Genomic DNA, 71,849 nt, shown 5'->3' on the forward strand with positions numbered 1-71,849 from the left:
TCTCGAAACCAGATTTGGTTGGTAGCAGAGGAGAACGTATTGGCTTTTGGAGGGGCGAAGACGATGATAGAATAATCTTGGGGTAAGGAAAGCTCCCCAAATAGTCATGGATTCAGTCTCTTGATTTTGAGATGTTGGTGGAAACTTTCGAGTGAACCATTCGGGACCCACTGTCCTGTTTACGAACGGAGCCATCGAAGGGCTGAATTGATGACACCGAGCAAACATCATGATATATGCTAGAAAGTTCTCGCGGAGTTTACCAGTCTCTTCTTTTGGAGTTAGTGAAGCCAACCTGGTTCCTTCTACAGTTCGATTTTTAATATCTGGATTTTCTTCGTTCACAACACCTCGAAATGGGAGCTGAGTCTCGAAAGTAGCATTGAGCCATAGTTGTAGCAGCCAGAAGGGGCCAGCGAAAAGCAAAGAACCTGTTTTATAATTCTTTACAAGGTTTGTTGCTTCACCTAGGTTCTCGTAGAGAAACCCTAGAATTAACTGGCCCAGGTTTAGTTTTGTTCCGGCATGGAGTTGATTAGCCATACAGAGATATCTTTTTGCTACTTGTATGGACCTAGAACAGAAGACGCACCTCGAAAGCCATAAGGCTAAGAAAGCAATGTGCTCTTCGTCTAAGACTACCTCATTATTTTCGTCATGATACTGTTGAATGAATGCAGTATAAGTAACAGTTGCTTCATTGAAGTTAATAGTATCAGTGTCCATGACGTTGGGGTCGAAGGATTCTCCAGTTGGTCGAAGCCCCGTAATGACAGCTATGTCGAAAAGCGTGGGGGTGACCATTCCACATGGAAGATGGAAAGTGTTGTGGGAAGCATCCCAAAAATAAACTGACGCAACTAGCATGGTTTGATTGTATTCTAAACCAGTCTTGGACAGTTGGATTAAATCATAAATGCCCAGTTCTTTCCAGAAAGCAGCCTTGTGTTTCTCTACTCTTGCCAACCAGGCATAGTATAGTTCAGGGTCTTTTACTAAAGGAATTGACCTAAAAACTTTCACAAAATTGGTTACATAATCTAACCTAATTTTCTCTAGGGCTGAAGGGCTTTCGGTCGAAGATTTTTCTATATCATCAGGCTTTGCTGAAATAGGACGGCCATCTTCATCTATTTTGTTCTTACTAACTAACGGCCTAGTTTTATAATAAGCAGGAAAAAATTTATTCAGAGAAGGGTTAGTTTCTCCTGGTAACGGACCCATGAAAGCATGAGTTTTCCCAGAAAGTTCAAAAGGAATGATTACCTGAGAAGCGTAAATGGCGCGTACTTCCGCAGAATTTGGGTTTGGTACGCACTCTTGATCCCCCATCTGTGTAGATTGTTGAAGTTTCAGAGCTGGTTGAAGAACATTTGAGGAAGACGCCATGAGTAAGTTTGATTTTTTGGAATGGGTTTTGAATATAATCATGAGTATTCTTTTTTGTGGAGAAATAAGGAAATAAGAGGTGAAAGTTATGTGAAGGTTAAAGTTTCGGTATTTAAAGGTCTAACTTGGGTAAAAGCCAAGAGACACGCGGCAGGCGTTGATTTCATCCAACGGCGGTCGAATAGTTATTAGCTTTACTCCTAGTATATAGGAGTAATGATCAGAAAGTAAGACCAGAACGTGGGAATGTAAGTTATGAGTAGACATCTTTGAAAATGACAAGACGTTTTGGAAATAGGGTCATCAATGATTATGACATCAGTCAATGATCTTGGAACTCTAAAAACGAAATCTTATTACAACAAGAAACGCCTATTTCTCTTGTTTTTCGAAACAGGCATTTATTGGGGGCAATTTGTTAGCTGAAGATTTCGTTTTGAAAATATGATCCTTCGAAGGGTGAAGATTCGAAGGAGGATGGTTCCTGATGACCGTCTTTGAAGATAAAATGGCTCCTGATGGCCATGTTTCGAGGATGAACAATTTTTAAGTCATAACGGAGATAGTGAATGTTGAAGCTAGTAGGAGTGTATATCTTCGAGACTTAGACAAATTTTACGAAATATGTTAAGTACTGATGCTTAGTGTATTTCCGTGGTATTTTAATGTTAAGTTATATTGCCACGCGTCGAAGGAGGATTCAGGCGGGAGGATTTGAAATTCGAAGAAGTTTTCATAACTGTCCAGAGACAGATGGCTTTCCGGGGATTCTCATGAGAAACGTGGCATTAGATTAGCGTAGGACCGTTAAGGTCGAAACTAGTATAAATAAGGGTTCTAATGTTAGGATTCAGGGTGTTCATTTTGTATAAATTACTCACATATTACTCAAGTATCAAGTGTTAAGAGAAAGAGTTCGCTGAGAAATGTACGTATGACACCACCATCATTTTAATACATGTGTATTTTCCTTTACTCTTAAGTATCTTTCGATATTATTGCATTTCGTTTACTTCTTGCCATTTACATTCCTGCATTCTTTATTTTCACGTTATTTATCTTTGAAGTATTTAACATTTCTGCACTTTAAGATTCTTGCACTTTTACAGTTTTTGTCTTATGTTTTATTTTGACTTACCTTTCGCTAGAGTTATATTTACGCGTATAACTAAGTGATTGTTAACCTTTATTATTTCGATTGAGTAATTCTTATTTTCAAGACAAATCATAAACATGGATCGAACAACAATCTTTTTGACTATGTCCTAGGATCAATCTAGTCGATCCTGCGAGTAACCAAATCATATTCATTATAGTTTGGAAGACTAGCGGTTGTTTACCGGAAATCACCGTAAACAGTATCGTAATGGACTTTGGATGAATAATGATGTATATATTTTGAAAGAATGAACCTATTGTTTTCTTCAAATTGTTATTCAATCCACACGACAAATTTCCACCACTCAAAGTAATCATCCCTTCCAAACTGATCTTTAAATTTCCATGAAGCTTCTTTTGAATATTGAACAATGAATCTTTTACTTCCACAAGCAATTAGATCAAGATTAATCATGTATCCATTATCTCCGAAGAAACATACAAATCTCATGAATGATTAAAGATGAATATATGAACATGAAACCTTGAATAAAATTTGAATAATAAGGTCAATTAGATCATCAAATTCATCCTCAAATTATTCTGGCCTTAATTCAATCTCAATTCCTTAATTCGAACCAAACCACCAACAAATTAAACGTATCGCGGTGCCTTGAACACAATGTTGTCCTTAAGCTCATAACCTTGTACCATGACTTATTCCTTTGCAATTCACCTTACAAGCCCCTTAACTTAACGATCTCGAAACAATGAAAACTCTTTAATTTTTCTTGAATTTTGAACGACGAAATAAACGTTGTTGATAACTTATGGCACATAGAAGAGGGCAAATTTTGGGGTGCAACAAGTATCACGCTCAAAGCACTTCAAAGTCTAAAGACAGAAGTTGCATCTACACCAAAGCTGAAGACTCTGATATTCAAACGTTAATCTACACAATCTGAGTACAAAAGCAAGTACAAGATGAAAAGGCTATAACTTCAAATCTCTGACTAACAAATGGAACTTTGGAAGCTACAAAAGGCAAAGTCAATAAAAGCAGCTGAAGCATGGCTCGAGGTAGTTGACAAAAGAGTGAAACATTAAATGCAGCAGTGTACTATTCATGCAAAGTATTAAATGCTCCCAACGGTCACATTTCCTCCACGCCTATATATAGAAGTTCTGATTCAGAAGCAACAACAACTCTCTTGCGCAAAAGAACCAAAACGCTGTCAAACTGAAATCAAACTAAAGCAAAGAAGAACTTCATCTTCAACCTCACAACTTTGTAATATTTTAGTGAGTGTTACGAACTAGAACTTAAGAGAAATATCACTTGGTGATTACAACTTTCTTAGAAGCAAAGTTAAACTCTTGTAATATTTATTTTACATTGATTATAAAAGGAATTCCTAGAGTGATCAAGTTGTGATCTGGATACTCTAGAAGACTTAGAGAGAGTTCTAAGTGGAGAACCATTGTAATCAGTTTGATTAGTGGATTAAATCCTCAGTTGAGGTAAATCACTTTGTCAGGGGTGGACTGGAGTAGTTTAGTTAACAACGAACCAGGATAAAAATAATTGTGTTCAATATTTTTTATCTACCATTTTTTGATCAAACCCTTATTCAATTCCCCCTTTCTAAGTGTTTTTCACTCTTTCAATTGGTATCAGAGCACCGGTTCTAGGTGCAAGCACTTAACCGTGTTAGACAAAAGATTCAGGGAGAAAAACACAAAATGGTTGAAACAACAACTTCAACTCCTATTGATCAAAACAACAATGGTAACAATGGAAGCAACAGTTTCAATGGTTACAATAGACCACCAGTCTTTGATGGTGAGAACTTTGAGTATTGGAAAGATAGACTTTAAAGTTACTTTCTTTGTCAAGATGGTGACTTATAGGATCTTGTATTGGATGGTTACACACATCCTGTGAATGCTCAAGGTGTCAAGATTTCTAGACAAGCCATGAGTGATGCTCAAAAGAAAGACTTCAAGAATCATCACAAATCAAGAACTATATTGTTAAATGTTATCTCTCATGCTGAGTATGAGAAGATAACAAACAGAGAAACAGCTCATGATATCTTTGAATCTCTAAAGATGACTCATGAGGGAAATGCTCAAGTAAAGGAGACAAAGGCTCTAGCTCTAATCCAGAAGTATGAAGCATTCAAGATGGAGGAAGATGAGAACATTGAAGCAATGTTTTCAAGATTCCAGACTCTAACTGCTGGATTGAGAGTGATAGATAAAGGCTACACCAAAGTTGATCATGTAAAGAAGATTATCAGAAGCTTACCCAGAAGATGGGGATCCACGGTGACTGCCTTCAAGATTGCCAAGAATCTGAATGAGGTGTCTCTTGAAGAGCTGATAAGTGCCTTGAGAAGTCACGAGATTAAGCTGGCACTACAAGAAAATTAGAAAATTGCGACGGTTGATTTTGACAAGTTACGACGGTTTAAACGGCCACAATTTGCAAGGCGCGACGGTTGTATAACTGTCGCAGAAACGTGTGTCGGCAGGGGGTATTGCAACAGTTGTTATAATCGTCACTCCAACTGTCGTTATCAATCGCGGCGGGTAGGAAACTGTCGTAAATTGCAAATAACGACAGTTACCAACTGTCGTGCATTTCAGTTTAAATTCTCTTTTCAATGCTGGTTGCAACGGTTTTAAACCGTCGTGAATTTTATTTGGTGTTTATTGCAACGGTTATTAAACATATCTTAGAGGTTTTAAACCCCGCTAAATGAATTAATTTTAAAAAAAATAAACATTTTCTTGATTGTACATACACAAACTCTAAAATAGATAATAAATTTAATATATGAACTTATTTAACCAAAACATTTCTCAAGATCAAACATTACTTAATGTACATCAAAATTTATAATTAACCTGAAACATAACTTAACATATATCAAAATTTAGAATTTCATGGTAAAATAAAATATTCTAATTTAATATAGCAACATGATATAACTTAATATGGCTCATGTTCGAATCATCTTGCAAAACTTGAGTAACTTGAAACATTTAAGTCATTCTAGAGCAGCAAATAGTTTGTGGTAGGATCCTCTGGCAAAACTTTTGCAACTTGAAATATTGCAGTCAATTTTGGGCAGCACATAGTTCATGTTGGGATCCTCTTGCAAAATTTTAGTAACTTGAAAAACTGAAGTGTATAACTTCTGGTCACGTTTATCCGGTGACTTGTAACGGTATCGTCTATGTAGAGGACAATTGTGTTTAGTCCACTCAATTGTACAACCAAGAAATGCAAGATGTTCCCTTGATTTCATCTTCTAAAGTTCTCGAACTGTCTTGCTCCTACATACAAGTGCATACTCTTGAATAAATTCAGTATATAATCCAACTTCAGACAGGCACATAGGTTTCCAAATTATAGCATGACTAATTAATGATTAAATAGAATATCAAGAGTTAAAAACATGCTAAGAATGGATAGTGCATTATATTATACACATGCAATATCAATGGCTTTTCTTTATAAAAGAATATTATCCAACCTGTAAAAGGCGATCGTCGAGTATCACCGACATTGCAGTAAAATGATAAAAGGAATTGTACATCAATAATAGCTAAAGCATTAGGAACATAGCTTAGATGCCATAAGGCCATATAAACATCACACGTTTAATCTATACAAGACACATATCTATACCAAATCCATGGCTACTTAATATATAATAAGATATTTAATCTAGTAAGAAATATTATAATAATTCTATCATTTAAACAAATGAAAAAGTTAGCATAACTTATGGCTACAAGTGACTTTCCAACAATGCACTTATATATAAACCAGGAAAAAAATGTTTTTGAATAACACACAAGGAAGACTTAGTCTTGTTTTAGTCATTGTGACAAGATAACTTCGACAACGTGTATTCTTAGTGAATCAATGAATTGAGTAACTAAGTGTGAGTTAGGCCTAAAGGTTGCAAGAATTTGGATAATAATATCTTAATACATACTTAGAAATTGAGTTCAACAACAAATAATCTTTAAGAAGTCTATGGAATTGGTAGAAAAAGGTGAGTATAACTTACTTAACAACTACTACCAATTGCTTCAGGACAGAAGATTGAGAAACAAGCCTTTCAGCCGCAGCAGCCATGCCTTCGACCGAGGAAATCCTTTTGCGGCCTGAATAAAGTTTTTCACCAAGTGTAATTAAAGTAATCCATTAAACACTTGAATCATAACATCACTGAAACAATATCAATATTGTGTTCAATTTATTAGAAAGAGTTTTTAGGCAATTAAATATACAAATAATAATAAACATGCATGAATAATTATTAATCCATCACAAGCACGGTACAGTAATGATAATGATAGTCAAACACCTTGTTAGTACGTTGAAATTGAAAAATGTTCATCATTGGCATTTATTAAATTGGATTAAACCCTCGAGTTTAACTACATATCTTCTTACCTTGGCATCAAGATCATTTTTCATATGAAAAATCCTTAAATTTTTCCCATGAAGTAGCTACAAGTTACACACAAACACTATGGATATGGATTGAGTGTACTTAAAGCACCATAGTGTCGCTACAATTGAAAAATCATTATTACTAGATCATTATTTCTAGATCAATATCGGAAGGTCCATATTCCATTTTTGGTCCAAGAACCATGATCGTCAGATTGGACTGGAGTGCTTTGATCACGCCTAATCCAAATCTCACATACAATACCCCACTAAGTAAATATTTCAGTTCCACATTCCCATCCCACAAATAGAAAAATTTAAATACAAAAATTAAACTAAACTATATTTTTTTCAGAACACATAATTACCCAAAATTGATAGAAAACAAGTGAAAATGTTTTATCGAACCTTTGACTCATTCTCTTTGGCATATTCATCTCCCAGACACCTTTGCCTTCCATAATCATCACGCAATTGCTTATCAGACTCTTCATCAATTATTAAAAACAGAACCAGGGTCAATGCAAAATCCTCAAAAATTAAAACCAAAGAGGAACACTAAAACTAAAGTAAGGAAAAGCATCAAGTTTGCACTATCTATCTGTATCTCAGTCCTGCATTTTGTGAAGAACATTTTCAAAGATCCAACATGTTCTAGATCCTACTGCCCCAACAGGCATTAAGGGAAAGTTTGAAGGAACATAATTTTAGTAGAGAACTCCTTCATGTGTATGAGCCAACTGGCAACAAGGGAAAGATTGAAGGAACATAATTTAATTAGAGAACAACTTTGTGAGTTTGTGTACAACTCTATGCATATTTTAGAACACCTAACTAAACATAAGATTCAATAAAACATTGTTAAATGTAAAAGGTGTATTATTTTTAACTGGAAAAAAACACTCAAAATGCAAGACCGAGTCTAACATTCTTATATAGAAAAAATTAAAATGAAAAAATTCCACTCAAGAAAAAACATAAAACAAGATTATCTCACTAAGCAACAAAACTCGTATATCATATAAAAATGGAAAACGAAATGCATAATAAAATCACACAAAAAGACTAAGAAAGAACAAGATTATCTTAGCATCCGCAAGATTGTATCTGAAATCACTCAAAAGCACGAACATTACCTGATTCGGTTTCATAGCAAGAAAAATTTTAAACGAGGATGAAGGTTGGGGGAAAAATCAAGCCTAGTATAAACGAGCCTTGATTAATCGAGTGAGCAGAGTTTTTGACGCTCTTCACAACATAGAGCCTTGATTTCTATTACTTTTATGTTCTAGGGTTTGAGAGAGGAAGAAGAAACGTTGTTTAGGATTAAAGTTTTAGGAGGGTTTTCATTTTTGGAGAAAAGAAGCGGCACGTGTACTCTGAGGAGATCAAAAATGCACAACGCTAGGTTAATAACTTTTTGAAAGTATTGAGAAACATTTTCGACGGTAATACATGTATATATAATATAGTACTTTTCAATCCATTATTAAAACTTCTAATTAGCCTAGTGGCAAGGCTAGTTTCTTGACAGTCACATGAATTGAGTTCAAGTCCGGCACGCGTCTAAAAATATTATTTCATTTCACATAATAGTTGGCTCTAACTGTCACGATAACCGTATTAGTATAGGAATAAGGACAGTTTGTGGGAACTGTCGTAAATCACATTTTTTCTTGTAGTGTGGATGCAAATGAACCTCAGAAGAAATCACATTTTTTCTTGTAGTGTGGATGCAAATGAACCTCAGAAGAAAGGTAAGTCTATTGCTTTGAAATCAAATAATAAAAAATGCACTAACGTTTTTCAGACACAAGAAGAAGGATCTGACCAGTCAGAGTCAGAAGAAGATGAATCGTCTCTTCTATCCAGAAGGGTGAATCAACTTTGGAAGAGCAAGCAAAGAAGATTCAAAAGTTTCAAAAGACCTGAAAAGGAAGAATCTTCTGATCACAGAAGATTTGGCAAGAAGAAAGTTGTCTGCTATGAATGCAAGGAACCTGGACACTACAAAAATGAATGTCCAAAGCTTCAGAGGGAAAAGCCCAAGAAAATATTAGAAAAGAAGAAAGGTGTAATGGCTACCTGGGATGACTCATATTCTTCTGATAAAGAGTCAGACTTTGAAGATGAGCAAGCCAACCTAGCATTCATGGCAACCATAGATGGAGAGTCAGAATCTACATCAGACTCAGACTCTGAAGAGGTATTCTCTGAACTTACTAGAGATGAGTAAGTTTCTAGTCTTACAGAACTTCTGGAAGTCAAGAGTCAACTTAGTATCAAATACAAAACGCTCAAAAAGCTCTTTGCATCTGAAAATAAGAGACTTGAAATAGAAAATTCTGAACTGAAAGAAAAAGTTTTAAAATTGACTAAAGATGTTGAAACATCTTCAAGTTCAGAAAAGTCTATTCCAAGCACTAACAATATTCTGAAAGAATATGACCTGAGCTTCAGAAAGTTCCTATCTAGAGGTATAGGCAGAAGTCAGCTAGCCTCTATGATTTATGGTGTAAGTGGAAACAAGAGAATATGCATAGGCTTTGAGGGTTAAACCCCATATAAACTTGAACCTGTTGATGAGATGATTATCAAATACAAACCTTGGTATGAACAGTTCAAGTATTGCCATTCTCATGATATCAAACACACATCACACTCTAAGAGTTTCCATATAACACACACAAAGAAACATGCTATTACACATTATGGTAAATCTTATGCTAAATCTCAATTCAATCAGAACTTGAGAAGGACTAACCCCAAAGGACCCAAAAGAATGTGGGTACCTAAGGATAAGATAATTCCTGTTACAGATCTCCTTCAAGGCTAAAAAGACAAACATGTCATGGTACCTGGACTCTGGGTGCTCACGTCACATGATGGGAAGAAGGTCTATGTTCCAAGATCTGGAACTTAAATCTGCTGGAGAAGTAAAGTTTGGAGGGAATCAGAAGGGCAAAATCATAGGCTTAGGAACCATATGCATTGCTCAGAAGTGTTTCCTTCTTGGATATTCTAAACGCTCTAAGGGCTACAGAGTATACAATACTAAAACTCTGGTAGTTGAGGAATCAATCAATATCAGATTTGATGATAAGTTTGGTCTTGAAAAGCTAAAGCAGTTTGAGAATTTTGCAGATATAGATATCTCTAACTCAGATCATGAAGAACCCAAGAGTAAGGATGTATCAAAAGATCAAGTTGCAGCATCTTTAGAGAATCTCAGAATATTTGAAGAGCCAACACTAAGAAGATTTTCTAGACTCAACTCTGCTCATCCAGAAGATGTTATTATTGGAAAGAAAGATGATCCCATCAGAACAAGAGCATTCCTGAAGAACAATGCAGAATGTCAATTTGGTTTAGTATCTTTGATTGAGCCAACTTCTGTTGATCAAGCTCTGGAAGGTGGTGACTGGATAATTGCCATGCAAGAAGAGTTAAATCAATTTACAAGGAATGATGTTTGGGATCTGGTTCCAAGACCTAAAGGATTCAATATCATTGGAACAAAATGGGTCTTCAGAAACAAGCTGAGTGAGAAAGGTGAAGTCATCAGAAACAAAGCCAGACTGGTTGCTCAGGGCTATAGTCAGCAAGAAGGTATTGACTATACAGAAACCTTTGCACCAGTGGCCAGGTTAGAATCTATTCGTTTATTAATTTCTTTTGCCACTCAGAATAACATCACTCTGTATCAGATGGATGTTAAGAGTGCCTTTTTAAATGGTTATATAGATGAAGAAGTTTATATCCACCAACCTCCTGGTTTTGAAGACTCTAAGTCTCCAGAATATGTTTTTAAATTAAAGAAATCATTATACGGTTTGAAGCAATCTCCCAGAGCTTGGTATGAAAGATTAAGTTCTTTCCTTCTGGATAATGGTTTCACAAGAGGAAAGGTAGACACAACTCTCTTCTGTAAAACCTTTAAAAAGGATATTTTAATTTGTCAAATTTATGTTAATGATATTATATTTGGAACATCTAATGCTACACTTGGAAAGAAGTTTGCTAAGTCTATGCAGGCAGAGTTTGAGATGAGCATGATGAGAGAACTTAAGTACTTTCTAGGCATTCAGATCAATCAAAATTCTGAAGGAACTTATGTTCATCAGACTAAGTATGTCAAAGAGCTTCTGAAGAAGTTCAATCTATCTGAAAGCAAAGAAGCAAAGACTCCAATGCATCCAACGTGTGTATTAGGTAAGGATGAGGTAAGCAAGAAGGTAGATTAGAAGATCTACAGAGGTATGATAGGATTTTTTCTCTATCTAACTGCTTCTAGACCTGATATTTTATTCAGTGTATGCTTGTGTGCTAGATTCCAATCAGATCCTAGAGAATTTCACTTAACCGTTGTTAAGAGAATTCTTAGGTATCTAAAAGGTACTACTAATGTTGGTTTAGTCCACAGAAGATCTGAAGAATACAATTTAGTAGGATATTGTGATGCTGATTACGCTGGAGATAGAGTTGAAAGGAAAAGTACTTCTGGAAGCTGTCAGTTTCTAGGAAGTAACCCGGTCTCCTGGTATAGCAAGAAGCAAGAAACCATTGCACTCTCTACTACAGAAGCAGAATATGTAGCTGCTGCTGGATGTAGTACACAGATGCTATGGATGAAAAGTCATCTAGAAGACTATCAGATATATGAGAGTAACATTCCTATATTCTGTGATAATACTTCTGCTATTTGTTTATCTAAGAATCCTATCTTACATTCTAAGGCTAAACATATAGAGATTAAACATCACTTTATTAGGGACTATGTTCAGAAGGGCGTTCTTTCTTTAAACTTTGTTGATACAGAACATCAGTGGGCTGATATCTTTATAAAACCCCTTGCTGAAGATAGGTTTAAGTTCATTCTGAAGAACATCAGTATGGACTTATGCCCAGAATGAAGAGGTTGAGAAGATCTGATATATGGTTTAGACTGAAAATGTTTCTTTATTTTCTTATCAGATGTTTTGTCTTTGTATGATCATTTAGATACTCTGATTATGTTATTTCTAACGTTTCATATATCTAAGTATGATACAGAACTTCTGTTAAAGCAAAACAGCTGTCACCATCTATTCCAGATGATGACCATGTGTTCATTCTGAAGGGACAGGCATGCGTGCAGTTGATGAGATACCGCCCTAGGTAACTGTGCAAATCTTTTCAAATCTCACGCTTTCTCTTCTAACGTCTCTCAACATTAAATGTTATTGATTCATGTTCTGTAACCGCTTGCATTCAGAATTTCATTGCATTTTATTTCAAATTCGCGTCTATATAAACACATCTCATATTCATTTTATCCCTTTTCACGCATTCATCATTATTGTTTATGCATTTCTGTCTTCTCTTCTCTCTTTTCAAAAACCCTAAATCGAAGCAACCTAGAAATCTCAAGTGTTCTTCAATGGCTTCTTCATCAAACACTCAACAAAAGGTTTCATCTTCTCAACAACAACAACATCAACAACAACAGCATTAACAAACTGTCTTCACTCTATTGAAGACCTGTTTGATTCCTTATGCAAACTTGGAAGTTCTCTGTGAACTTATGGTTGATTTTGAAAATCTGCAAGCACACAACTTCAACATCAAGACGGACATGTTGGTTCAAGGATGGGCAAATTACTTTGATCGTCTCATTGGACCGGTTTATCCTCTTTTGGTTAAGGAATTTTGGACTCATGCTACCCTAACCTCAAACGCCATTATCTCCTTCGTGTTAGGGCAAGAGGTTGTAATTACTAAGAATCTGATAAGGAAGTTATTTAACCTCCAAGGTTTGGGTGGAATAACTGGTTCTCTCCCTGGAAGAACTGATTGGGAAACAGTTTATCCAGAGATATTTACTTCTGGAAAAGGTTCACCTTACTCTACAGATCTGAAGCCTTCTTACAGAGTTTGGGAGAAAATCATTCTGGGATCTCTCAACCACAGAAAATCAACTGTTTCTGCAACCTATATCAGTCAAGATCGACAGTTCCTTCTGTATTGCATTGGAAAGGGTATGAGAATTAACTTGCCTCAGGTTCTGTTCCATCATCTGTGGACTCATGTAAACGAATCAAGAGAGGCAGAACGTCTGAAATATCCCAAGATTAAGAAGAATACCATTCCTATGGGAAGTCTGATATCAGACATTCTGACTGAGAATGGTCTGATTGATACTCTGAGAGCAGCTGGCTCAATTCAAGATCTGACTATTGTTAATGGGAGTACTCTGACTACCTATACTCCGAGGAGAATGCAGTTGATTGGATAGGTGATCTCCACTCCAAAGGTGATTCCTGATATTCTGACCAGAAGAACTCTAGTTGCTGATTTCCCTCGGATTTTCAAGGAAGAACTATCAAAATCTATTCAACTCTATTTGGAGTCCTGTGTAAGAGACCAGTCAGAAGTTGATCTTGCTTGGATTCGTGGAAGAAATTTTCCATCTTTAGATGATCTAATAAAAAAGGATAAGAAGAAGAAACAGAAGAAGAAGAGAAAGGTTACTGGCGAAGCCCCTGCTGAAAAGAAAGCTAAGAAGCAGAAGAAACCTTCAGTTATTGTTATCTCTGACTCTGTACCTATTAATAGTTCTGAACAAATATTAACAGAATCTCTCAAAGTTGCCAGAACTTCTGAACAGTTTCAGAAGCTCATAGAAGAGATTGATAATGTAGACACCTCTAGTTTACACTCTTCTTCTGATCTTCTCCCTCTACAAAAACCACAATCTTCTGAAATTCCATCTTCTTCCACCTCCACAAAAAGAAAACGCCCCCTTCATTCTGAGCCAAATCTGAACCCCAAACCACTAAATGTTATCTTCCCACCAATTCCATCTGAAAATATTTTATCCATTAATCAACCTCATACAACCTTCTCCATTCCTAAACCAATCTCACCAATTAATGACCCTTCTTCACCATCCACATTCTCTGACCCTCTTGTTGCAGTCATAGACTCTGACAATGAAGCAGAATCTTCGCCCCCTCTATTCTCTTCAAACACTTCCTTGTTTGATAGAAACCCTAAACCTTATTTCATTCTCAACCCAGTAGATCCAATAACCGTCCTCAACCCTCCTAAACCTTCTATTGGTATTCGTTTTGAATTGTTAAAATATAAGGTATGGACAGGGTTAGACGTTCTGAAGGCTGCTCATGAATCCAAGTTGGATCATGTAGCTGCTGGAAAGCTTTGGAAAGCTTTCTCTGATGAAGTGCAGACAGAGTTTCTGGATCTCCATAAGGATTGTCTTGTTGATGCTCCTGGTCCTGCTGGACTGGCTCTGGAGTATGGCAGTGGCTGGTACTATCATCCTATTATTGACTCGAGGCCTCTGGAAGAGAAGCCTTTCGTTGATGAGATGGAAGTGGATAATTCCTTGGCTCTGGTTGTCTGGACTCCTTCTCCGTATAAAGTTCTGACTGGAGATTTTCAGTTTTTGTTCAACTGGTTCCGGGAGAACCCTCTGGAAGAGAATCCTGACACGGTGTATCCTGTCATTGAGTATCCTGCTGAAGAAGAAGAAGAAAATGCTGAAGTGCAACATGCTGAAGCCATTCCTGCTGAAGAGGAACCTGTTGCTGTTAATTAGATGATTCCAGCTTCTGTTGTTCCTGCTGTTGAAGCAAATCCTGTTGCTTCTTCTGCTGGTCCTTCTACTTCTGTGCTGTTTGAGACTTTGAAAGAACTCCAACAGAATCAAGCTTTCTTGGCTAGTCGTATGGACAAGCAAGATGACACAAATGAGGAATTCAGAACTTGGATGCAGAGACAGGAAGATTCCTCCAATAAGCAAGCTGAAGACACTGCTGAGATTAAGAACCTTCTAGCAGCCTTAGCCTCTAAGTTTAGCCAGTCGTAGTCTGTGTCTTAGTTGTTTTTCTTTGTTCTTTTTGCATCTATTTTGTTTGCATCTTCTTTGTACTCCCTTCTGATTAATTCAATGAAATATATTTCTTTCTTCACTCTGTGTGTCTTTCATCTGAATCTTTTATACTTTTTGATGTTATGACAAAAAGGGGGAGAAGCGTGCTAATTGAATTTATTTAAAATATCAGTTCCTGGGCTTAAGTCTCAACATTCCTAACAATTATATTGCAAGTTTTCTATCTATGATAATTTTGCAGGAATGTGATATTCTGAACAAGCTCAATATAGGGAGAAGCGAATATAAGGAGAAATAAATATTGGGGAGAAGCATATCTGAAGAAAATCTCTCAAAGAGTTGAAGCAATCAAGCTTAATGTTCTGATACATTTCAAGCTCTGATACAAACCTTGCTCTGATTGCTCTAATACAAGAAGTTTCAAGATCAGAAAGAAGCTATGCTCTGATACAAGAAGCCACAAAGCTTTGATACAAGCAAGCCTTCTTGATGCTATGATAAAGCCAAGTGAACTCAAAGAGAAATTCAAAGCTCTGAAGCTGTCCAATGGAAGCTCTGAAGTAAATCTCTGAAGTTTAAAGTTCAACGTGAAAGTCTCATCTGAAATGGAAAATACTCAGGGAAGCCTTTTATTTATAAATTCTTCTAGTATTAATTTCAGGGGGAGATTGTTAATCTCAGGGGGAGACATATTCACACACTCTGATTTATATGCTTTCATGCTATATCTGTGTATTGTCTTTTTCATCTGATATTCTGGATACAAATGCATATCAATTCTGTTTGTTTTTGTCATCATCAAAAAGGGGGATATTGTTAGAACAAGAAATGTTCTTATCAATATTCTTAGTTTTGATGATAACATTATGTATGAATTTTGTATAAGACAATGTGGTAATCTAATTATTCACGTTTTCCATTTCAGGAAAAATCTAAAGAGTATGCACAAAATCAGCGTTCAGAAGCACTGACCCAGAAGTTCTGGATGGCTTCATCAGAACATGGTCTGGAAGACATCAGAAGATGGTCCTGGAGAATTCAGAACATGATCTGGAAAGCATCAGAAGATGGCAGTCCGAAGCAAAGCTCTGATGGTATCACACTCAAAGCACTTCAAAGTTTGAAGACAGAAGTTGCATTTGCACCAAAGCTGAAGACTCTGATATTCAAACGTTAAGCTACACAATCTGAGTCCAGAAGCAAGTATAAGATGAAAAGGCTATAACGTCAAATCTCTGACTGACAAAAGGAACGTTAGAAGCTACAAAAGGCAAAGTCAGTAAAAGCAGCTGAAACATGACTCGAGGTAGTTGACAAAAGAGTGAAACATTAAATGCAGCAGTGTACTATTCACGCAAAGCATTAAATGCTCTCAACGGTCACATTTCCTCCACGCCTATATATAGAAGTTCTGATTCAAAAAAGCAACAACTCTCTTGCGCAAAAGAACCAAAACGCTGTCAAACTGAAATCAAACTAAAGCAAAGAAGAACTTCATCTTGAACCTCACAACTTTGTAATATTTTAGTGAGTGTTACGAACTAGAACTTAAGAGAAATATCACTTGGTGATTACAACTTTCTTAGAAGCAAAGTTAAACTCTTGTAATATTTATTTTACATTGATTGTAAAAGGAATTCCTAGAGTGATCAAGTTGTGATCTGTATACTCTATAAGACTTAGAGAGAGTTCTAAGCGGGGAACCATTGTAATCAGTTTGATTAGTGGATTAAATCCTCAGTTGAGGTAAATCACCTTGTCAGGGGTGGACTGGAGTAGTTTAGTTAACAACGAACCAGGATAAAAATAATTGTGTTCAATATTTTTTATCTACCATTTTTTGATCAAACACTTATTCGATTCCCCCCTTTCTAAGTGTTTTTCACTCCTTCAAGATACAGAAAATACACCAAACCTCACTTCATCATTTACACTCAGCGCTCACATCATATCACCAGAACCAATAATAAGCCACGAAAATCCTCAACAAACCGATTCACAATAACAAAGAACAACGCAGAGCAACAACACAACAACAATGCATAGTTTCCCTTAACGTCAACAACAACCAATTTCATGTAAATTTCAGGAGGAGAAGAAGGAAGTGGACAAAGTAGAGAGATGAAATCGATAGAAGAGCAAACTGCATACCTGCAAATCATCCGTTGTTCGTTAGTTTTGTTTCTTCATTTCTTCTTGCAATCTTTGTTTGTGTTTTGCTTTTGATTTCCACTGTGTACATCTTCTTGCTATCTTTTGATTTTTTGCTTTGATTGATTGCGTTGGCTTGTTCATGTTTATCACGAGAGAGCAGAGAGATGAGCGGTGAGAGATTAATCGAGAGAGAGAGAGAGAGAGAAAGACGAAGCCATCGCGGTTCGAGAGAGAGTGATCGAGAGAGGCGGAGAGATTATGTTTTGTTGCTGTTGCTCGTTCACTGAAACAGAGAGATGAGCGGTGATAGATTAATTGAGAGAGAACAGAGCTCTAGGATCTGCATCCATGGCGAGTGAGAGAGTTATGAACACATGAAAGAGAGGATGGCCGAATTCCCTTGGTCTCCTTAGGGTTTGTTGAAATCTGATTTGATTATGGGCTTTGGATAAGTCAATACCGCCCAAATTCTTAATCATCACCATCATTTTTTTTGTAAACACCCCCAGGGCCTTTGTTTCATTTAACTGGGCTTACACTCTTTAGCCAATTTTCTTAACTTAATTTTAGTTTAGTTTTGTTATGTTTGTTTAGTTAGTTAATCAATAAAAAAATGATGATCTTCCCTTTTAATTCAAGAATAAATTAAAGTTTGTTTAGAATAGGATTTTTTTCTCTTGTATGTTTAAGTTTCTCTTGTATCATCTTATCATATGCTTATAATCGTTCAGTCTTCAAAACCTCAAAAACATTTTCATTGAATAATTTCTCGATCTAACGTCGAGCTTCTTCTTTTCGAAAACCTTTTTCTTAATCACACCGAAAGATCGAGTGACAATTGGTGAACACCTCTTGAATACCTTGATTTTTTCGGATTAAAACACTTTAAATAACAGTTTTTTATCCTTCTTAATCAAATCAAAGAAATCGAGTGACAAGAGGTGCACACCTCTTGAGTATCTTTGGTCCTTTGAATCCAACCTTTTAAACGTTCTTTCTCTAAAGAATCCTTCTTAATTAAATCGAAGAGACTAAGTGACAAGAGGTGCACACCTCTTGAATATCTTTGGTCCTTTGAATCAAAATGTACATATTCAAAGTTCGTTTCCTTTAAAAATCTTTCTTAATCAAATCAAGAGATCAAGTGACAAGAGGTGCACACCTCTTGAATATCTTGATCCTTTGAATCAAAACAAATTAATTAAACAAGGACAACAAGTGACAATTGGACTCGCATCCTTTTGAATACCTTGGGTAAAGACGCGCTAGGTGCACACCTATGCTCAATCCTTTACTAAACGTTCGTAAATATCATTTACGTCGATTAGGACAACAAGTGACAATTGAACTCGCTTCCTTTTGAATACCTTGGGTAAAGACGCGCTAGGTGCACACCTATGCTCAATCCTTTACTAAACGTCCGCAAATATCATTTTCGTCGATTAGGACAACAAGTGACAATTGGACTCACTTCCTTTTGAATATCTTGGGTAAAGAACGCGCTAGGTGCACACCTATGCTCAAACACTTTACTAAACGTCCGCGAACATCCTTTTTTATCAACGTGGATAACAAGTGACAATTGGGCTCACATCCTTTTGAATATCTTGGGTGAACAACGCGCTAGGTGCACACCTACGCTCAAAATGTTCACTAAACATCCCTTTAAAAAACAATCTCAATTTCATTTAACCCTTTTTGCCTTATGGCCCCTTTCATCTTAAAACCTCTTTTCATAAATGAGACACTTAGTCAATTTCATATGCGAACATACTTCCACATGTGAAGATCGAATATCTTCCACTCGAATGCGATGATGGCCAAAATCTTGTCTTACTCTTGATTTAGTTATCCATTCTTGTAGTGATCTCATATCCATGTGCGCGTAGTATTGTTTCCATTTGAAAGTGATCGAGTACCTCTCGCTAAAATCAACCAACAAACCTCCGTGGTTCTTCCCCCGAACTACGATTGCTCTGACTTTCCCATTGCATGAGGGAATACGTAGGCACAAGACACAAACGTCTTGGCGAGCATAATAATAAAAAAATCTTTTCTTTTTCTTCACAATAATAAAAATCCTAAAAAACCTTTCCTTTTATCTTTTCTCGATCAATAAGCTAAAGAACGCAAACATCATGCTAACACTCAAACACAAAACTAACTAAATGGGTCCCATCGAGTACGATGAAGGTGAGGGGTGCTAATAACTTCCCCTTGCTTAACCGACTCCCGAACCCAAATTTGGTTGCGACGACCATCTTATCCATTTCTTTTTTATTTGTGGGTTTTATCGATATTTTCCCTTTCCTTCTTGGAATAACTAAAATTTGGTGGCGACTCTGTTGTATTTCGAGTGTGTGAACACCTCGAGTATTTTTTACCGCTACAGGATGCAGTCTTCGGTGTTATGCCCGTGACCTTTGTGGAAACGGCAGAACTTTGATTTGTTCGCGTTTGGCCGTGCAAACATGGATTTTGGGAAGCGGACTTTACCCGTTTCCTGCCGGGCCTTTGTACTCCTTAGGATCTCGACCTTTGTCTTCTTTCTTCTTGTCGGATCCCCGCCGAGAATCGTCTTGTCAGGAGCTTTGGTGTTTTTTTCCTGTCTCTTTTTGTGTGTACAAGTATGTATTTTTGAAGTTGAGTTGAATTGTGATTTTTTAAAATATTAAATATTATAATTTTGTGATTTGTGAATAAAATTATTTTTTTATTTATAAATAAAAAAATATATATTTAGTGCTTATTAAACTCAACCCAACCCACTATGATAGAATTTGCTTATTGAATTTGATCAAACCTAGGACGCAAACTCCCCTAGTTCAGTTGCATTGACAAAAGGAAAAACTGTGATTTTACTTCAGCTCGTGTAAAACTGAATAGCGTGAACTCCAATTCCGTTGGCAACAGTTTTCGTCACCGTAACTGTTCAACGATCGTGGAGAACCCGATTTCCCGTCAAAATACACAATCCATAAAGTTCACATGACCGGCAACGAGTTTCGTTTCTTCCTATCATGCGATATCAATCTTCCCGTCACCTTCCGCATCGAACGCCTCGAAGGCAATTTACCCTCTGCCAAATCCCCTAATTCAGGTTCTTCTTTTTTCATGCTGTTTAAATTCACCGATATTTCTAATTCTGGGATTTTAATTCAATGTTTTTTATGATTTAATTGACTGAATGTGTTAATTGATGAATCAATTTGTCTTACTCTGGTGAAAAATTCCAAAATGTTCATCAGTTAAACTCGATTATCGTGCACTTATAATTTTTTTAATCTTGGTTGTAGAAAATAACGGTTCCGCTGATGATGGAACTGCAGAGTTATATGTGGAGTGTGCTTTGCATATTGATGGAGCACCATTCGGACTTCCTACCAGAACAAGGTAATCATATTGTTATAGAAAATTTGTGCAGTTTATATCTATGAAACACAGACACGGAAACACGACAGCGACACAGGTCGGCACTGGTAATAATTTAAAAAATTAATAAATTAAAGTAATCACCAGTGTCAGTGTCGGTTTAGACACTAACATGATCACACTTTTTTCAGAGGTATCGGTGCTACAATGGTTTATATTTCAGAGAAGTTGTAAGACGATGTAGAATTATTAAAGTTATAGGGATGATTTGGGTATCAGTTGAATTAAGTGTACGAGAGTTTATGTCATGTGTCCTTAAATTCAGTAAGCTTTTTGCGTTAGGGTGTGTATATGTTAAAAAGCCATTTACATTCTCTATATTTGTTTTGATTGTAACAATAGAGGGGAAGGGGCAAGCTCAATATACAATGTTTCTATAAGCTATATATTAAGACCTTCTCAAAATAAGCTAAAGTAACTTATGGATTGTATATCAAAAATTATTTTGTTATAATAAATTCTTGCAAACACTCACACAAGTGCTTACATCTTGAGTTAAGCCTACTAAAATATAATTATAACTGAATTATTAAAGGAATCATTATAACTGAATTATATTTCAACTGGTATATTAAAGGAATCATTATAACAGAATTATATTTTATTTGCTTATGTATTTACTATCGAATTTTATCTATTTTTCTTTATTTTGATTTCCATGTGAAGTAAAGATTTAAAGAAAAAATTATGTGATGGGTTTTCTTTTTTTTTTTTACGTAAATATTATTAATTACTCCCTGTCCCAAATTATTAGTCACTTTGGCAATTTCACACAAATTAAGAAAAGTAATTAATTTTGCAAGAGAAAAGAAATTATGAGTACTTTACAAAATTATTCTTCATTAATGAATGAGAAAGAAATTATTAGAATTGGAAAAAGAGAGTAATAAATAGTAAAGGGTGTGATAGGAAAAGAAACATTGATGCTTTCATTGATATTGTAAAACGACTTATAATTTGAGACAATTTCTTTTGCAAAGTGACTTATAATTTGTGACTGAGAGAGTATTTGTTAGTAATGTTAGTGGAGGAATTTGAATCATGTCGTCCTATCTCTCCAATCCCTATGTTGCTCCCCTCAGATTACGAAACCACCTTATCATAACTGGTTTCATTTTGTGAGTGTCATATTGTTTTCTCCTTATAGATAGCTTATATTCATTAATTGAACAGCAGTGTGACAATATTATTCTGACAATTTACTGTATCTATGGATTTTAATATTTTTAAATCATCTGGTGAAGGTTGGAGTCCACAGGACCATCATATTGTTGGAATGAGCTCATCACATTGACAGCTAAATATCGAGATTTGACTGCTCAGTCACAACTCACTTTCTCTGTAAGTTGCAATGGCAGCTTATATAGATCTTTTCTTGAAGTTTCAATTAGACATTTTTTTGTCCATCATTGAATTAAAGCAAGACTATAATTTTTGTTTTTTGTTTTTACTTCATAATTCATGTGTTAATTTCATTTATCTGTAAACTTACTATACAACTTTTGAAGTGTGATTTCTATAATCTTGTTTGAACAGGTTTGGGATCTTTCTCATGGTGAAGAATTGATTGGAGGAGCCACAATTATTCTCTTTAACAACAAAAAGCAGCTCAAAACTGGGAAGCAAAAGCTTAGGCTTTGGGCAGGAAAAGAAGCAGATGGAACATTCCCTACATCTACACCTGGAAAGGTTAATGTGCATTTTAAGTGAATATATTCATAGGTATTGCATTTTGTTATCTTTTTATGAATCCTTTTCAAATAAACATATTGTACTCTGATATGTCCTCATTAGGTCCCTAGGCATGAACGTGGGGAGCTGGAGCGATTGGAAAAGCTTGTAAATAAGTATGAACGAGGCCAAATTCATCGAGTGGACTGGCTAGATCGCCTCACATTCAAAACTATGGAAAAAATCAAGGAACGTGAAAGCTTGAAAAATGGAAGTTCTCATTTGTACTTGGTTGTGGACTTTTGTAGTTTTGAGCATCGAGTTGTTTTTCAGGTATATAACTTAATAACTAGTTGCTATTCTTCAGATATATAACTTAATAAACTGTGTGTGGCCTGTTCATATAATGGAAAAGATTATGGTGTGCTGCATGTTGCATACCTTGAGTCTGTTCTCCTATTGTCATTCTCACACCAGTATATTGATAATGTGATATACTTCTGCCTCAATTTCACCAGTATATGGGATCTCTATGTAATGCTGATATAGATCCTACACATGCACTAACTCTTTTCTGTTAAAAAATATAGGAATCTGGTGCAAATTTTTTGTTGCCATCCCCTATAGCTTCAACCAATGATATTGTTATTGTCTGGGACCCTGAAGTGGGAAAGATTAATCCCTCTGAGCACAAACAGTTAAAGCTGGCCAGGAGTTTGACCCGTGGGGTCATAGACAGAGATCTGAAGCCAAGCTCAAACGAGAGAAAGTAAGCTTAAACATCCATGTCCGAATATGGTTTACTTATTATTATATCTATGGTCAGATTAATGGTATGGAGGATTTACCTTTAGTGCTTCAAATGGTTAGATTGTTAATTATGAAGTAAACACAGTTAGCATTCAAATGAAATTTCATTTCCATCTATAAAATTGGACAGTTGTTGTGATCATGCTTCATAGATTGTCACAATTCTGGTTCCCATTAGTTATATCATCTAAACTAAATGATTTTAGATAAAACCGGTATTTTAAAATCAAGGTTTAGCATATATGTGATCATTAACTGTTTTGTCTTCTCTTTCATGTCAAGGTCCATTCAGAGAATACTAAAGTATCCACCAACTAGGACTTTGAGTGGAGATGATAGGCAGCTCTTGTGGAAATTCCGCTTTTCTTTGATGTCTGAAAAGAGGGCTCTAACAAAATTCCTTCGTTGTGTTGAATGGAGTGATGTACAGGTCAGCCCATTGTTATGTTGGAAATTAGTAATGGATAGTATGATAGATGGCTTTGGGTATGGTTTTTTTAAAAAAATATTTATGATATATGATTTTGGGGGTGTTATAGGCATGTTACTTTAAGTTTAACAAGGTATTCTGGTGATAATTTACGAAAACCTGAAATATTGCTTCCTCCATCCTGCTCTTGCTCATCATTGGGAAATAATTCTATAATTTAGTGAAATAAATTATGCACTGGCCAATGTGCCAATGTTTATAAATGAATTAGAAATTCTAGTGCATCCGATAGGTAAACATTAGCATGTAAGTGGGTTAATCAGGGAGTTAGTTATGAGAAATTAGGCATGTTGCCTGTAAATAAGAAGAGGATTGAAAATGGTCTTATCAATTGTCATAATCTTGGATCCTTTTGGCATTAAGGGGAGCAGACCCTCAAAGCTCTGCAACATTGTAAATTGTAACTGTAATCAGAGAAGTTTCCTCTGTTTTCTTACAATAAAGTACCAGTTCCTATTACAAATCCTTCATCAATAATAAAATTTATTTCCTAAGCAGTTTCTACTCATCTAGGGTTTAAGGTTCTGTTCTGCAGGAGATGTTGTGGAAAATATATCGGGAAGAGCATCTAACCATTTTCTGATAAACATGAACTTAGGGCATTGTCTGGCGTCGTTTTTGGGATTTTATATAATCACATGTGTTAGGATATAAAATAATGGCTATAGTAGTTAAGAGTTGTTATAGAAGTTAATTTTTAGTTAGTTAATTGGGGTTGTTATAAGGCTATTTATATAAATAAGAGAATACAATGTAGAGTTGATCATATTAAATATTTGAAAGGTGTGTGAGTAGAGTATTAACTTTATTGGGAAGAGGAAACCCTTGGAGGAGAGATTTCTCTCCTATTATTTTCTATTTCTTAATAAAAGTGTTCTCTCTTCGGAATTCAATTTCTTGGTTCCAAACAATTTGTCTGACCTGCCAGATCTTTGAGGGAAGCTGGCGTTACAAAGTGGGTGAAATCCTCACCTGGTTTTGTAAAGTTGTGTTCGACCCAACCACAAGTCTAAAAGGGTTACCATTGACAGTGAAGAAGAAAGGTACTATGGTGAATCAACACATTCATCTAAAACAATTAAGAACATTGGTGCAGTGGCAGCCAAAAGAAAAGGTAGCGAAAACCCTTTTCTTGATGGCCAAGGTGTGATGCATGAAGAAGGGAAGAATGGCATTGGAAAAGAAGAAATCGGGGGAGGAAAACAAGCAAGAAAACAAACCGTAGTATGAAAGAACCACCAGACATGAATCGGAACAGTGGAGAAGATGGGTCTGCAGCAGAGAATCGGAGGGGAGTTTTGTGCATGCTATTGATGCTTCCACCAGACCACCACTGAAACCACCAGATGGTGGTACACACACAATAACTATGGAGATTTGAATTTCATTGGGAATGCTTGAGGGAGAGCAAAACCGATTGGGCATGCATGCAGGGACCGGAAGACTAGATCAAAGCTGGAACCAACAAGTGATTGCAGAACATTGGAAGAATCACATAAGATGTGTTCATCATGCTCCCAACAGTGGGATCCTGGGGGACAAAATCATTCACTGAAGTTGGCGAATAGAGTAGTAACACTATTGTGAAGGGGAAATTCTTAGAGGAAGGATTTTTCTCTTATTCTTTCATAGTTCTTAATAAAAGTGTTCTCCTTTGAAATGCAATTTCTTGGTTCCTAACAAAATGCTTTTTTCTCCATTAAAAAAAGGAATTTTTTTTTTTTTTTTGTTTCTACCAGCTGAAATGTAATTGAGTCCTAGTTATCATAAGATGGGTATGATACAACAACATAAACCAACGAAGATTTAATCTGTGAACTCATTGAAAAAGGTTTAGGTTTAAATGGCCTCTCAAAAGATTTGGCTTTTGGCATAACAGTGTTTCATTTTATCCACCGGGCTGAACCCCTTTAGTGGGAAAATACTTTTCCTATTGTTGTTGATTGATTTTGTTGTTTCTTGAATAATTATCTTGTTATCCCTCTCTGTTTTTCTCCATATTCTTGACTTCTTATCATTAAATAACAACTGTAGAAATTCCAATATTTATAATGCTGGTTTAATGCAGGAAGCAAAACAAGCCCTAGAATTGATGGGCAAGTGGGAAATGATTGATGTTTGTGATGCACTTGAACTTTTGTCGCCGGTTTTTGAAAGTGAAGAGGTAATTATGTAGAGTAAAGAAATATTTTAGGAAATTGTACCGTGTGTCTTAGTTTAAGTCTTTTATTTATATTCAGTAGCAGTGCAATATAGTGCAAAAGATATCAACAACTTTCACACATCAATTATTATTGTAATATTCTCTGCATGTTAATCATATGTGAAATACATTAAATTCAACACACATATAGAGAAGAAGGTTTCTTTTCAATTTTCCCACAAATATTTTAAAAAAATAAATACTAAAAGAATCATCAGATAGAAGAGAGGAAAGTTACGAGGGACTGGGGCGAGGATTGAATAAAATATTTCCACTCTAGTTACAACAAATCAACCCTATTTGTCAGTAAGTTAGAAAGTGTAGCTCCTATGATATAGCTATGAGTTTAACGCCCTAGGGGTCATAGACATGACCCTATATGCCATAGAAAATATAGGGGCAAAGATGCCAAACTGCAAAATGCACCCTCAGGTCTCAGTATAGATGTATTGCTTGTAACTTTTTTTCTGAAGCAGAAATTTGTATACCTGTTTTCAGGTCCGTGCTTATGCAGTGAGTGTTCTTGAAAGAGCTGATGATGAAGAGCTTCAATGTTACTTGCTTCAATTGGTTCAGGCTCTTCGGTTCGAGCGATCTGACAAATCTTGCCTTTCTCATTTTCTTGTCCAGCGTGGTATGTGCATGAGGGAGTAAGTGCTAGTTATGGTTGTATTTGGCTCTTGTCTGAAAGACACTTTTAATTTTGACAGCATTAAGGAATATTGAATTGGCAAGCTTTCTTCGCTGGTATGTGGCCGTTGAACTTTATGACCCTGCATATGCAAAACGATTTTACTGCACATATGAAATTCTGGAGGAGAATATGATGAAGGTTTGAACTCGTAAAAATTTCTTAATACTTGAATTTGAGTATTTACTTCAGTAAAATTTGCTTCTTGATGCTTATTATCATGATAACTATTTTGCCTCGTAGCTGTATTTGGAAAATATGTTTGACGGGATATTATGTGTTCCTTTAATGTTGCAAGTTTGGAAATATAGCTAAGCCATTTCTGCTTCATTTGTATTCCCACAGTAGAAACTCTTTTCATATTTTAGCATAAGAGATTCATTCATGAACCAGATAAAAGTTGTGTATGTAACCTTCTATTTGATTTCATTTGTTTACCATGGAAAAGTCTTAATTGTACTTCATGTTACAATTTTTTTTATAAAGGAATCTAATTAACATCAGTCTTGCAACATATTAAGCTTTATTGATAAATTAAAGATGGTGAAAGGGCTAGTTAGAATAGTTACTTAATTCTGGAATCTAACAACTACACCCTCCTGCAAATCTCAGATGGGAGCTGGTTTGAACGGAGAGGAAGATGGATTTAAACGGTGGCAGAGTTTGGTACGACAGACAGAATTAACTGCTCAATTATGTTCAATCACTAGAGATGTTGGGAATGTCAGAGGTAACACACAGAAGAAGATTGAAAAGCTTAGACAGCTACTTTCTGGTCTTCTAAGTGAACTTACCTATTTTGATGAGGTATCGGTCTAAGACGATGTTGTGAAATCATTCATTGTTGTATCTTATCTTTTCCGAAATTAAATAAATTTAAATGATACATCTGGAAGAAACTAATTTCCAACAACTTACATGTCATGAATATTTAGAAAGTTTCTATGACATATACTTATTGATGCTATGTTTCATCTGTAGCCAATACGATCACCTCTGACACCAGATGTGCTCATCACTGGGATTGTGCCCTCTGAGTCGTCAATATTTAAAAGTGCATTGCATCCTTTGCGTCTTACTTTTAAAACAGCAAATGGTGGAACCTGGAAAATCATATTTAAGAAGGGAGATGATCTTCGCCAGGATCAGTTGGTATTCTTGCTAAATCTTCTTCTTACATCCTGTGTGTATGCTTGCAAATGGATATCTGTGTGTGTGTGTGCGCGCGCATTGTACATGTGTGCAGTGGCACACCAAAAACACATACCTTCCCATGTGCTCCTACACACCCACAAGCACTATTTCATGCATTTGGAGATAAATGTTCAGGAAACACGAGTTCAGTTACATAAATATTTGATTTTTTTGTAGGTTGTCCAAATGGTATCCCTAATGGATCGATTGCTTAAGTTAGAAAATCTTGACCTGCATTTAACGCCATACAAGGTTCTAGCAACTGGGCAAGATGAAGGCATGATGGAATTCATTCCATCCCGTTCCTTGGCACAGGTAGGATAATTTTTTAAACACTTTTTCTTTATTAGTATGCAGTCACCGCTTCCTCTTTCGGCAACTGGGATTTTCTTCTAAATTGATATTTAACTAGTGTTTTACTTTTAATTTTGATATTAATTCCTTGTGAATCCCCGTGGTACAATAAGGCCTGGTTGTTATTGTTGTATATTTTGAATGTCAAATATTTGACATACAGTAGTAAACCTATTTACTTTGATAACTTTCAACAGCTTAGAAGCCGGCGTGTCTGTCTGCGTGTCATGAATTATGATTCTTACTTTATCTTGATTTCGTATCTGCTTGCATTTGTGAATAATTTGAAATTATCAGTAGATGGAATTAATAATTATTCACGATCTTTAAGCATTTAACTTATTACTTGCAGAAAATGTTTAAAACCTATGGAATTTTCTACACCGCCGTTTTTCAAATGGAGAGTTGATTAATGTATTGGTACAATTTTGTTGGAGAAAGTTCTGTTTGGTTGCTAGTATTCTTATGAAAAATTTATTTTCATCTTTTACTTTTTTTATTCAGATGGTGTTTAGAAAATGATTCACATTTCCTTTTCAAGAAAAGGAAAAGAGCCATATTGAATAGGAACTCAAATGCATGTCAGTTGATAGTTTCTTTTTGGGGTTCCTTTGATAATATTGGGTGCTGAATTTTATTAATTGCATATTTTAGTTGTATTCTCAACTCTCTTTTCCTCCCTTTATAGGACAATTGTTTCGATGATCCATAAACGATCATGTTAATTGTAGGATATTCAATCTTCCTGTTGCTTGACTATTAATGTAATTCTCTCATGTCTAGATTTTATCCGAGCATCGCAGCATCATAAGCTATTTGCAGAATTGTCATCCTGATGATCATGGACCTTTTGGAATTACAGCCAACTGTCTTGAAACGTTTATAAAAAGCTGTGCTGGCTACTCCGTTATCACATATATACTTGGTATTGGAGACAGGTGATTGTTGATTTTATTGATTATACATGATTTTCTGTCTATATAATGATGTTTATGTTTAGAAAATGAATTATGCTTACTGACTGTATTTATATGTTACTTATTTGCCTTTTTTCAGCTTTACATTTTTTTAGCTTTTGACGAAGATGTCTCTTACTTTGCCTGTGTTTTTTCTATCTTTCTGTTAGTAATAAAATTTAATTGATTAAAAACAGATACATGAACTTAGTTTGGTAATGTTAAAATCTTTACTCAATACTTGAAGAAAAAACTATCTCAACTGTTGCGATATTTTGTTTGTCGAATTGAGTTATCACGTTTAGAGAAAACTGCATTCACCGCCTTGGAGTATGCTGAAATGGCACATACACTCCTCTATATTGTAGATAACTCGTAATTGGCATCCAAATTTTTTCTTCAGCTTTTGTTATTCTATACTTTATAAAATTGGCATGTTACATTGTTCACCAAATCTATAATTTCTCCCAATTTGAAGTGACTGTTTTTCCGATGTTAGGCACTTAGACAACCTCCTCCTAAGAGACGATGGAAGTCTTTTCCATGTTGATTTTGGTTTTATTCTTGGGCGAGATCCTAAGCCATTTCCACCACCAATGAAGCTCTGTAAGGAAATGGTTGAGGCTATGGGTGGAGCTGAAAGGTAAAGTTCCCATTAGATGATTATTTCAGATTCAACTCATTGGTTGTGTGATTTGTGGCTTTAAATTATGAGATGCTGATTGATTTATTTGTGCTCTTGCAGCCAATATTATACGAGGTTCAAGTCCTACTGTTGTGAAGCATACAACATTCTTCGGAAGTCCAGTAACCTAATTTTAAATCTATTTTACTTAATGGCGGGTTCCAATATTCCTGACATAGCTTCTGATCCTGAAAAAGGGATTCTTAAAGTGAGCTCCGTCTTATTTCATTAAATAGGTTACAATGTTTTTTTTGTCCTTATACCAAGACTTTCTTGTTGTACAGCTTCAGGAAAAGTTTCGGTTGGACTTGGATGATGAAGCCTGTATACATTTCTTCCAGGATCTTATCAACGAGAGTGTGAGTGCATTGTTCCCTCAGATGGTTGAGACAATTCATCGTTGGGCTCAATATTGGCGATAATATCATTATCTGTTGGGTTTCATTTATGCCATTGTAATTAACCAGGTAAGCATTTTATATTCTTCGTAGCTGTTAACTTCAAATTGAATGATCTTATCTACTGAAAATCTCTGCATGCTTGACAAAATTGAAATGGATGTTTTCGTCGGGCATCTTCCTCATATTTTGTCTCTTGTTTCCATTTTACAGCATCTGATGCTGTCCGGAGGCCTCTGAAGCAGCTGTATAGTATGTGCAGCTTTATCTTCTCTCTGAAATTGGAAGTTGGAACTCCATAAGCAGAGTGAGATGTCAGACACGACTGCAGCTGTGCTGTCAGCTATTTGCTGCTCTAATTTCTGAAATAATTATCCTGGTCCCATTAAGGTTGTCTGCAAATGTGTGAATGAATTATTACATTTCCATTCTTTTGGATACTGTTGTGTTAAGGAGCAGTATAACTTTTGCTGTTTGTATAGAAGCCCACTTACCTAATCACTAACCAACATACATTCTGTAAATAACTTTAGTTATGGTCCCATACTTTTTGCTCAATTGGCAAAAGATAAATGGCTAAAGTTGCATCTGTTTGGATTGTGAATACTGAAGAATACAACTCTATTTATTTACTTATTTAGTGTATATTGTGTACGCTTTGTACATCATGTACTTGAATTGAACAATACGGAATTTAAGAATATATAATGTGTTATAAGATTATTACGGGATTTTCGATAACACAATAGCCTACTAACTTGTATTCATTGGATTTTGTATAACCCAAACTAAGGTTAGTAGAATCTTTTAGATATCTAAAAATCTTCTTAACAGCGGTTAAATGTGATTTTCTAAGATCTGATTGGAATCGAGCACATAAGTAAGACGTTAAATAAGATTTCAAGCCTAGAAGCAACTAAGTATAAGAGATAGTCCATCATACCTTTGTATACCTTTTGATCAACCTTACCGCTTACCTTATCCTTCTCCAGAATACATGTAGGATGTATTGAAGTCTTTACTACCTTATATTTTGACATGTCAAACTTCTTCAGTTCTCTGGTGTACTTGCTTTGATGGACAAATGTCCTTTCTGGACTTTGATTTATTTGTATTCCCAAAAAGAACTTGAGTTCTCCCATCAAACTCATCTCGAATTTTGCCTGCATAGATTTAGCGAATCCTTAGCACAAAGTAGCATTAATCAGTAATGTAGTCAGTTAGAAATGCAATCTTAACATCCATTTGATACAAGATGATGTTATAATTAACAACAAATGAAATTAAGAGACGAATATACTCTAATTTGGAGATTGGTAAAAAGATTTATGCATAGTCAATCCCCTCTTGCTGATTATAACTTCGTGCTACCAGTTGAGCCTTGTTTCTTACCACTTCTCCTTTTTCGTTGAGCTTATTTTTGAAGACTCATTTGGTTCCTATAACATGAGTTCCTTTGGGTCTAGGCACAAGATCCCAAATATCATTTCTGGAGAATTGATTAAGTTTTTCTTGCATAGCCAGAATTCACTCAGTGTCCAAAAGTGCTTCATCAATAGATGTAGGCTCTATTAAGGACACCAAACTCAGAAGCATCTCTCAGAATCAATTCTTCAATGTGAGAGGGTCTTTGTCTTTGTCTTCTTATAAGAGTCTGAGCTTCAACATCTTCTGGTTGAATAGCTCTAGAGTCTTTGATCTCAGAGTCTTTTGCAACAGCTTCTTTTTCTTCAGAACCTGAGTAGGTAATCTTCTAATATGCAAATTTCTCAACTAGCTTTGACTTTTCAGGGTCAAACTTATCATCAAATTGATTCTTCAACAATTCGTGTTTCATTTTATATACTTTGTAGCCTTTTGAGCGTTCAGAATATCCTAACATTAAACACTTTTGGACTTTAGAATCAAAATTGCTAAGATTATATTTAGTATTAAGAATAAAACACTCACATCCAAAAGGATGAAAATACGAAATGTTGATTTCTCTGTCTTCCATAATTCATACAAAGTCTTACCCATAATAGGTCTTATAGAGATCCTATTCTGAATGTAGCATGTTGTGTTTACTGCTCACTCCATAAATGCTTAGCCATGTTAGTCTCGTTTAGGACTGACAATGAACCGAACCAACTCGTAAATAGTTCGAAATTCAATTTAAAAATTAAATCGCTGAACTAGGTTCATGAACCAAATGAGCTGAATATGAGCTAAAAACTAAGTTCGTTAACTAAATGAGCTGAACTTAAAGTATACATAGTTCGACTCGTTAGGTTCATGAGTCAACTCGATTATATATGAGATAAATTATTTTGTCTATAAATGTAGGTTTAAAAATTTGCTCCAAATCTTAGTCTCATATTTTCTTTTAGTCTAACAATTTTAATTGATAATTTATATTCTCAAGTGAGCAAAATATTTCTACAAAGAATTATATAAATAAAATCAACATCGTATAAATTCCAATCTAATAACATTTATTTTTATTTTTAGGCTTAAATACACTTTTGGTCCCTGTAAGTTAGCGAGTTTTTGATTTTCGTCCCTGTAAGTTATTTTTTTTTTATTTAAGTCTCTATATTTCACTATCGCGTTCGTTTTAGTCCCTAAAATCAGAATCCGCAGGAAAATTCACAGGAAAATCCGCAGGAAACCTACATATTTTCCTGCAGATTTTGGCTTTAGGGACTAAACCGCAAGTAAAAAGTAAGATATAGGGACTCAAACCAAGAAAAAAACTTACAGGGACGAAAATCAAAAACTCGCTAACTTACATGGATCAAAAATGCATTTAAGCCTTATTTTTATTTTAAAAGAATGTCAAATATATATAAAAAATAGACTTTAAAAATTAGTTTTAAGTCCGCGAAACAAGTGGGTTTAACCTAACGAGACAAACCTAACGAATTGAATCAAGTTGTTTGTGAACTTCTAACGAATCAAGTTGAAGCTGAAAAACGTTCGTGATGAACTCGAACTCGACCAATTCTTAACGAGTCGAGTTTGAGCTGAAAAAAAGTTTCTGATGAACTTGAACTCGAACTTGACCAATTCTTAACAAGTCGAACTGAGCTGAGGCGATTTCGACTCAAATCGACTCATTTCCAGCTCTAGTCTCGTTGATCATGGTTCTAGCCATCTCATGCAGAGTTTTATTCTTCCTCTCTACCACTCCATTTTGTTATGGAGTTCTAGGGCAGGAGAAATCATGGTAAATACCATTCTCATTGAAGAGTTTTTCAAAATGCTTATTTTCAAATTTTCCACCATGATCACTTCTGATTTTTACAATTTTAGCATCTATCTTATTTTGCACTTATGAGAAGAAGGTAGAGAACACAGAATGTGACACATCCATGTGTCTTAGAAACTTAACTCATATCCATCTATTGAAATCATCAACGATGACTGATCCATATTTTTTGTCACTGACATAAGTAGTTTTCACTGGTCCAAACAGATCAATGTGCAAGAGTTCCAAAGGTCTGGAGGTAGAAACAGCATTCTTATCTTTGAAAGAAGTATTTAAAAACTTGCTTTTCTGACATGCTTCACAAAGAACATCTGAAGAGAACTTCAGATTTGGAAGGCCTCTAACTAAGTCAAGCTTCTTTAGTTGAGAAATTCTCTTCATGCTAACATAATTCAATCGTCTATGCCAGATCTATTGCTCTTCGCTAACAGACATAAGACACTTAACATTTTGTTCTTTCAGATCAGAAAGTCTGGTCTTCTAAATGTTGTTCTTCCTCTTTCCATTGGACAAAACAGAGTCATCTTTCTGACTTACAGCCTTACAAGACTTTTGATTAAAGATTATATCATACCCATTGTCACTTAATTGACTTATGGACAAAAGATTATGTTGTAGTCCATCAACAAGTAAAACTTTAGTAATAGAAAGGAGAGAACCGTTATCAAATGTTCCAGAGCCAATGATCTTCCCTTTTTATCACCTCTGAAACCTACAAAGCCTCCAAACTTAAGTTTCAGGCTTTGAAACATATGCATTCTTCCCGTCATGTGTCGCGAGCAGGCAGAGTCTAGGTACCATGACTGGTGTCTTAACTGAGATGCTAAGGATATTTGCAACATAGATTATTTTTTCCTTAGGTACCCATAATTGTTTGGGTCCTTTCTTGTTAGTACTCTTAGAGTTTTTAACAAACTTGAGTTTATATTCAGGATAATTATATCAATATGAATAATGTAAACGTTTTTTTGTGTTTGCCTTAGGTTTTAAAACAAATTTTTCTTTAGACCCCAATCCATTTTGTGATCCCTCAAGGACTAAATGAGAATACATAGTTTTTGTTTTACCATTTGTTATTGGAGAGGATTCTTCATGAGAATCATAACCGATTTCTCTTGTATTGTTTCTGCTAACGCCATAGATCATAGAAGCCATAATGCTTCTACCTATGCCTTTAGCAAGGAATTTTTTAAAACATTTGTCATACTGCTTTATGAAACTATCAGTGTTCACAAAAGCTTCTGAAGAGATTTCTTCTTCAAGTTTTGAGCTCTTGCTTTTTAGGGCAGAATTCTCATTTTTCAATTTTTTTTCATTTAAACTTCCGAAATATTTCTTAAGCTTACAGTGTTCTTTAGATACATGGAGTTTTTTCAAACCCTTGTATTTGTTACGAAGCTTCAGATATTTTTCAACAAATTTAGACCTGCATGATTCTAGTTCAGAACGAGTTAGATCACAAAATACCTCTTTAGAATCTGATTCTGATTCTAATGCAGTCTTCTCATAAGATTCCTCAATGATTGCCATCAACACCATGTTAGATTTATCATCTTCAGAGTAATCTTCTGAAGAATCAAAATCATCCTATGTAGGCATCACCCCTTTCTTCTTTCCTTTGAAGACTCTTCTTGGGCTTATCTTTTCTGAGCTTGGGACATTCATTTTTGTAGTGGCCTGAATTTTTTGCACTTGAAGCACGTGATGTCTTTACTGCTACCAAAATTATTTTTTCTAGAGGTGGATTCAAAGCGACCACATGTTCTTCTAGAACCTTTGAAGTTTTTCTTTCTCTTCCAGAGTTGGTTGACCCTTTTGGAGAGAAGAGATAACTTATCTTCTTCTTCTTCTGAATCTTATTCAAATTCTTCTGAATCTTCTTCAGCTTGAAGAGCTTTAATATTTTTAGATTTTATCATAGATTTCAAAGCCATAAATTTCCTTGTTCTTTGAAGCTCATCTTCTTCAAGCTCAATCTCATGACTTCTCAAAGAACTAACAAGTTCTTCAAGAGTAGTGTTGTTCAAATCCTTCGCTAACTTCAGTGTAGTTACCATAGGTCTCCATTTCTTTGGAAGACTTCTGGTAATCTTGTTCACATGATATGAAGAAGATTATCTTCTTGAGAAATTTTGACTATACCCTAGTCTCTCAAGAAAGAACAATCAACTTACAAGTTGAAATACAAAGAGTGTGTGTTTATAAGATGTTTCTTAAATGCATATTACACAAATGAAATACAAAGATAATATAACAGTGTTTGAGAAATTTAATGAACAAAAGTTCCTTGCTATTACAACATTTCAAATGAACAAAGTTTCAGCGTATTCAAAATTCCGTTCAATACTTTGTTATCTCGTCATTCTTACAATATACTCAAGTCTTCATTTATAGGCATCAAAAGATTCGTTGGAGGGTGAAGATGGGCTTGCACATTTTTTAGCTGTATTTTGCACAACGGTCACAAAAGTGGTAGAAAACATTGTACAACAGTACGATCCTTACACCGTAAAATGTGCATAGTGGAAGGGATGTTTGATTTGTACCATATACTATTTGTCTCACACAAAACCTGTGATCATATCTTCTAATCTCCAGAGGCTTCAAAATGTAAGTTGGTAAAGTATGTTTAGAAGGATCAAATGTTGAATCAAATTCTTCAGAACCTTGTCTTCATAATCTTCAGAACTTGTTCTCCAGAACCTTGACTTCAGAACTTGGTCTCAGAACTTGTGCCAGAAGTAAGAGCTTAAGAGTCTTCAGAAGCTCCTTTGAGCAGAGTCACAGTCAAAAGTAATGACTTGTATTATATCAGAAGCACATTAAAAAAAGCATGCTTTGTATCTTCCCATGGTCAAAGTGTGTTGATTCCAAAAGCTGATGACGTCACACGCCATACTAGCAGAGTCAGAACCTATAAGCAAAAGCTACACACTAGATAAAAACCATTTGGATACAAAATTATTCTCTAAGATATCACATATTGTTATCATCAAAACTAAAGGTTAGATCCAGAGTCAAATCTTGTTCTAACACAAATATACCATCGAACCAAACATTCTCAAGTGGCTCATGTTAAAATTCGGACCAAGATTCAGTGTGACATTTTCCAACTTCTTTTAGGGTATCTATTCAGCAAGTAAGTGGTTGTGGAGACGGATTCTCCCCAAAATTATTTCGGCAAGTTCTTTTCCTTTAGCATGCTTCTTTCCATGTTCATGATAAAGCGAGTCTTCCTCTCGGAAACACCATTTTACTACGGTGTATAAGGTGACATTACCTTGTGTACAATGCCTTCTTGGTCACAAAACTTCCCAAAATCAATTGAGACATATTCGCATTCACCATCCGTTTTGAGAACTCTAATTTTGTGACCGCTTTGCCTTTCAACCATATAATTGAATTTCCTAAACACCTTAAATGTGGAACCTTGTTTTGCATGTAGCAGACCTTTAATAAAGACATCAACTTTTGATGATGATAACTAAGGACAACTAATGATGAATCAAGCCCAACGCTTAAACGGTTAAAGATGTAAACCTAGATGTTATGGTTTGACAAACTTGATCATCTCAAGAAAGCTAAGAAAACCTAAGTGTTATGGTTTGTGGAAATATCCGAAGAAGGAAATCAAAGTGAAAAGCACCAAAGCCTTAAAGTGATCTTAAGCAGTGTCGACACAAAGATAGTATCTGACAAAGGGCTTGTAGGAGTGAAGTTAATCTTCTGATTTAGTACGTGAGTGAACTTTTTTAAGAAAAGGACTGGATATAAGCACACACACAATAAAAAAAATTTCAAATGTTTTTATCAAAAAGAAAACATCTTTACAAATGTCTTCGAGTTGTACAAGATGACTTAGGAACAATAGAAATAGCTAGAGGGAAAAATTTGACTAATCTAATCCACTGGGTCTTTGGTCTAATTGATTAGATTAGTTTAAACTTATGCCCAAGCCATTTAGACAACACCTTATATTTTTACTCCCTCTTGTGAATGAAATCCCAAGTCCAACATCAAGTACCTCATATTTTCTCTTAATTAAGTACTAGTATGTCCATAGCTTTCTACTATGATCATTAATGAATGTGACAAAATATTTATTGCCACCAATTGAATCAACTTGCATGATCCCCAAACATCTGAATACGCAACCTCTAAATAACACTTGTTTCAACAACCTGCACTTTTGTTGAATTTTCCCTTATGTTGCTTCACTTGCACGCATTCTTCTTAAATTTCAGTCAGTATATTGATCAATGGCAGCCACGTTACTATCTTGTTCTTTTGCAAGGCGTTGCGATCTTGAAAATTAAGACGTCTAAACCTATAGTGCAATATCCATCCCTCTCTACTAGCCCTCGTAGTAAGACACATATGTTTCATAACCTTCAACTCAACTTTGAAAGTTCTATTTGGAGCCATAAGAAGCTTTAGGTCCAAAACTTCGCTTGCATCCATAACACATAGCATCTTGTTCTCCATATGAATCTTGAAACCCTTCTCAAGTAATTGGTTAATACTTAGAAGGCTACACTTGATTATAGGAATGTAAACCACATATTTTATCAAAGAATATTTACCATCCCTTGTCTCTTTCGATACACCATTGATCCATTCTGCCGCTAGAGTGCTATCATCCCGGATTGGTTGTAACAAACCATTATTTTCTTCTATCATATGCGTTGAACATCCAGAGTCCAAATACCATTGATCGCTGCATTGTACAACCTCTTTCGTAATCATCGTAGCATTTTCTTCTGCCTGTAACCGGTTATAGTATATAGGTAATTTGTTACAACCTTCACTACTAGCCATCTGCAGTCTTTTGCAGTTGTCCCGTGACTTGCTACTACTGCATTCTCCTTCAATGGTCATCACTAAGAGTATGTTCTTATCATCACACTCTTGTCTTGCAACTCTAACTTCATCTTCTTGAGATTCTTTCCTGTTGGCACTGCACTCTTTTGCAAAATGAACATACTTTTGACAATTAAAACATTGCATACTGCTTTGTCTTCTTTCTTACTTCCTCCTATTCCTCTAATGTTGCCACCTCTAAAGTTCTATGATTATCCAACCATATTACCAGTACTTTCACCCTTTTGGAATGTTGAATTTTTGGATTCTCTTCCACCAAAATTCTGAAAGTTCCCTCTACCTTTATTCATGGGCCACTTTCTTTTCGCCTTTTGGTCTCTTTCATTGAAACGTGCTTGTAAAGCAATCTCCGCGCTTGCCTTATCAATGTTCCTTTCCTACATTCTCTGCTCATTAGCTTCAAGAAAGATTTGTAGCTCCTCCTTGCTCATTATCACAAGATTGTTCGATTCCTCAATCGCATCTACTACATTGTCAAATCTTGACGTCAAAGAATGCAAGATTTTTGCGACAACATACTACTATGTAATCATTTCTCCACACGCCTTTACTTGGTTCACCAATCTTGCAATTCTCTTAGTAAATTTACTAATGGTTTTCTTCTCCTCCATTTAAATTAATTCCAACTGTCTTTTGTGAGTTTATAACCTCATCGCCTTATCAGCCCCTGCATAACTCTTCTTTAAGATTTCCCAAGCTTCCTTAGAGGATGTACAATCACCAACTTTCTCAAATTTGTTGGCATTAACACATTGATGAATGAGGTACAACGCCTTGTAATCTTTTATCTTCTCTTCCTTATGCGAGATCCTTTGTGCAGTCGTTGCACCTTCTACAAGTGGAGTAACACCGTTTTTGACCACTTCAAGAACATCTTGATATCCGAATAACATCTTCTTTGTTTGCACCACTTATCGTAATTATTTGCATCGAGAATTGAGAGATTTGTAGGGATAAGTTCATTGGAGATGAAAAACATTTTTGCACACTAAGTGTTTGATGGATTGAACCAGACTTTTAATGCCAAATGTTAGAACATGGAACCACATGAGCGGTGAATTTTAATGCGGAGAGAGAGAGAGAGAGAGAGAGAGAGAGAGAGAGAGAGAGAGATGTGAAATATAATGACTATTCATTAATGAGATGCCCGAATGAGATATATATAATTACATTGAGTGAGGTACAAGTAACAATCGAAAAAAACACAAAATCCTACCGTTGTAACCAGTTACATTCTCTACAGTAATCAATTATTAGACGCTATTATTTTTGCTGTAACCGGTTACAACCAAAGCGTAATGGATTACCAAATGATTCTATTTAAGCTATAATTGATGAGTGTCTCTAAATAATCGATTATAAACACTTGAATTACATTTTTTTTCACTTAATAATTATAATAAATTATATATTAGAAAAATATTAATTAAAAATATCAACTATTTTATACAAAAAATACTCTCTAAAAAAAGAATGAAAATTTTATTTATTTATTCTTCCATTTCAAGCATGAACGATGAACTAAAGATCCATTCCCATTTTTTTTTCTTTACGGAGATAAGGGATATTGATTTCATAGCTTTTAATTCCTACTATATAATTAGACTGTTGTTTAATGCTATTTATTCTATATGCGTGAACCATGCTTTTTTCTTTTCTTCTTTCTTTTCAAGAATCATGTTTATGTTCTAAGACAATATAATTTTTTAAAATAATATTCCGTTCATACACTTTGTGAAATTTTTTATGCAAACAATTATTTTTAAAATTTTATGTTCATAATAGTCATCCTTTCTATTTATTTTCTAAAATATTTACTTAAAAAAATAGAATAAAAAAATTTCATCAAGATGAATTAGCGGTTTCATTTAAAAAATAATGGGTGTTGCTAATTATATTGACGACTGTATGTAGTGTAGTAAATCCAATTGATGATTGTATGTATTTCATAAGAGGTTTCACTTAGGGCTGGAAATGAGTCGAGTCGAGTCGAACTCGCCTCAGCTCAGTTTGACTCGTTAAGAATTGACCGAGTTCGAGTTCGAGTTTGAATTCACGACGAACTATTTTTTCAGCTCAAACTCGACTCGTTAAGGATTGGCCGAGTTTGAGTTCGAGTTCGAGTTTATCACGAACTTTTTTCAGCTTAAACTCGCCTTGTTAGAAGTTCACGAACATCTCCGTTCAACTTGTTAGATTTATCTTGTTAGGTTCAACTCTGTTATTTCACGGACTTAAAAGTAATTTCTTAAAGTCTATTTTTATATATGTATATATATTTAACATTTTAAATTAATATTTTTTAAATAAAAAATAGAGAAATAAATCAAAAGTTATAAGATTGGAATTTATATGATGCTAATTTTTTTTTTGTATAATTATTTGTAGAAATATTTTACTCACTTGAAAATATAAATTATCAATTAAAATCGTTAGTTTAAAATAAAATATGATACTAAGATATAGAGCAAATCTTTAAACCTACTCTTAAAAACAATATAATTTATCTCATATATAATCGAATTGACTCATGAACCTAACGAGTCGAACTATGTATAGTTCAAGTTCAGCTCATTTAGTTAACGAACTTAGTTTTTAGCTCATACTCAGCTCATTTGGTTCATGAACCTAGTTCAACGATTTAATTTTCGAATCGAGCTTCGAACTATTTTCGAGTTAGTTTGGTTCATTGCCAGCCCTAGACTTTCACTGATTAAATTAACGTTTGTCAGTTCAATTGACACACATGCAATTGTTAATTGAATTGATTATACTACATACAGTCGATAATTCAATTTTTTATTCGAAGTTGAAAAGTGAAAATAATGGATATTATTGAAATAAAATTAAACAAAAATAATTATTTACCTAAAATTTTCTATTTTTGTGATATTTATTAATTTGTAAAATGAATTCAAATTTTCAACTAGAACACATTTCACTTTTATATTTCTGTTTTATATTTTTTCATCAACTTTTTTATTTATAATTTAATTTATATAAAAAGATTCAAATACAATAGCATAACATTTATTTAATAATCTAAACAAATAAATATAATACAACATAAATTTTAATAGTTAAATAAAAAATGAAAAAAACACATACTATTATATTAACAATATTAGCATAAAGTATTTTGTCTTTAGAAGCTTCCAAAAGCAGAGCCCATCAAGGGCGGTTTTCGATATTTTAAACCAATGAAATAAAAATAAAATAATCCCAATGATACCCTTTCTTTCCTCTCATAAAAATCAATTTTCTTACAACTCTCTCTCCCATATCTCGCGTTACTCCAAAGCTTCCTTCACACACGACGACGCTTTCATCGCCAAAGGTAAAATTCAAATCTCAGATCCATTCTCAGATTTTTTTTCTTCGTTTTTCAATCGATCTTAGGGTTTTCCGATCAAACTCTTCAGATCCTTTCGTTTTCGCCTTTTCAGATCCTGTAACCGTTCGTTCATTCACTGCGATCCGTTTCGATTCATTGTACCGTTTGCGATCTATTTGCATGCTAGTTTTTTTGAGATCTTCGATTTGCGTGAATAGTTTTACGAGATCGTCTTTTTTGTTTTGAGATTTGTTATTTTTTTTGTTATTGAAATATTGTTTTGAACAATGGAATTAGGGAGGATCAAGTAAGGGAAGGAGAAATGGGGCTGACATTCACGAAGCTGTTCAGTCGGTTATTTGCGAAGAAGGAAATGAGGATTTTGATGGTTGGTCTCGATGCGGCTGGTAAGACCACTATTCTCTACAAGCTCAAGCTGGGAGAGATCGTCACTACTATTCCTACCATTGGTAAGTTTCTGTCACTATGATATTTTCAATTGTCTAGGAGGCATTTGTGCATATATGTATGATCGTTACTGGTTTGATTCATTTTGATATAATATGAAAATATATTCATGATTTAGAGTATGTTTGGTTCTGGTGTGAAAAAAATTGATCGAGTGAATTGATTTGTAAAGTTAATTATGGTTAAAAATCTATTCTGGAGACTGGATCAATTATATTTTAAAAGAACCAAACACCTCAAAATCAATTCCAAAATAAATTCTATGCCTCTAGAATTGTTTTTGGCTCTTCCAAAAGCTAAATCAAACATAGTTAATTATTTAAAACAGGCTATATATAATTGAGTTCCAGGTCTTTTACATTTAAGATGCCATATAACATTCCTCCCTTATTTCATATATACTTTGCCTTTTAAGCGTTTTTGTAAGTAACAAGAAATAACTTTTATTGGTAAGCAACTTTCAAATATAGTCTAAGCTTTTATTGGCCCACTCAATCATTGGCTTTTCTTCTTGGTTCATTAATGTAAGTATAAAATAATTGACAACTGTATAATCGACAAAAAGTAGTTAATGTGACAAAATTTGAAAATGATAGATTAATAGGAACATTTTTTCTAATTAACTGGCAATATAAAAGGAACGGAGGAAGTGATACGTAACTCTTTTGAGTCCTGATGTTTGTTTATTCTTCAACAACAACAATATTACATTTGGAAAGCTTTGTGTGATGATTGTTGGACTATTCTAATACGATTATTCAGTGTGTTAGATTGCCGAACATTGTGATGCTGTTATATATGCTTTAAATTATTTATTTGTTTTGTTTTAGGGTTCAATGTGGAGACCGTGGAGTACAAGAACATTAGTTTCACTGTTTGGGATGTCGGGGGTCAGGACAAGGTGTAAATTCTTGCTCTTGTGCATTTTGTAGAGTTTCACTTTACGATTTTTTAGCGCAATTAACCAAAACATTTATATGAGAAGTGTCTTGGAAGCCATTGGCTGAATTCTTGGTGTTTTCTTCTGCAGATCCGTCCCTTGTGGAGGCATTACTTCCAGAACACTCAGGGTCTTATCTTTGTTGTTGACAGCAATGACAGGGATAGAGTTGTTGAGGCCAGAGATGAATTACATAGAATGTTGAATGAGGTACTATAACTTAGTTGATATAGTTTGGTCTTTGATGCCATGTCTCTGCATTCATATCTCTTCATGTTATGACATTCATTTTCAATAGAACAAGTTTGAGATCACTCTCACATGACTAAAGGAAGCACCTTTAACTAGAGTTGATAAGATTGAAAGGTCAAAGAATCATATTGACTAATGAAGAAGACTCACTTATGCAGTCTCAAAATATTCAATTTTTTTTTTTTTGGGGTTTTAGCAAAGGAATACTCTGTTTTAAACAGCTAATGTCATCATTTATCTGTATCTTCTATGACTCTGACTTTGCTACTCGTTAATCCAGTACAAGATGTATGATGTATCTGTTGATGTGACTTTGTTGTATACTTTAGGAGTCAAATGACTACTTTTTGTCAATTTCCTAGGATGATGAACATCTGTCTCAACTTTAATGTTTTCTAGTATCACAGGAAGAGTCATCAGTCTCCTAATTGGTTTTGCTTTCTGTTTTTTTTTTTTTTATGTATTCTTGTGATGAAATGAGAATTTTTAAAAACCCTTATTTAATTATCTTTTCAGGATGAACTGAGAGATGCAGTATTGCTTGTCTTTGCTAACAAACAAGATCTTCCAAATGCAATGAATGCTGCCGAAATTACTGACAAGTTGGGTCTCCACTCTTTGAGACAGCGCCACTGGTAAATATTTTAATGATGAATCCCTTTGGGTCCAGTATTGATTAATATCTTGTGAGATCTAACACACTCTTCTGGTTCTTCCAGGTACATCCAGAGCACTTGTGCAACCTCTGGGGAGGGTCTTTATGAAGGTTTGGACTGGCTTTCCAACAATATAGCCAATAAGGTGACTACTGTTTTCTTCCCTGCCTTTTTGTTCAAATGTTGATTTGAAAATAATGCATACCAAATGAAAAATGTAAAGCTTTAGCTCATTGGAAGTGTTAGCAAAAGTACACCATGCAATGTGCGCCCGTCGCTTTTTGGTGTTATTACCCTATTCTTTCATTTTTTAAACAAAAATATTAGCATTAAAAGTACTTGTCCTTACTAGTTCCTCTCCTTCATCCCAAAAAAAGTAAGAGTATGATCTTTGGAAACACTTGGGTGACTTTTTTTTTAATTCTTTCTACCTTTCAGGCTTAATTCTTATCGGGAGTGTTGTGGATTGGTGGTTCTGGATGCAGGGGTGAATATTATCTAGCTTTCCTTTTTGAGTCTTGTGGAGCAGTAATTCTGGATGCAGAGGAAAATATTATCTAGCTTTTATTATTTGGTCATTTTTCAGAACAACTTGAATTTGTGTTTTATGTATTGTGGTTTAGGATATCTTGGTGCCTAAAATTGTAGTAGGAATTTGTTTCATGGGTTTTGTAATACTTTTGAGCTTTCGATATGCAATGTCCATACCTGTAATGGAAATACAACTAAATGTGATTCATGTTCTGATTTATAGATTTATTTTGGTCATATACCTTTCATAATTGATGGGTAGTTTGTTTATATTTATATTCTTTGCAAGGTATCATGAAAAAATTGTGTCCCAAAAGCGGTATTTGCATGTTTAATATTGTGCCTAATATGTTTATATGAGAATTATCATTTGAACGGTAAATTAGCACTTTCAATTCTTTTTTGTCATTTTTCATATATCACTTTGCCATCTTATATACTTCATTTTAAAATTGAAGTATGACATGGGAGGAGGATATATGGTTGTTATTAATTGATAGGGTAATTTTTTTTTCTCTTCTCATAAAGAACCCGTCTTTGATCTAATATATTTAATTTTATATTTATTTTTCTTCAAAATCATAATCAATAAGAAAAATTCGAAGCTACTTTTATTGTGAATATTGAGATGAAGCGTGTAATCAAGATTGAAAGAACGAAGAAGAAAGGGGAAAATTTGTTATGCTTCTCTATATGTTCACATTTGAATGGTTCACAAGGAGGGAAAACTATCCTCTATGCTAACCAATAGAATGCAATCATAATGATAACCTATCACATGAACATTTTGAATGGTTCACAAGGAGGGAAAACTATTCTATGCTAACCAATAGAATGCTGATAACCTATCACAAGTTGACACTTGTATATTACTGTAGTATTAAGCTAAATCTAATTAGAAACTACACTTAGTCTAATATTTCAATAGCCTCTCTCAAGTTAAGCATGGTGAATATTGATCATGCCAAACTTGGAAATAAATTTGTTGAAGATTGAAGTAGATAGAGCTTTGGTGAGGAAGTCATCAAGCTGTTCATGAGTAGATATAGGCAAGAGTCGAAGCAATCTCTTTTGGAGTTTCTCCCTAACCAAGTGACAATCAATATCTAAGTGTTTGGTTCGTTCGTGAAACACCGGATTAGAGGCAATGTGCATTGCACTCTGGCTGTCACAATAGAGAACAAGAGGTTTTGAACATGTGATGTGCAATCCCTTCATCAGAACAGTCAACCAAAGGAGCTCACATGTAACAAACGATAGTGCACGATATTCAGCCTCCGAGGAAGATCTAGATATCGTTTGTTGTTTCTTTGCGCATCAGGATATAAGGGAAGACCCAAGAAAGAAACAATAACCTGAAATGGACCTCCTAGAGTCAAGGCACCCTGCCCAATCAGCATATGAAAAACCAAAAAGTTGAAGCTTAGAATTCCTACAATATAGTAGACCTCTGCCAGGGCTGCCTTTCAAGTAACGGATGACTCTGCAAGCAGCACGGTAGTGTGTCATAGTGGGATTGTGTATGAATTGGCTCAATTGTTGTGTAGCATATGTAATGTCGGGCCGTGTGATGTTCAAATAAAGCAGACGACCTATGAGTCTCCTATAAGCCCCAATGTCTTCAAATGGCTTCTCGTTATCAGCATGAAGCTTGACTAAAGGATCAAGAGGAGTTGGAGCTGATTTTGATCCAAGTAGGCCAGATTCCTATAACAAATCGAGGCAGTACTTTCGTTGGGATAATGAAATCCCTTCCTTGGAATGAGTAACTTCTAATCCAAGGAAATATTTCAACATACCAAGATCTTTGATGCTGAAATTCATGTCTAGAGATTGTTTTAATTCAAGAGAACTCAGACATGGAAGTTCCAACCAAAATTATGTCGTCCACATAAACAAGGAGAGCTGTAAAATCAGTATCAGTTGACAAAGTGAATAATGTGTAATCAGAGGTGGATTGAGTGTAACCTTGTTGCAAGACTAATGTTGTCAACTTCTCATACCATTTGCGGCTAGCTTGCTTCAGACCGTAGAGGCTCTTATGTAACTTACAAACCTGATTGGGCCTACAATGCTTAACTCCTTCAGGTATAGTCATATATACATCATCTTGTAGCTCTCCATGGAGAAAATCGTTGTTCACATCGAGCTAATGCAGAAACTAGTTGCCGATGGCAGCATTGGCAAGCAATGTTCGAACTATGGTGAGTTTTGCTACTAGTGAGAAAGTATCAAAGAAATCCAGCCCCTCAATTTGATTATATCCCTTAGCAACCAATCTTGCTTTATACCTCTCTATTGTGCCATCAACTTTATTTTAACCTTGAACACCCATTTGTTTCCAATAGGCTTAACATTTGATGGCAAATCTACTATGGTCCAATAACGAAGTTTCATAATGTAAAGTCATGCATAAAAGTATTAGGCACCAAGGCCACATCACATAATCTCAACCTATCCAAAATATAAAGAGAATATATAGCAATATCTCTAAACACAAACAATAAAAATGAGTCAAACAATCCTCGTGTTACATAATCAGAGCATGAACTCTCTACCTAAGAATGCGATAAATAAAGGAATAGCTCCACGACTATATCCTTGCATGCGAGCACCTTTACTCATCAATACCTGAGTGATGTCATACAAAACATCATTTCAACAGAATGGTGAGAATTCATATCATTATAGAAATATATAATAATAAGCAATGTATAACAACATACGACAACGAATCCCACACACTTCAAGCACACATGTATTCAATACTTTATAAATACATATTCAGATGTTTACACGTACGACATAACTCAATAGATTCAAAATACCAAGTAATTCAATCACAATTATTAACAAAGTATCATCTCCAAATCTTAATCATAAAAGCATATATCTCACCATTCATTTCATATGAATTCACCTCACGTTTGCACAAACATACACATATTCATGTTATCAATCACACATGAAAACATCTTCACAACACTCACAAAATCAACACACCATAAATAACACATAACAAACAATGCCCAAAAATGTTATTTTTAACAAATTGTAATTCATGACACACATAATCACTAAATTCATGTATTATGTTTTCACAAAGAATTGCCTCAAAGCCATCCAAACATTTTCAAAAAATTCCAGAAAATTCACCATAATTCATGATAAATCACAAGCACACATGACCTAGTTCAGTTTTCAAAAATATAAAACTTTTTCTCCCAGACCACGCTAAGAACCATGGACCATGCTAAGTCCGCGTGCTATTTTGCAGAAAAATTCTGCTTCGAACATATTCCGTCCCACACGATTTTTCATTCCAAAAGTCATCCAAACAGTCAAAATTCACGAAATAGATGTATTCTAACATGTATTCATCATATAACAACAAGTATTAACATCAAAACATGCTTTAATCATCAATTTCAAGAATCTTAACAAAACCTAACATGTCAAAACCTAGAATCAAAATCTCAAATCCTAACATGTTACTAACCATTGCATACAAATCACATAAACCCATAATAAAATGAAGTTCCACCCTTATCTTTGTTTAAATTCTTCAACCTACGTAGGGTTGCCTCCTTCTCCCTTTCTCTTTTATCTTCTTTCTCCTCTTTTTCTCCACTTCTCTTGTTTTTCTTCTTTCCTTACTATCTTTCTATTCTTTATTTTAGTTAACCCTTACTAACTTAATTCACACTAATGGGCTTACTAAATCTCACCCCCGCCTTTCTCATCCTAACACACTATTAGGGCCAATTAACTATTTTTTTTTATTTTCTCACCCAATAACCTAAAACATATATATCACATATATTCACAAAACACACAATTTAATTAATTACTATATCACATAATAATTAATAAAATAAATGATTAATAAAATAACTAATAAATAAAAACGAGATGTTACATGATTCATTTTGTTAATAACTTGATTCATTCTGTCAATGACTTAATTCATTATGTCAATGACTTGATTCATTTTGACATAAAGCTTGATTAAAAAAGTTACTTTAAACACGTTTTTTTTGCTCTATTTGCAAGAGTGATTCATGGCTAAGAATACTTGAGTCAGAGGCAGAAATGAATCAAGTCACAACCTTACTGAATTGATTCAAATGGCCAAATACTTTATTCATTTTGGCTTCGTCTCAAGTCATTTTTTCAACTTCTTTCAAAATTGAATGGATTCATTACAACCTTGAATAGATTTATTTAGTGCATTTTTACTAATCTTTGTGCCTGAACTCATGCACATACAAATAGTTTTTTTTTTCATTTTATTTCATTAATAACTTGATGAGAAAACTCTTAATCTGAATTATGAGAGAACAAACTTTTTAGTGAGAAACAAGTTTTAGAAAATACATTTTCATCTCATTCAAATCACCTCTTTCATTATGCTCGTCGATAATCATTATAATAATTATACGTGTGATGATTGATCGTGAGGAAATATTATATGTCTAGTTCTTTGAAGGAAATAGGTAAAAGAGCTCTTCTCCATTGTTATGGAGTTTTTATGTGAATTTGTCAACCTGTTTAAGAGAAGGACTCAAAGCTTATAATTTTGAGATTGAGTGAAGATCGACGAACTTATTAAGATTAAAGTCCATCAAAGGTTGGATATCAAGATCTTGGTGAAGATCAAAGATAATAGTGGTGGTAGCTAGTTGTAGACAGGTTGAACCAATCAGCAAGAAAGAATAAAAATTGTATTGTCATAGTTTATCTTTTGTTTCACTAAATTGTTGTAACACAAAATAGAATCAAATTAACACGGTGGAAGTGTTGGCTGGAGATTTCGTTTAGAGAAAATATTCTTTGAAGAGTTAGAATTCGAAGAAAGATGGTTACTGATGACCATTTCTGAGATTAAAAATGGCTACTGATGGCCATGTTTCGAGGATGTTGTTTAAGTTGAAGTAAAGATGATTAGAATTGGAGCTAATTCGAAGTGAATTGTCTTTAAGACTTAAACATTTTGCGAAATACGAAAGGTACTGAAGCTTGACGTGTTTTCATAGCATTCTCGGTTCTGATCACGTTGCCACGTATCGAAAGAGGATTCAGGCAGGAGGATTTGAATTTCGAAATAGTCTGTGTAACCGAACAAGGACAGATGGCATCCCAGGGATTCATGTGAGCAACGTGGCATCAGATTAGTGTAGGACCGTTAGGGTCGAAATTAGTATAAATAAGGGTCTTAATGTTAGGATTCCGTGTGTTCATTTTGTACAAATCACTCACAAATTACTCAAGTATCAAGTGTTAAGAGAACGAGTTCGCTGAGAAATGTACGTATGACACCAACACCATTTTAAATACATTTGTATCTTTCTTTACTCAAGTATCTTTCCAATTCCTTTATTGTTTTCATTTAACTTTCATTTCGAAGCATTTTACGTTTCTGCATTTAACATTCTTGCACGTTATATTCTTGCACTTTATATTTCTACAGTTTACACGCTTTTTATGTTTTCTTTGTCGAAGTTATATTAGCATGTATAACAAGTGTTGTTTCACATGAATAGTCATATGATCATATCACAAACGAGTTTTCGAAGCAAGAACAAACAAATATGAACCAAATCATATCAAAAGGCAATTGTTTGACTATGTCCTAGGATCAATCTAGTCGATCTTGCGAGTAACCAAAGTATATTTTATAGTTTGGAGGACTAGCGGTTGTTTACCGGAAATCACCGTAAACAGGAAGTTACAACATTGTGAAGATTCACCATCATAGACTAAAGACTAAAGTAGGTGTCAGTTACTCCCAATATTATGTTACAATTTCCCAAAGAGACATTTAATGCACATATTCCTGAGATACGACAATGTTTAATATATGCCTTCCACAGATCTCGTGGCCACGTAATAGTGTGTATCACAAATCATCGTCCCGAAAATCAAAGACAAGGGCTTGAAAACAATTGTTCTGGGCCTTTTGCAAGACCCAGGAGATGAATGCCCAATTATGAAGCAACACGTTATATACGCGAGACCTGAAGACCCCTTTTCCTCCATGTCACAAAATATCTCTCACGAGAATGCCATTGCTAATCGCACCGATCAATCCAACGGCTAACCACATTCCACGCCGTTCCACACACATATAATTATCAACCCCTTCCCCTGTTTAAAGAAGAAAACTACCACTTCACATATTTTCAAATAATTTTCTATTCAAACTCCATTTTCACATCTTTACTGACTTTAAACATTAAAGTGTTAACCTTACAGGTAAACCTCATTTCCACTGCATCGAAGCCACAATCTACCGCAACAAATTGTGAATTCACCATTTTTTCCGGTCAACTCTAGTTTTCGTATCGAACAAAATGTTAAAACTTTATTTTTTTAAAAATAAAACTAAAATTACATTTAAGTTTTTAAAAACAAAAATCATGATATATTTAAGGGAAACAATTGTTTACACAATGAAACTTGGCTCTAGAAGAAGATTCCACTTATAAACTAGTGTCTTACCCGTGCGTTGGCACGGGTACCCGTCGTTTCCGCGCATTTGGGTTTAGGAAAATCAGAAATGTTTAAAAAGATTATAAGTTAGATTAAAGGTTATCATAAATAAAAATAGTGTGTGTAAAACATAAGGGAATGGAAAAGCTATTGTTGGGCAAGATTCGTTCGAGGGTATTAGTGAAGTTGCACATATATCGAAGGACAATAGTGAAGGTGGAAGGTGTGACAAAACATTTTATTTACAAATATCTTTAATCAAGATTCCAGTTGTATAAACATAAGAATCATGTAAATTTTATGACACATATTACTGTTAACTCTAATTCATAGTATAAAAAAACATTCATGGTGAAGTTATACCAATAGGCAACACTCAAAAAATGTGAGAGTCGTTAACAACTAAACATAATACCAAGAGGCAATACTAAAAAAATGTGAGAATTGCTTTGAAGTTGAAAAGTAAAAACGTCCACACACTTGCCATTGAATTTGTGGTGTAGGAATAATGAAATATTCTCTCTCATAGTTATAATCTATAGCTTTCACGACTAACTACTAAAATCAATCGCCGTAATAAGTAAATTAAAGAGAAGAGGTGCAATGGATGTATAATAAAAATATCCTTAAAACTTCATCAAAACATGAACAGGAACCGGGTATTGTTCAAGTACATGTAGAAAAGTATATTCATATTTTCTACAGGGCTAAGAAAGAAAATATGATACAGTCGACCACAAAAGAGCTCCATTATGTCATGTCTCCACTGTTTGTTGTCCTGATGATCTGAAAGAGAGTTGTGCAATAAAAACAGTCTTGTACCAAGGTTATGCAAAAATTAAGCTTTTAGCTTTAAGGAGATCTTAAATTTTCGGTCGCTTCTCATTGTTATTGCTTTCTTACAACGACAAGGCATCCAAAGAAGTAGGTACATGAGAGAAGGCCATAAGAGCAGAAAGATCTAGAGGACAATCCAATAAGATCCTAATCCCACAAAAATTCGACATGTGACATGGTGGGAAGTGAAAACCTCCTCCTTTGCTCAAACATGTCTGCAAAATGAAGAGGAGGAGAATAAATAATTTAAATCATGAAGATAATTTTCTACAAAAAAACACATAACCATCAAGCCAACAACAGTGTTCTTACGATATTGACCACATGCTCTGCTTGAAGGATGCCAACAACAGTGTTCTTACGATATTGATCACATGGATGAACCTATGTACCAACTAAAACTCACAGCTTTAGTTCAATGTGTATAATACTAAGCAAACTATCATTATGAAGCACCTCACTCTTGGGCAACTAATAGAAAATCCATTAGAAATTTTGAAAATCATTTGGATTCATACAAGTGGGTCCGCGTAACACAAAACCATACAGTTTTTTTGGCAATCAATAAGCATATCCACTGATTTACTTGAGTTTTAGAGTACGAAAACTTGTATGCTACAGAATAGCATGCTAAGACAAGTTCGAAAAATTGCTCTAAGTTATATAGTGATAATATTTGTATTAATACAATGCCTGCGAAGAAATGTGATGAATCACACCTTCAATAAAAGCTGAGTAACATCCTCCATCGTAGACACTTGATTCTCTGTAAGATTCTCAACATACACACCTGATTTGACATCTTCTCTAATCTGGATAAAGGATAACAAATCAGTTTCAGTATAAAGCAGTGAAACATGATAAACAATAAATAAAACCTGTAATGGTTAGGTTCTACTACCTGAAGGTTCCTTTGACTTGGATCCAACAAATATGTGATTTGTTCATTGTATATCTGCCAAAAACATTGTGTTATTATGCGGATTAAAATGACAAATTTAAGATTAGGAACATTGAAAGAAATAGTTAATCAATTAACCTCAAGAAAAGAGCAGTTGCACTGATAATTGAACTGTTGATCATAATGCTTTGTTTGCTCCTTTGTTTGCTCCTGTGAAGTAAATAAAACTGTAAACAACCAAAAACTCAAGATCTTCAAATAATTTAATTAGGAATAGAACCAAACTCTTACTTCTTTTATGCGCGCAAACAGTCTTTCAAAAACACGGGGTGTAAGTTCTTGTTGCTCTTTTGCTTCAGCCAAAGAATTGGCAGGACCCCACATAGTATACGTCTTCCCAATCCCCGTCTAACAATTTCAAAAAGAGTATATAAAGAATCAAATCTAACAGGAACACATTATGAGAAACACAACTATCTGCTAGAGGATAGACCTTGATTATTCAAATCAAGCAATATACACAAACCAACAATAGCATCACAATTCAAAGCAATGTTTAGGAAGTGTCTATATATGGTTAAAATGTTATGTCCTATATAAAACTTAAAAGGAAAAGTAAGAATAAAATGGCATGAAATGAACTTACCCACACTGGAATGAAGACTGTGTAAGTATGTAACTCATGCTATAATCCCTGCACTCCAAGAATAACTTTAAAGATAAATTAGGACAATTCAAAATGAAATTATTGGTAAATATTACCTATTCATAGCATATACAATACTGTTTTGAAAAAAAAACTTACATCTATATTAGAAAAAAATGAGCATGAAGGTTCAGTAACGAAGGTTCGAAGACTTTCAGAGAGATCAAATAACTTTCAAGAAGAAAACAAAACAGCGTTATCAGCATGCTAAGACAATCTCTCTAGGGATGGCAATGGGCAGGGTATGGGTAGGGTACTATAGTACCCATCCCCATACCCGCGGTTGGAAAAAATCTCCGTACCCGAGCCCATACCCGCTTGGGTAACAACTTTAGCACCTGTACCCGTGCCCTTTGGGTATGTAAATACCCATACCCGTACCCATTACCCGCATTTCTAATAAAAAATAAATATATCAACTATAAAATATCATACCATTTTAAGTTTTTAGTAACATTTAAATATTTTCAAAAAACTTATTGTAAAATTATAAAATAAACGAACACTTATGTTACATATGTAATGGTTTATTATCGATGTATTTTTGAAAATCGATAGACATTTATTTTAATATAATAATATAAATCAAAATATATAAATATTTATGTTGTGTGGGTATGGGGCGGGCTGGGTACTAAGTTGTCCATACCCGCACCCATACCCGCTTATTTAAGTGGGTAATTACCCGAGCCCGTGCCCGTACCCATTTATGCGGGTTTTTACCCTACCCATTGTGGATATTTTTGTGGGTACCCACTGGGGATGGGCCAAATTGCCATCCCTAATCTCTCATGTTTTCGCAGCGTGTATCAAAGTTCACAATCAGTGCTCTTGAGATCGGCAGCTTTGTCGATGATGTTAATTTATTCCTGCTGACGTCGTATAACAACTCAGCACCACATTAATATGATCTTGTCCAACGCCTCAGCTTACCCGTGATCCTAAATCAAAGATAACAGTCTCTCCACCAACCCATTGACGGGCTCACTGTGGTAGTAAACATGTCTCACTTCCCTCTTACTGCAGTGTGCCTTCCTTAGATATGTCAATTTTTGCTGTAACATGTATGAAATATGCCTTGATGGATCATAGAAGTTACAACCAGTATTAACTTCCCAAGAGACTGTTATGATAACACTAAGTAACTTCCTCAAGGAAAGTTATGAGAGTAATCATTAAAACAAAATGACAATACTATTGGCAACGTCTGCAACAACACATAAACCGTGAAACATCCAACCACTAATAATAAAATGGTTTTCCTCGACTAAAAGAGAAAAAAGAGAATGCATAATAAAATGGTTTTCTTCATAACATGTAGAGAATTCATAACATGTAGAGAAAAAAGAGTATCACCCTTAGTTGTTGTCTCATGTCCCTCACAGCAAAATGACCAAGAGGAGGATACTCGGCAAAAGTTTCCACCACCATGGGCTTTGTTGGAATCATCTTAACCATACATGCATCCCCATTCTTCAAAAGCTTTGGCTCCTTCTCAATCTCCTTACTGGATCGTCTGTCAATCTTGGTGATCAATTTAGCAAACTTCACAGCAATGTGAGAGGTGTGGCAATCGAGCACTGGTGCATATCCATTACCGATTTTTCCTGGATGGTTCATGTGATAACTTGGGAAGTGAAGTTGGCAACTTCCTTGGCAGGGTCGTCCTTGTAGTTGGATGCAACAAAACCACACTTGAGATCCTTGACAGCAACATTCTTAACATTGAATCCGAAATTGTCTCCTGGAAGAGCCTTAGTGAGAGCCTCCTGGTGCATCTCAACAGACTTATTCTCAAAACCACTTTCTCTATGAATTCCAACCGAACTTCCTCACCTGATCACCTGATAGAGTTTATTTGTTAAACTGTTAGTCACACAAAATGAGATTAAATAAATATGAAAATATAATATACTCCTTTATACTTACATCTTTTTGAGGTGAAGATTTGCAACCATTCCTATTGAAAGATCTAAAGAGTCATAACTCATAATCCATCTCCTTCAATGCATACCTGAATTCAATGTAAGGTTAGTTTTGAAAATTCAATTTATATTCACTATTCATACAAAATAATGTTCTATTATTGTACTTACTTATAAATCTCCTGACTGCACAATTTGAAGAAGTTTGATCCAGCAAGTAAAACAAACATCATCAAAACACTTGCATGTAATGCCAACATAATGCAAATATTTCAAGATAGCACAAACAGAAAAAATGTTACCCCAACACAATCACACAAATTATTAAACACTTTATCACTCGGGGAACAAACTTAATAGGACCATAATGGTATAAGAAACACTTTATCCTCAGTTGATGCAATAATTTCACTAAACACTTTCACAAGTAATTCATAACTGATAAGTGCTTATATTAAATGCAAAGAAAAAGGTTTTAAAAACTTTCCAGGAACATTTTTGAAATTGTTACATTGATGTTTCTGCTTTGCACGCCTTCGACAGGAAGATCGCCAAGCATTTGTTTGTGTTTTTCCGTGAAGTAACTTCACTTTTTCATGAATGCAAAGTTGCTCCTGAGAACCAACAATATGAGTACCAGCTACTGAAACAGAATGGAAAATATGTCTTACGACGACGTCACCTCTTTCTGTCCAAGGGGCAAGAAACTTTCCCACCATCCATTTGCTTTATTGCCCTGTATGCCAAAAAAAATCAAAATCAAGTAAATGACTAAAATCATGCAAATATATAACTATAACATAGAATTGTTCTACGAATTTAGATATCGATAAATATAATAGTGTTATAATTGAATAATTAACTTCAAAATCCGAAGAGAGAACCGAAATTGAACAGATTTGCGACTGTGCAAACAAACCCTGATGCTAATTGAATGAAATTGATGAGGGAAAGATGAAGGTTACCCTTTCGTTGGCATCTTCGATGAAAGGTGCATACCCATACCAAACGCCAACACATTGGGCGAAGACCAATCCACCAGATAACTTTAAAAATCGTCTTGCAACGCAGGTGCATCCAAAACCTATCAAACGAAACCATAAATTCTCAACTCCACTAACATCAAAAACCTAAATCAACAGCATAAAATAGATTAAGAAAATAAATCAAATTCACCTTATAAGGCGATCGAGGAACCTTCCTGGGAGCCTTAACTGGAATTTGATTAACACCAGGAACAACATCATCAGCCACCACCCGACCACAATCTTAAAAACCAAATGTTTACAAAAACAAAAGCAAAACCGATCAGAAAATGCACATGAAAGAAATCTATCTAATCTGCATTAAAAAACAAACCTTATCTAAAAATTCAGACAAAACTCAGTAATTGCTTCGATCAGTGTGCGAATGGAAGCTTATTGACGGATCCGCAAATTGTTGTTCGTGAATCTGATGTCGCAACCGTGCTTTTCTAGTGATGTCGTTGTATATCAGGTTACCATCGTGTGGCTGAAGATGTTGTTCTCACGAGATGACGATGAAGGTGCGTCGGGAGTCAGAAGTTTCCGCGTGTGTTGAGTTGTGAGCGGAAGAAGTTGTACGTTTGTTTAATTTGCTGCTGAAGATTTGTTACCGATAATGGTGCTTCCCGCATTGTGAATCTGTTGCGGTGCAATGATACATTTGGTGTAATTGTTCATATTTGAAGGTAGTTTGTGGTGATTGTTGTGATGAGGGTTGATGAAAGGTTGTGTGAATGGTTTGTTTTTCAACGTCTGTAATTGAATTGAATGGAATATGGAGAGTAGAATTGTAACCTCCATTGAACATGGGGAGATAGTAACCGCTGGAATTTTGAACGTGAATTGTATTGATGCAGAGCACAATTTTGAGGTTGCTGATGTGGATTTTTGAGAGTAGAGATGCTGATGTGGATAGACCAATTGATCAGGAAATGATAGACTTTTCTTATACTAGATTTTTGGCCCGTGCGTTGCACGGGTTTGTTTAAAATTTTTACCTTGATTTTTTAAATGAAATAATATATTTGATTAAGTATAGTTAATTATAATTATATGATTGAACATGCTTTAAAATTATGTTAAATACAAAATAAAATTTTACAGTATGAAAAATCTTAATAAATTATACTTCTTTTTAGATTATTTTCTTTAAATTAGAAAGATATGTTATATTTACGTGAATAATGTTATATTATAAAAAAATAATAAATGAGAACTTAAAAAAATTAATAAAATTAAATATCAATACAAAATAAAAAGTAGATCTCATTTCCTTCCATATGAGTTGGTGAATAAATATTTTTATTATTTAAAGAAATTGAAAAGATTAACAAAAATTGCCATCATGAATAATATCCCCAATTATACTATACACAATAAAAACTATTTAATTAGGTACCGTTTTATTATCAATATAATTTATTATAACAATTATACATAATAATAGTTTTATGTAGAACTTTAATTTTGTCATTATTATAATTAATATATGTTTATTGTAACTATCTATCCATATTTCTAATTTTAACACGTCTTTTGAATTTTTTTATTATAGTAACAATGATAAAAAAAAAATAGCAAGAGTTATTTAAGAGTTACATTTTTAATTAAATATACAGAAATATATTGAGTGTAAGAATAAATATAATATATCTAAATAATTAAAGTATAGAAATTTTAAAAAAATCAATGTATATAATATAAATTTTCATCTTAAACATAATAATGATCATGCGGGAGATCATGAGTGTTATTGAAAAAACATAAATTAAAAAAATTAAAATTAGAATAAATTGAAATGAGTAAGTGATAATGAAAAAGAAGATGAATACGTAAGCGGTTTTGATTTGAATGTTATTATTAGATATAAAGTAAAAAAGAAAGATAAATAATTGAAATAAATTAGTATGAATGTTTTTAAAAAATATAAATTTATAAAAATATTTATAGGTGTAAAGTACGAATTTTTCTAATTTTCGTAAAAATTATAAAATTATAAAATTATTAATAATTATAATTTTTATAATATCTTATATAAGAATATTAATAATTATAAAAATATTTATGTTTTCTAATATTTTTATGATTTTTCTTCATAATTTTTTGTAGAAAATATACTATGAAATATAATATAATATTTAAACGTTATAAATTTCAATAAATTGTATGTTTTTTAATAGCCATAAAGTGGAAAAAACAGAAATAATAAGAATAAATTAAAATTGTTATTTTTAATGAGTTTTATTAAATTTTAATTCTAAAATTTATTAAAAACTTTTTTTTGTATAAAATAGAATAAATTGACTTTAAATTCTTTTAATGAGGTTTTTTATTTTAATTCTAAAATTTATAAGAAATTATATATTTTATAATATATTATTTTAATTTTTTTATTATTATGACGTATTATCTAAACATAAATTATTAATTTATATTAAAAATAATGTTTTTTTCAATTAGGAGAAGAAAGAAACTTTTTTTTTTTAATTTCGTAGAAATATTTAATTAATTAGGTCAAAATTATATTAAAAAATTTTAAAATTTAATTTTTTTTTTTATAAATTTTAATAAATTGGATGTTATATTATTATTATTATTATGAATTTTATTAGGGTCAAATTAGTAAATAACATGTTAGAAATTTTTTTAAGAATTGTTCTCATGATAACACGTGGTTATGGTTGTCGTCATGACAATCTTCCTTTTAATTTAAATAATATATTATATTTGATTATAATATTGCCCACATAAGAACTTTAAGTATATTTTAGTTGTAATATTCGTATGTTTTATCTATTTATTATTATTTAAATTATTGATAGTAATTCATTTGTGTTATATCTTTTTATTAGACATTAATCCATCGTAACTATAATTAAAGTATATCAATCAACATTGCAGATATTCATTTATTATTTAAACTATAAATATCAACATTAATAAAATAATTTATAATACATATTAGCGAATATTAATTATAATGTTAATTATCGATAAAATAATATGATATAATATTATAAAATAATAAATTATAAATAGAAAATAATTGTTAGGATTCCATATAAATAAATGACAGGAGTGAAAAATTTAAAAAAATTAAAGATTGTATTAATTTCTTTTAATATAATAAACTTATTTGAACTTTTCTTATTATCACTTCTCAAATGTTATATTGATAAATGTAAATAAATTTAATTGATGTTTCCATTAAACTTTTCTTATTATCACTTCTCAAATGTAATAGTTATTAATTTTACTATTATTATTATTTTTAATAGAGTTAGTGCAATATTATATTTTTTTATTATTATTATTATTATTATTATTATTATTATTATTATTATTAGTTATTAATGTAAAATTATGAAAAATATAATTAGGGTTGATGTTAGAGTGGCTATGAGGATGCCATGTGTGTAGGGTTCATGTTAGATTAGCTATTAGCATGACACGTGTCTAGGGTTGTCATCATGACAACCTTAGATTTACAACCTTAGATTTATATTAAGTAGATGATAGATTAATTTTAATAGAGGTTTTATTAATTTTTTATTTTAAGCAAATAAAAAGAACCAATTGTGGTGGTACCCTTTTGGTGTAATAAAATCAATTCTCATACCCATTTCTCTTCCCATTCCGCGTTGCTGCAAAGCATCCTTCACCTCTCTCTCCGTGTCTCTGCGTTTTCCACTGCATCAACTTTTCTTCTTCAAAGGTAATTTCAATCCTCAGATCCAATCTCTTCATCATGCAAATCGATTCATCTCCAATCACACTTCTATTTCACGCGATGTCACCGAGTTTCCGTTTCTGTTTGTTCGATCTGAAACTTTTCAGATCTTCTGGTTTTTTGTTGTTCAGATCATTCTCCTCTTTTTATCGAAATTTTATTTATTTTTTTGTAGCAACTTTTTTCTGTGCAATCCGTTTCGATTGTCACGAAATGATTTACGGTTCCAATCGATTTGTATGTTACTGTTTTTTTTCTTTAAGCTTGAGATCTGATTGAATCTGGTGACATTGACGCCATTTTGATTTGATCGATTTGTGAGAAGAAATTTTGACGGATTTAATGAGATTTTATTTTTTATTTTTGGAAATTTGTTGTTTTCTGATTGAAAATTTGATTGAACAATGATATTAGGGAGGATCAAGTAAGCGAAGAAGCAATGGGGTTAACATTCACGAAGCTTTTCAGTCGGTTATTCGCGAAGAAGGAAATGAGAATTTTGATGGTGGGTCTCGATGCTGCTGGTAAGACCACTATCCTGTATAAGCTCAAGCTTGGAGAAATTGTCACCACCATCCCTACCATCGGTAAGTTTTTCGGCTCTACTTGCGTCCTTATCTAAATGAGTAAATCAGATTTGTTTTTTAACCTCTAGGAATTTTGATGTGCATATAGAATGTACTCACTTTTGTTTTTTTCCCGGTATCTTTATATCTTAGTCAATTGATTAGTACTTGTAGTATATAATTGAATTATTTTCCTGTTAACTTAAATAACCTTAGGGGTTGGCCTAGTGGTGAACCGAAGACTTGGGTTCTAAGAGTGTGTTCCTCTCAAGTTTGAGCCAAGTCCCGTGTTGGGGAGAGCTTTGAGCTTTGCTCTGGCTTTAAACGGCATCCCACAGGTGGGTGGTGGGATTGGTCCCCTTGATTAGACCGGTTACCAAGATTTCAAAAAATAAATTTCTTGTTAATTCAATGATCTTTTAAGATGGAATGTGATCAACACATTGTTAAACCGGTGAAAGAGTCTTAACTCTAGTGCTTATGTCATATTTTGTTTAACATGTGCGTGTGCTTGATGTTGGGTTTACAAGTATCATTCAACAACCTTAATGGCTTAGTTTGGCTTATGTTTTACCTTATGAGAGCTTCTCAATTGAAATATGCATTTGGTTCCTATAGCAGTTTTTTTAATAAGTTCATTGGTGTTTATGGAAGAATTACTCTTACATGGAAAGCTTTATTTGTATTACTCATAATCATTGAAAGATTATTTTGACATTTGAGTGTTTGTTAAAAGGTTAATCAGATTGCTAAAATGCTGTGATGCTATATTCATTAAAATGTTTATTGATATTTATTTTTATTTAGGGTTCAATGTTGAGACTGTCGAATACAAGAACATTAGCTTCACTGTTTGGGATGTCGGAGGTCAGGACAAGGTGTATATTTTATCCTTATTCCTTCGGAAAAAAGTGCACTTTACAAGATATTTAGTATATCCCACCCACCCCCACTATTGTTCCCCTGCCTTACAACTGAATGTTGGTTGGCGTAGTGTTCTGATAGAAATAAATACTTATGCTTTCTTCTACAGATTCGTCCCTTGTGGAGGCACTACTTCCAGAACACTCAGGGTCTTATTTTTGTCGTAGACAGTAATGACAGGGACAGAGTTGTTGAGGCCAGAGATGAGCTACATAGAATGTTGAATGAGGTACTTTGTATAGTTTCTCACGTTATGCTATGTTTTCATCTTCATATTCTTTTCATGTTAGATTACACATCTCCGTTCAAATAGACCACTTAGTGGCCAAAAGGCAGGAAGGAACCCAAATATTAGTTGTAATATAAGGACCTAAGGATCATATTTACCAATGAAGATGATTCTGGGGTTTCTTTAAGCACAATATATTTTCTGCATCTGTTATGGCTGACTTTGCTAGCGATACATCAGTCTAGATCATCATTTTCGCATGCTCATTTGTTGTCTTTCCATTGATGAAAACAAATTTCTTTTGAACTTCTCATGAAACACCCTCCCTCCACCATTGTTGCTGTTAATTCATGTGTTTCTGCTGGATCATAATTTCTGATGACCACTGTATATTGGTGTGACTGAGATGTCTTTTCGAAGTTGAATGACCAATTCTTCCTAAACAATATCTTATAATGCTTCTGATTGAATGTACTTCTCAGTTAACTTCAATGTATAAAACATTCATGACAAGAATCATTAGTCTCCTTGAGTCCTTGTTCCTTGCTTTCTCTTTTATGTGGTCTTGTAACTAAACGTCAATGTTTCGAATCCTTTATTTCAATGATTATTTCAGGATGAACTGAGAGATGCAGTATTGCTTGTGTTTGCCAACAAACAAGATCTTCCCAATGCAATGAATGCTGCTGAGATTACTGACAAGCTGGGTCTCCACTCTCTCAGACAGCGCCACTGGTAATTTTTTTTGATAACGAAGCACTTCATATTCAGTACTTATAGCTATCCTATTGTGATCTAACACACTCTTCTGGTTCTTCCAGGTACATCCAGAGCACTTGTGCAACCTCTGGGGAGGGTCTTTATGAAGGTTTGGACTGGCTTTCCAACAATATAGCCAATAAGGTAGCCATTAGTTTCTTCCTTTATTGTGCATATTTTATTTTTCAAGACATAAATATGTTTTTGGTCCTTGAAAAGTCATACACATTTTGGATTATTGGAACTAGTAAGGTTGCTTATTTTCTTCTCGATTCTCTTATTATTGCAGGCATAATATCATTTTGGGAGTCTTTTGGTTCGGTATTTCTGGATGCAGGGGTGAATATTATCTAGCTTTTATTTCCGAGTCCTCTTCCGAAACAACTTGAATTTGTGTTCATGTATTATGATTTAGGACATATTGGTGACTACAATTGTAGTAGGAATTTGTTTCATGGGATGTTTAATACTTTTGAGCTTTCTAATGGGTTTGGATGCAAAGCCTTCAACTGTAATGGAGATACTAATTCTATGCGCCATCAGGTTCTGATTTATACGTTTGTCTTGGTCATATATACCTTTTCATATTTAGTATCGGATGGAGATTTTGTTTTTTGTAAGATACCAAAGAAAGTACAATGTTCATACTTCTTTAGACGCTCGTAACTCGGTGCTCAATGCTAATTGTATGGATGACTGTTTTCATAATATAGGATAGTCATATTGGTGATTGTTATACTTATTTTGAATAAATTTGGTTTTGTAAAATTTAATTGGAACGATTTTCATTGACGATTAGTGTTTTATTTATTTACTTTAAATAAATTTTATCGTGTGTATTTTTTTACTCTGCAAAAATCAAATTTTTGGGACATAAATTTGACCTAAACTCAGTTATTATTGTTTTATATTCTCGGATACTGATAGCAGATTGACAAGACCGTAACAATGAAGAGAGGCTTTATGTTCTCCTAACTATCTATTTTAGATTTTGATAAACATGGTTTTGTTTTTAAACATCGATCTCGTTAGAATTAGAAAAAAAGGTAGTTTCTAAAGGCTTTATGTATATCACATATTTAAATTGGAGGCTATTTTTCTAATTGCTTTTTCTATCCTTAGTGATAAGGAGTCACTCTTAAAAAATTTGAAAGTGTCTTTGGAATAATATGAAAGTTAAAATTTTGACTCCCTTCGTACACACTAAAATAGAAAAATAGAAAAATATTATGAAAGTTAATATTGTTGGGTATGTATGTTCACCTTCGAACTATTTTAAAAAATTATTGGATGTAGATGTATGCAGTATTCCATGGGTTGCCATGCCTTGTTCGGAGGTGGCGCACAACCTACATTCAAAGGAATCAAATGATTATAATATTGTGAAAATATCTCATCAACATATTAGCGACAAAGTGTGGAAGGAGCAACAACGGTGTGGGCTTTAGGAATACCCTGCAGATAACCGAACTAGCAGATGACTCACTCAGGTAGATGTTGATACATCAGTCGTGACCCATAAGCCATCCCTATGAAGTAGAAATATCTCATCGAAGGGGCATGTCTCATGGTGATTGTCGTACAATGTGAAGTTTATATCATCTTTCGAGAAGCGGTCTAGATAAACTCATAATGACTCAGTTGTCTAATTCCCTCTGAGTGGGATGAAGGAGCGAGCACGTGGTAAAACCTCGTCGTAGTTATCCATATATCCACGTGGTAAAACGGCGTAGTATAAGTGTTAATAAAAATTAGTAACGGTAAAGATGAAAATATATTACTGCAAATAGAGCGTTGCTTCCTGTCATCTGCCTAGTATTTTATAAACAAGCTCCACCTATTTTGGAGTAGAGGTAAACCAAACAAGAGGTTCCCTAGTTGTACTCATGAATTTTTTCCATATTAATTATCTCTTGTAGACGACATCAACGTAGTATGCCCTTTTGTCCATAAATATGGATGTGCCAACTAAATACAAGAGATATGACCTTAATGCATATACTCCATGATGTGCTTCCCGTGCATTATCACCATCAACCTCAACTGCCGCATTCAGGTGGTAGATGTAAACCTCTCTAGAAATTCAAACTTGAAATGACATTCTATGGTGTCATCTATCTCCTTGCTTGACATCATATGACCAGCTCCCAAATATAGCACCATCACCTTTAATGCCTCAGGTCTAGTGAGTTTGTAATAGTTTAATAATCTTCCTAGATCAAAAGATGTATCATCAAGTGTGATGGATATCTCACCGATCAGAAGAGGGAATGAAGAAGTCTCTGAGTGTCATCTCTTGATGAAAGCAAATAAGAAACCATAATAAAAGTATACCAATTATGCAAATATCTTGAAGTCCAGATAATTGCATGACATCTTGAAACCATGGTTCATCAGACTATGACAACTTCTCTATCTTTCTATTGTGGTTGATACATTTTAATGAGTCACAGTGTTGTAAAATAATATATCAATGCCACAAAGTTCAAATCTTATAGCACATATATTTAAAAGAATAAATACTGATTTATTCTACCTCTTCATTTCATACGTGCCTAGCACCATGGCCTGCACACAAACAAAATAGTGAGATGTATGCGGGGCCTACTAGATAAACATCAGAAACGACAACAACATGTTAGACTTCTTGGGCATATGGGGTATCATCAAGGGACTCGTGTCTCTGGGAGGACGATGCGAAGATACATGAACTTTGAAAGATGATGCTCCTGCATCAAAATAAATGACACCAATGTCTGAACGAGAGAGTCTAACTTTTTCCTTCGAACAAATGCATGCTGAGCCACTATACCATGTCTCAATCTCTCTTGGCTGTCAGACATTTTTCCTTTAACTAAACTAGTAAAATTATATCATAAGCAAATAATTCAAACTCATGGGACAAAATAGACAAAATCAAACAAATAATGTAGAACAAGAAAAATTAAAAGTTAACTTTCATACCATCCAAAAACTAGAAAAATGTAAAAGTAGAGCATGCTCAAATGCTCTAACTTCAAACTTCAAAAAACTACATGCATGCCTCACTAAGCAACCTATTATGCGTCATAACTATAAATAACTTACTATGCGTTTAAGTTTAAACTAATGAATTACAAAACAAAAAAAGAAATAAAATTAAAAACTCATCGAATGTGAGAAGTCAACGATTTTCAATTGAATGGAGTGGAGTAAAGGTCGATTAACGTTCTAGGCTTCAATGGAATACAATATAAGTAGTGAGAAATCTTGAAAAATGATGGAAATAGAGTTTGCTCATTATACAAACTCTTGGATTTCTGAAATGAAGAAGGAAGATGGAAGGTCTGACTTATTATACAAACCAAACAGGTTTGAAACTTAACCTCCGCATAAAATACATACACTAACCTCTGTAAAAATACGAATATTAACCTCTAGATGTTTTCATCTCTATTCTGGTATGGATCTGAGACTTGAACATGATTGCATTTTTGGTGCATATGGAGACTAAGTTCCAGATTTTAGGGTTATTATTGGTTTTTCACTATGGGGCGTGAGCACCACTAAGGGTGCGAAGAGAAATGCCATTTTTTGGGTACAAAAGTGGAAAAAAGAAAGAGGAGTCTTACCACTTTATGTGGGATCTATTTCCAAAGTGAGGGAGCCACACATATTTTAACCAATAAGAAAGTGAGCGTTTGAGAGAATATTGAAAAGAGAGCGTTCTTAGCATTTCTCAAAAAATAAAAGACTAATGAGACACTCTAACACGTATAGGGAGTGAGGCCCCAACTTTATCATTAACTAAAATGACATTCAACTTATTTGACACGAGATTCGAAAGAATTAGGAGCTTATTATTGTTACTATAATTGGCTATCCAATCTGCACCATGATTTCCTTCTTGCCAAGTATGGTTCTATTTGATATGCCAATTCCTTTGGGTCATCCTTCTAACTCTACGAATTAAAGTTCGGAAGTCGTGTTTGTCTTCAGTATCTTGGTTAATCATATCTATTAAGACTTTAGAGTCAACCTCGACCACCAAATTTGTAATTCTCTCATGTCAAGCTAGTTCAATCCAAATAACATCACCCACATCCTAGCCTATCCACACCACCTTCAAGGAGAGGATAAAGGATAACCATAATCCAATTGACCAGCTCGATATTGAACCAGTTCTGAAGCAACTCTAAATTCCACTCCCTTCTATATTAACCATGTCTTTAATCGTGAGGGTGGTATCTATAATTGTATCATGTTGGACCAACTTGAAAAAGAGAGATTTCTTTTCCGGAGTCCAAAGATCGAGCAAAAAATTAACCGTACTAATGTCTCCATGTTTCCACTAAATACTTATTCTAAAATTTATCCCACACATTTACCAACGCTTTCCATAAAGAGGAATCCTCTGGCTTGGCAATCATATTTTCCATAAAGTTTTGTTTTCTACCATATTTATTGATGATAACCTGACACCATAAATCATTAAGATTATTCAATAAATTTTAAAAAAATTTTAAACAAAAAATCACTATTCATTAATTGAGTTTGTTTGATGCCTAAGCCACATTGATCCTTAGATATGCCATAAACCTCCCAATTGATCAGGTGAGTCTTACATGTCGTCTCTGTATCTCCCTAAATAAACCCTCTTTATAACTTTTCCAAATTATGACAAATAGTAGTGGGAATTTTAGCATAATGCATATGAAAGTAAGGGATATAACGTCACATTGATTGAAAAATTGCAATTCTTCATACCAAGCTCAAACACTTATGCTTCCAGCCACTTAGGTGACGTTGTACCTGCTTAGTAATATGTCAAAAACTATTACTAGAGCTTTTATCATGGGTAATGTTTTTCCCAGGTTACTTGCCCAAACTTTGGGCTTCTATGAAACCTGTATGTTGCGTAATCTCTCGCCGAAGCTGGGAATCTGTATTTGCTTAAAAATAAATTTAAGTCTTCTTAACATTAATCTTTTGGCCCTAGGGTTGGAAAAATTGATCGAGACAATGCTTGATACCGTAAGCCCGCTCTATGGTTGTCTCTAAAAAAAAGGAGGTCATCTAAAAAGAGGAGGTGAGAAACCCAAGGTCCATCCCGTGTTGCACGAATAGGATTCGAATATCCTACATCAACCTACTCAGCAATGATATACGATAAACGATCCATACAAATAACAATTATATAAGGAGAGAGATGGCCACCTTGACGAATAGCTCTAGATGGGAAAAAAATATCAAACTTTTTCTCATTCCACAAAATTTTGAAAGATGAAGAGGAAATACAATGATAATTTAATTTAATTTAATTAATTCTTCGAGAAACTTACAATTTCAATGATAATTTGAAGACATTGGATGACAAACTTCCAATTCATATATCATAAGCTTTCTCCAAATTAATCTTAATTGACATAATCACCTTTTGGCTTTTCATTCTCTTCATCGCATGGACCATCTCATGGGCTATAATAATATCATGATGAATATTCTTCATTGAGGAGAAATTAACTTGCCACCCCCATAATTTGTACCTGCCACCCCCCAAAAAATTTTTATTCCAATTTTACCTCTGTTAAAAAATTTGAAAAACAAAGAATTTCCGAACAAAATTTCCGGTAAAAAATACTGAAAATTCAGTTAATTTTAAATTTCCGGTACAACATATCGGATATTTAGTTTATTTTAAATTTCCGGTATACCGGAATATTGAAATTTCAGGTATACCAGAATTTTCAAATAAACTAAATTTCCAGTATGTTTAAATTTTTTTGTTTTTTAAACGGTTGAGATTTTTGCGACACTTTTGGAGGGTCTGATTGTTAATTTTATGCTTGTTGTTTGTCATCTGATGTTTGTTAACTATGTTTGTTATTGATGTTATTTTCTTTATCTACTCGAAACATGTACTAGCAAAAAAAATTATGTAATGAAAAAGATGTTCGTACAAAATATACAAATAATACAATCATAAAAAAAATAAATCACATAGGTCCTCCACGGACAACATCAACCAACCTAGCTAAAATATTGTGGACCTCACCATCAGGGTTCACCAGACCCATGAGGCTATCCAAGTGAACTGCAATGTACTGCAGGCGGCTGTCCTGGTCACCAGCGGGAGGTGAAGGTGGTGGTGGTGAAGAAGCCCGGGTACCTGAAGGCCCTGGAATATCAGATGTTGCGGAAGATGGGGGGCTGACCCTAGGGTGTGTTCTTCGGGGAAGTTCTTCAACTTCGACTTGTGAGAAGTGAGCTTCAGCACTGGACGCTCCTGCAACAAAAAAAATACAATTAAAACACAATAGTATAATTCAAATTGCATAATAAAAATTAAGCAATGTTACATACATCGCCCTGCCATATCCTAAAAGCGACATGGTCAGCATAGCCTGTCAAAACGGACCTGTCAGAAGGTCCTCCTAGATAAGCCTCATCAGTGTGTACTGATGGCTCTGTAGATGCACCTATGGTGGTGTCCGTATCATGCACCACCACCTCCTCAGCAACCACAGTCACCCGCTCCTCAACCACCACCTCATCAACAACATGTACCTCCGGCTCAACCCTAGCTTGCTCCGGCTCAACCCTAGCAACCACCGGCTTAACCCTAGCAACATCCTCCATAGCATCCTCCCGAATAACATCCCCAACCCTAGCAACATCCTCCCGGGAAATAACCTCAACCCTAGCATACGCACCAACCTCTGACTTCCCGTCCACAGCAGTGGAAGCTCTACCACCCCTGTGCCGAGGTGCACGAAACCCCCTACCCGCCCGCGCCTCCTCAGCCCTCTGTTTCTGGTTAGAACCGGTCGGAGCAATGCGCCCAGCACGTAAGACTGACATACCAGCCTCATCAGCATGAGCCCGAGCACGAGCCTCGGCTCTATCGATGGCCTGACCAGCAACTGTACCATCTCAGCCTCTAGTCATGGAAAAAAAACATAAGAAAAATATAATTTTTTTAAAAAAATACAAACTACCGAAAGTTTCATATATTTCAAAATTTTTGGTACTGGACAAAATACCAAAAATTTCAAAATTACTGGTATTTTTAAAAATTTATAAAGATACTAGAAATTTTGAAATTTCTGGTACAAAATACCGTAAATTTCAAAATTGCCAGTACGAAATACCGGAAATTTCACCATTTTCGGTAAAAAATACCGGAAACTTACTTGTTTTCGCAGAATATCAGATATCGCCCTAAAATTTGAAAAATCCGGTGCTCTCCGTAGATTTCTAAAAATGGAATAAATGATTTTGGTAGGACAATATGGTCTTTTCATACAACTTGGGGGGTGGCAAGTAGAATTCTCTTCCTTGAGATGAAACTAGAATGATCCGACGAAATGATATTATTTAACATAGGTTTCACACAATTCATTATAATTTTAGACACAGATTTATAGATCACATATCAAAGGGCAATATGACAGAACTGCGTGAGAAACTCTGGTTGGTCGATCTTCAGAATAAGCACAAGAAGAGTATTGCTATGTGAACCAAATCAAAGAGGGGTCACTCCAAACCCTACTCACAAATGATGTAAAGAGGGCGCCACAATATCCCAACAATACTGGTGAAAAAAAGAGCCGAAAAACCATCTACGCTCGGATCGTTATGGGGATCATATCAAAATGAGCCTTCTTAATCTATAGTCTAGACGGGACAATGCACAAGCTTATATGATGATTCTCCAAATAAGTAGGATAAGAGAATGATAGAAACCAACTGATATAGAATATAAAATAAAGAAAATCCCTTTGATTACAGAATGATATTGCAGAACTTCGAGGGTCTGCGCCTCCCAATGCCAAAATGGCCCCTTTTCCTATTCAATTCCCAGATGATGAACTCTCCAATGTATTCCCCTATTTATTCTAAATCTAAACACTCTTAATTAATAGTATAATAATTCTAATAATTACCCACTAACTCTCCTAATAATTTAATATCAATTACAAATTGAAGAGTCTAACAGAGAAAAAGGTAACTATGAGCTCCATTCTCTTGGTCTTCTTTAAAAAGCTTAAAAAAATGCCTCATAGCCATCTCTTTCATCTTCTCCTCGTCACATTCCCAATCTCTATTCTCATTTCTAACCGTTATGATTTTATTTCTCCTTCTACAAATAATGGACTTCGAATGGTAATACTTAGTGTTCCTATCTCTGTCAATAATCCATAATATAGTTTGCAACCTCACGTTTTACAAACCCTTTCCTGAACATAGTTTCATTTCTGTTAATGGGAAATGTAAAGAAGCCTTTTTGAAACATAAGTTTTTGCCTATCCATAATATCTAAATATATTTATATTTAAAATATGAATTTAGGTCCTGAACATTTTGTTTTGGTGTTAAGGGACTCGAGTGAAAAAGAGGAGAGCATAAACCGGACCCCTCAAGCCGGCTTACTGAACTAGCGTCTGGCGTGACAATCAAAGCAAAAGACAAGAATATGAACCGGTCAAAATAATCAGACCATGGAGACATATTCACAGCAGGTATTGGCAGCATCCATACATAGAGTTCTGCAATGGCCACATTTGTTATGCGAATTTGAAATATGGACGTATAAAAAGTATTAAAACATATCGATGTCCAGGTCCAAGGGGCTTAAATAGCTTTTCTGAAACTCTACTTCCAGTTCCTCCTGGATATGATCCTCCTCCTCAAAAAGGAAAGGCGCAATTTCTTTAGATTTGTCAGGATCCTTGTCGTTCATCTCTATAACTGAAACAATCTTTTCCTTGATACTGTTTTCCATGATTTCAGTTCCAACATCTTTAGACTGGAATCCAAGTAGTGAAAAACATTCTCTCTGGAAATTTAAGTCACTGGAAGACAAGATCAGTCCAGCAATTGTTTGAGCAAGATCAGGGGCATAGTTGCAAATCTGAAAGTGAGATACCAATAAATTGAATGAAACCAACAAGAAAATTCAGAAAAAAATGCAAAACCATCTAACGAGTGAGTTACTCACATGCAAAGATGTATATGGATTATCTGATTGATTCAGCAAAATGTGATAGTGCATGCTACACTATATATGAAAAAGGAATGGCGTCTGTCCTTGCAGAGGGAGGTTCTATTGTGTACAAACCTCGGTGCAAGAGGCCTACAGATCACAAATGTGAGGGAAACTATAGATAATTAAATATGAGTTTACCTGGAGGGCACGCGAACTAAGAAAATCCCCAGAATGCTTAGCCTTCAAGTCATCAAGAGAAAATTTAATAGCTCTCTTAACAAGACTTCTATCAATTTGAGACCTTTTCCTTGGCGCAGGTATCCCAGTCTTACGATTAGGTCAAGGAAGTAAAATTCACATACAGAACAGCAAGAAATTCTAATTCATAATGCAAATGGTCATGTTATACTCATATATTCATGTAGGGAAGCAAGTATGTTATTTTGACTAGCATATTTATTACTTTTGACATAGAAAGTACATAAAATGTTAGACTCACTTATTTAGTTAATAGTATAGACATAATAGAAAAAGAAAATCCAAAGAAAAGACTTGCAACAAAGCATCAAGAAACTCAGA

General features: G+C 34.4%; 5 protein-coding genes and 1 long non-coding RNA gene across 10 annotated transcripts in view; 3 read left to right on the forward strand and 3 right to left on the reverse strand.

Annotated features, from left to right (window-relative positions):
* Positions 1-5,056: 5,056 nt before the first annotated feature.
* LOC131646193 (uncharacterized) lies at positions 5,057-8,389 on the reverse strand. Its single transcript, XR_009297331.1, has 4 exons — positions 8,101-8,389; positions 7,373-7,452; positions 6,576-6,672; positions 5,057-5,832 (listed from the first exon to the last, which is right to left on the reverse strand). It is a non-coding gene; the product is annotated as an uncharacterized LOC131646193 (long non-coding RNA).
* Positions 8,390-19,784: 11,395 nt separating this feature from the next.
* LOC131650741 (phosphatidylinositol 3-kinase, root isoform) lies at positions 19,785-30,530 on the forward strand. Its single transcript, XM_058920440.1, has 18 exons — positions 19,785-20,112; positions 20,309-20,405; positions 21,689-21,785; positions 21,981-22,133; positions 22,239-22,448; positions 22,706-22,884; positions 23,208-23,355; positions 25,484-25,579; positions 26,117-26,252; positions 26,329-26,450; positions 26,922-27,116; positions 27,291-27,461; positions 27,681-27,818; positions 28,641-28,795; positions 29,313-29,456; positions 29,559-29,706; positions 29,783-29,965; positions 30,110-30,530. The coding sequence occupies exons 1-17, from the start codon at positions 20,001-20,003 to the stop codon at positions 29,918-29,920; spliced, it is 2,439 nt and encodes an 812-aa protein (XP_058776423.1). The 5' UTR covers positions 19,785-20,000; the 3' UTR covers positions 29,921-29,965; positions 30,110-30,530.
* A 10,699-nt stretch (positions 30,531-41,229) lies between these two features.
* Positions 41,230-44,445, forward strand: LOC131650742 (ADP-ribosylation factor 2). 2 transcript variants are annotated; one of them, XM_058920441.1, is made up of 8 exons: positions 41,238-41,364; positions 41,474-41,519; positions 41,659-41,831; positions 42,660-42,730; positions 42,860-42,979; positions 43,538-43,656; positions 43,741-43,822; positions 44,116-44,445. In XM_058920441.1, the coding sequence occupies exons 1-8, from the start codon at positions 41,253-41,255 to the stop codon at positions 44,119-44,121; spliced, it is 729 nt and encodes a 242-aa protein (XP_058776424.1). In that variant the 5' UTR covers positions 41,238-41,252; the 3' UTR covers positions 44,122-44,445. The 2 variants fall into 2 exon arrangements, with proteins under 2 accessions (XP_058776425.1, XP_058776424.1); XM_058920442.1 differs by lacking the exon at positions 41,474-41,519 and having other exon boundaries at positions 41,230-41,364.
* A 7,282-nt stretch (positions 44,446-51,727) lies between these two features.
* On the reverse strand, positions 51,728-54,942 carry LOC131650744 (kinesin-like protein KIN-12A). Of its 4 annotated transcripts, none has more exons than XM_058920445.1 (6): positions 53,244-53,316; positions 53,085-53,149; positions 52,730-52,846; positions 52,577-52,648; positions 52,439-52,492; positions 51,735-52,349 (listed from the first exon to the last, which is right to left on the reverse strand). In XM_058920445.1, exons 3-6 carry the CDS (start codon positions 52,820-52,822, stop codon positions 52,251-52,253), a joined length of 318 nt encoding a protein of 105 aa, XP_058776428.1. In that variant the 5' UTR covers positions 52,823-52,846; positions 53,085-53,149; positions 53,244-53,316; the 3' UTR covers positions 51,735-52,250. The 4 variants fall into 4 exon arrangements, with proteins under 4 accessions (XP_058776430.1, XP_058776429.1, XP_058776428.1 ...); XM_058920444.1 differs by having other exon boundaries at positions 51,738-52,349; positions 53,085-53,132; positions 53,244-53,366; XM_058920447.1 differs by lacking the exons at positions 53,085-53,149; positions 53,244-53,316 and adding an exon at positions 54,743-54,942 and having other exon boundaries at positions 51,728-52,349.
* A 4,711-nt stretch (positions 54,943-59,653) lies between these two features.
* LOC131650743 (ADP-ribosylation factor 2) lies at positions 59,654-62,856 on the forward strand. Its single transcript, XM_058920443.1, has 7 exons — positions 59,654-59,809; positions 60,239-60,411; positions 61,198-61,268; positions 61,424-61,543; positions 62,160-62,278; positions 62,365-62,446; positions 62,592-62,856. The coding sequence occupies exons 2-7, from the start codon at positions 60,264-60,266 to the stop codon at positions 62,595-62,597; spliced, it is 546 nt and encodes a 181-aa protein (XP_058776426.1). The 5' UTR covers positions 59,654-59,809; positions 60,239-60,263; the 3' UTR covers positions 62,598-62,856.
* A 7,733-nt stretch (positions 62,857-70,589) lies between these two features.
* LOC131646194 (type 2 DNA topoisomerase 6 subunit B-like) overlaps positions 70,590-71,849 on the reverse strand; it is a 5,040-nt gene continuing 3,780 nt past the window's right edge. The window contains exons 11-12 of the mRNA XM_058916314.1: positions 71,469-71,573; positions 70,590-71,195 (exon numbers count right to left, since the gene is read on the reverse strand). Of these exons, the coding sequence (XP_058772297.1) occupies positions 70,884-71,195; positions 71,469-71,573 (417 nt within the window). The 3' untranslated portion in view covers positions 70,590-70,883. The remainder of the gene's footprint in view (positions 71,196-71,468; positions 71,574-71,849) is intronic.

This window comes from Vicia villosa, linkage group LG2, assembly GCF_029867415.1.
Source record: "Vicia villosa cultivar HV-30 ecotype Madison, WI linkage group LG2, Vvil1.0, whole genome shotgun sequence".
NCBI classification, from domain to species: domain Eukaryota; kingdom Viridiplantae; phylum Streptophyta; class Magnoliopsida; order Fabales; family Fabaceae; genus Vicia; species Vicia villosa.

Bases quoted from the DNA above. Each gene is read 5' to 3' on its own strand.
- LOC131650744 (XM_058920447.1), bottom strand. From the start codon at position 52,822: ATGTGGGGTCCTGCCAATTCTTTGGCTGAAGCAAAAGAGCAACAAGAA. The intron at 52,493-52,576 runs GTTAATTGATTA...TGTTTTTGGCAG, and splicing joins GCAACTGCTCTTTTCTTGAG to ATATACAATGAACAAATCAC. The intron at 52,350-52,438 runs GTAGTAGAACCT...TCCTTTATCCAG, and splicing joins CAAGTCAAAGGAACCTTCAG to ATTAGAGAAGATGTCAAATC.
- LOC131650743 (XM_058920443.1), top strand. From the start codon at position 60,264: ATGGGGTTAACATTCACGAAGCTTTTCAGTCGGTTATTCGCGAAGAAG. The intron at 61,269-61,423 runs GTGTATATTTTA...TTTCTTCTACAG, and splicing joins ATGTCGGAGGTCAGGACAAG to ATTCGTCCCTTGTGGAGGCA. The intron at 61,544-62,159 runs GTACTTTGTATA...TGATTATTTCAG, and splicing joins TACATAGAATGTTGAATGAG to GATGAACTGAGAGATGCAGT.
- LOC131650741 (XM_058920440.1), top strand. From the start codon at position 20,001: ATGACCGGCAACGAGTTTCGTTTCTTCCTATCATGCGATATCAATCTT. The intron at 22,885-23,207 runs GTAAGCTTAAAC...TTTCATGTCAAG, and splicing joins CCAAGCTCAAACGAGAGAAA to GTCCATTCAGAGAATACTAA. The intron at 28,796-29,312 runs GTGATTGTTGAT...TTCCGATGTTAG, and splicing joins ATACTTGGTATTGGAGACAG to GCACTTAGACAACCTCCTCC.
- LOC131650742 (XM_058920441.1), top strand. From the start codon at position 41,253: ATGATACCCTTTCTTTCCTCTCATAAAAATCAATTTTCTTACAACTCT. The intron at 42,731-42,859 runs GTGTAAATTCTT...TTTCTTCTGCAG, and splicing joins ATGTCGGGGGTCAGGACAAG to ATCCGTCCCTTGTGGAGGCA. The intron at 43,657-43,740 runs GTAAATATTTTA...TGGTTCTTCCAG, and splicing joins TCTTTGAGACAGCGCCACTG to GTACATCCAGAGCACTTGTG.